The sequence below is a fragment of the Triticum aestivum genome, chromosome 5A, assembly GCF_018294505.1.
Source record: "Triticum aestivum cultivar Chinese Spring chromosome 5A, IWGSC CS RefSeq v2.1, whole genome shotgun sequence".
NCBI classification, from domain to species: domain Eukaryota; kingdom Viridiplantae; phylum Streptophyta; class Magnoliopsida; order Poales; family Poaceae; genus Triticum; species Triticum aestivum.
This window is the reverse complement of record NC_057806.1, coordinates 683,030,532-683,102,620: the sequence shown is the minus strand read 5'-3', so window position 1 is coordinate 683,102,620 and position 72,089 is coordinate 683,030,532. Positions and strand designations below refer to the sequence as shown.

Here is a 72,089-nt window from a genome sequence, read left to right as displayed (position 1 = left end):
GAGACCTACGGTGACGGCGGAGAGGATGATGTCCACGGTCAGCGTGAAGACGGCGTCGGAGAGGTTGCGGCAGCGAAGCACTTCGTCGCCGGCGTCGTCGAGAGCTAGCGGTGGCGCTAGGGTTCGTGCGAGGGTGGAAGAAGAGATAGTTACCGCAGTGAGTGTGTATTTATAGGCACAGGGGCGGCACTGTGCTATTACACAGGTGCCCCTGGCGATTCGCATCTGAAGAACACGTGGCCAGTATGCGGAATTTTGGGGTTTGTTCCACGTCCCACGCACGCCTGGATTGTCGGGTGGTCGTTCCTACTTCTCCGGATTTCATGTGGAGGAATGAGCATTGAAAACGGACTTAATGGTTGTCTCTGTATCTTCTGCTGACAAGGACGCAGAGAAGACATTCGACAGTTTCAATAGAATGCATATGACTTGGAGAAATAGAGTTTGAGATAGAAAGCATAGAGAAGTTGGGGTCCGATCACATTCACTTAGTTCAAAAGATTCAACACGAAGACATAGCTATAAGTGAATGCTGTAGAGGACAGAACACTTCAAAATGTGTTGAGTTCGAAGCCAAACCAAATGTGAAGACATTGCAAGGTAATGCCATGAGTGAAACACTTCAAAATAGAACGTTTGGTGGTGGCATTACCCACCGTACAGGAAGTATTAGACCCAGACACGGCGCACAATTATCGTGGCGCTCTGAAGTCAAATTCCACGTTAATGTATTCACACTTAGAATGTATGTCTTCATTGATTGAAGATATACTTTACTTCGTGTGTTGCACATCTAAGTCATCAATATGCATAAGGGTTAGGATGTGTGCCTGATCACAGAACATTTGAGGATTCTAGGATATTTAGCTCACACCGCAACTTGCAAAACCTCTTCTCATCCAAGGGCTTGGTGAAGATATCTGCCAAGTGCTCTTCAGTGTTGACGTGTATGATATCAATGTCTTCCTTCACAACATGATCTCTGAGAAAGTGATGACGAATTTCAATGTGCTTTGTCTTTGAGTGCTGGACTGGTTGTTGGCAATCTTGATGGCGCTTTTGTTGTCGCAGTAAAGTGGCACTTGCTTCAGATGAATGCCATAGTCCTTGAGTGTTTGCTTCATCCACAGAAGCTGAGCGCAGCAAGATCCAGCAGCAATGTATTCAGATTCAGCAGTGGAGAGAGATACACAGTTCTGCTTCTTTGAAGACCAACATACAAGTGATCGTCCCAAAAAGTGATATGTGCCTAATGTAGACTTGCGATCAACTTTGTCACCAGCATAATCAGCATCCGAGAATCCAACCAGATCAAACTCTGAGCCCTTTGGATACCATAATCCTAGAGTTGGGGTGTGAGCCAAATATCAAAGAATGCGCTTCACAGCTAAGTGATGCGACTCCTTTGGTGCCGCTTGAAATCGAGCACACATGCAAACACTGAGCATAATATCTGGCCTAGATGCACATAGATAAAGTAAAGAACCAATCATGGAGCGGTATACCTTTTGATCGAACTCTTTACCATTGTCGTCAGGACCTAGATGATGTTTGGCTGGCATTGGTGTTGTGAAGCCTTTGCAGTCTTGCATACCGAACTTCTTCAGACAATCTTTGAGATACTTTTCTTGAGATATGAAGATGCCATTGCGCTGTTGTCGTATTTGAAGACCAAGGAAGAACTTCAGCTCCCCCATCATGGACATCTGATATTGCTCTTGCATCATATATCCAAACTCTTCACTGTACTTCTGATTGGTGCAGCCGAAGATAATGTCATCCACATATATTTGGCACACAAACAGTTCACCATCATATGTCTTCGTGAAAAGAGTGGGATCTAGGGAACCAGGTATGAAGCCTTTGCTCTTCAGGAAGTATTTGAGTGTGTCATACCAGGCCCTAGGGGCTTGTTTGAGGCCATACAGTGCCTTGTTGAGCTTGTATACCATGTCAGGATGTTTTGGATTTTCAAAGCCAGGCGATTGTGCAACATACACTTCTTCTTCAATCTTGCCATTGAGAAAGGCACTCTTCACATCCATTTGATATAGAAGTATGTTATGATGATTTGCATAGGCCATCAGTATGCGTATGGCTTCAAGTCTAGCCACATGAGCAAATGTTTCATCGAAGTCAATGCCTTCCACTTGAGTATATCCTTGAGCAACGAGACGAGCTTTGTTTCTGACAACTTGACCATGCTCATCTTGCTTGTTGCGGTATATCCATTTGGTGCCTATTATATTGTGCTTCCGTGGATCAGGACGCTTAACCAGTTCCCATACATTATTCAGCTCAAACTGTTGAAGCTCTTCTTGCATAGCTTGAATCCATTCAGGTTCCATGAAGGCTTCTTCAACTTTCTTGGGTTCTGATATTGAGACAAATGTGAAGTGCCCACAGAAATTTGCTAGCTGAGTTGCCCTTGAACGAGTGAGTGGACCAGGTGCATTGATGCTATCAATTATTCTTTCAATCTGCACTTCATTGGTAACGCGAGGATGTACAGGGCGAAGACTTTGCTCTTGCTGTTCATTGCCGTTGTTGGAAGGAATGTCTTCAGGCTGAGCATTGTCTTCATGTTGATTAGGTGCTGAAATGGTAAGTTCTTCTTCAGGATGAGCTTCAGAAGGTATAATTTCTCCAGTTCCCATTAGCTTGATTGATTCACTAGATGGAACTTCATCTAGCACACTTGGCAGCTGCTCTCTTTGTGAACCGTTGGTCTCATCGAACCGCACATCCACTGTTTCAACCACTTTGTAATGAAAGAGATTGAAGACTCTGTAGGAGTGCGAATCCTTTCCATATCCAAGCATAAAACCCTCATGTGCTTTTGGTACAAATATTGAGGTGTGATGTGGGTCCTTGATCCAGCACCTTGCGCCAAATACTCTGAAGTAACTGACATTTGGCTTTTTGCCAGTAAGGAGCTCATAAGATGTCTTGTTCAGTAGCTTGTGAAGATAAACACGATTGATTGTATGGCATGCAGTATCAATGGCTTCGGGCCAGAATTTTCTTGGGGTCTTGTATTCATCTAGCATCATTCTGGCCATCTCAATTAGTGTTCTGTTCTTGCGTTCGACAACGCAATTCTGCTGTGGCGTGTACGGGGCTGAGAATTCATGTGTGATGCCCAAGGTATCAAGATATGTATCAAGGCCAGTGTTCTTGAATTCAGTGCCATTGTCACTTCTGATGTGCTTTATCTTGGCACCAAAATTGTTCATAGCTCGATTGGCGAAGCGTCTGAAGACATGCTGCACTTCAGTCTTGTAAAGGATTATGTGCACCCAAGTATATCTAGAATAATCATCAACAATAACGAAGCCATAGAGGCAAGCAGTGGTAGTTAGAGTTGAGTAATGAGTGGGACCGAAAAGATCCATGTGAAGCAGTTCGAAGGGTTGAGTAGTAATCATGATTGTCTTCGAGGGATGTTTGGCCCTTGTCATCTTCCCTGCTTCACAGGCACCGCATAAGTGGTCTTTCTTGAACTTGACGCCCTCGATGCCTATGACATGCTTCTTCTTCACAAGGGTGTGGAGGTTCCTCATGCCAGCATGTCCAAGCCTCCGATGCCAGAGCCAGCATTCTGAAGCCTTTGCTAGAAGACATACTGCAAGTTGTGGCCCTGCTGAGAAATCTACCACGTACAAATCATCTTTTCGATACCCTTCAAACACTAGAGACTTGTCAGATTCCATTAGTACAAGGCAATGATATTTTCCAAACATTACGATCATGTCCAAATCGCAAAGCATTGAGACAGACATTAAGTTGAAGCCAAGGGATTCAACAAGCATGACTTTATCCATGTGTTGATCCCTTGAGATTGCAACTCTACCTAGACCCAATACCTTACTTTTACCAGTGTCAGCAAATGTGATGTGGCTCTTGTCAGATGGACGTAAGGTTGAGTCCATAAGAAGACTTCTTTTGCCAGTCATGTGATTTGTACACCCACTGTCAATAATCCATTCTGAAGACGCTGGTGTCGTACCCTACAGTGCAGTTAGGGGATAGGCTTCACCAAGAGCATTGTGAAGCAAAAACATTTGACGAACCAGTGGGTTATGAAAGCTTAGATCCAGGATAGGACTAATAGGGAGAGTAGCAAGCGATTCAGGTACAAAGTACATAGTAAGACCATTTGGGCATTTGATCTTGCACCCTACAAGATGTTTAAGGTCCCCAGCAATAGAGTCAGACGATTTTGGTTTTCTGCTGGAGACCTTTCCCTGCAAAAGAGAGTTAAGCCTTCTTAACCACCCACATCTTCAAGGGTGGCTTAGAAGCAATAAGTCTAAGTGCAGCATCTGAGAATTTTGGCTTTGAAGCCTTAGCAAACAGTTTTGCAGGCGGACAATAGTACTCATAAGAATAAGCAGAATAGTTCTTGGTCATATGAACATGGCGGTTTGATGAACCGCTCTCATATTCATATGCCTGAGTATGATTTTCCTGCAAAACATTTGCGTTAGTGCGACTCAGGTGAGTCCTCTGTCTGTATGAAGCCTTTGGACCGTATGAAGCCTTTGGTCTGAGGTTTGTCTTCTTCACGTGAGGTGTCATGATGACATTCACAGGAAGACTCTCCAGACAACTTTTCGGAACCCAGATCTTCTTCATAGGCGGTCCATTCCTGCAGTTAGTACCAATGTACCTGGCAAACACTTCACCATTCTGATTCTTAAACAGTATATAGTTTGCATCAAAGGATTTATCAATGATAATGGGGTTAGCACAAGTGAAGCCAGATAGATTGGATGGATCTGTTGAAGGTTCCTTTGCAGCAACCCACATGGTTTTGGGGTACTGCTCAGGTTTCCAGTAAGAGCCATCTGCATTCATTTTCCTTACGAACCCTACACCCTCTTTCCTAGGGTTTCGATTCAGAATCTGCTTTTTCAGGACATCACATAGCGTCTGATGCCCTTTAAGACTTTTGTACATCCCTGTTTCAAGCAATGTCTTCAACCTAGCATTCTCATCAGCAATAGCGGTGGTATCCTCAGCAGAGGGGTTAGTTACCACATCAACAGTTGAAGATATTGCAATAGCAGTAGCAGTAGAATATTCAGCAACAGAAGTAGCATTATTACGCTCAATGCATTTAAGACATGGTGGTTCAAACCCTTCCTGAGCGGGACTGATCTGTTTGGCGCGAAGTGACTCGTTTTCCATTTGAAGATCTTCATGAACCGCTCTCAATTTCTCAAGATCTTGCTTCCTTTGAAGATAATCATAGGAAAGCTTTTCATGAGTTGTTGAGAGAGTTTCATGACGACTTTCAAGTTCCTGATACTTAACGTGAAGATTTTTTATGTCTTCAATTAAGGATTTAGATCGAGTCATTTCAGCACCTAACAAATCATCGCTTCTGTCTAACAGTTTTTGAATATGTTCCATAGCTTTCTGTTGTTCAGTTGCAATTTTAGCAAGTGTTTTGTAGCTAGGTTTTGAACCACAATCAGAGTCATCGTCACTAGATGTTTGATAGTGAGTAGCGCGTGTGTTTACCTTGGCACCGCGTGCCATGAAGCAGTAGGTAGAAGCGGAGTAGTCCTTGTCATTTGCATCGGTGTCGGTGATGAAGTCATTGTCTTCAGTGTTGAAGATGGACTTGGCGACGTATGCTGTAGCCAAACTTGCGACACCTGAGTCAGATTCCTCCTCAGACTCCACCTCCGCCTCCTCAGAAGCAGACTCCTCCTCTGAATCCATTTCCTTGCCAACAAACACATGTGCCTTGCCAGATGAGCTCTTCTTGTGTGATGAAGACTTTGAGGAAGACTTGGAAGAAGACTTTGAGTATTTCTTCTTCTTCTTGTCGTCAGAGTCATATTCCTTGCTCTTCTTCTTCTTCTTGTTCTCATTGTCCCACTGTGGACACTCAGAGATGAAGTGGCCAAATTTCTTGCACTTGTGACATGTTTTCTTCTTGTAGTCATGAGCAGGAGCTTCATCATTCCTTGAACTTGAACGGGAAGACTTTATGAAGCCTTTCTTCTTGGTGAATTTTTGGAACTTTTTGACAAGCATAGCAAGTCCCCTTCCAATGTCTTTAGGGTCATCAGAACTGCTTTCAGATTCTTCTTCAGATGAGGAGACAGCTTTTGCCTTCAAGGCACGAGTTCGCCCATAGTTTGGACCGTAGATCTCTCTTTTCTCCGAAAGCTGAAACTCATGTGTGTTGAGCCTCTCAAGTATGTCAGACGGATCGAGTGTCTTGAAATCAGGACGGTCTTGAATCATCAGGGCCAGGATGTCAAACGAACTATCAAGTGATCTCAGCAGCGTCTTGACGACTTCGTGTTTGGTAATCTCACTGGCGCCGAGGGCTTGAAGCTCATTTGTGATGTCAGTGAGTCGGTCAAATGTGTGCTGGACATTCTCATTGTCATTTCGCTTGAAGCGGTTGAAGAGGTTGCGAAGGACACTGATTCTCTGATCTCTCTGGGTTGAGATGCCTTCATTGACCTTGGAGAGCCAGTCCCAGACCAGCTTGGATGTCTTCAAAGCACTCACACGGCCGTACTGTCCTTTGGTCAGATGACCACAGATGATATTCTTGGCAGTAGAGTCCAGTTGAACGAATTTCTTGACATCAGCAGCAGTGACGCCTTCTCCAGCCTTGGGAACGCTGTTCTCGACGACATACCATAGGTCGACGTCAATGGCTTCAAGATGCATACGCATCTTATTCTTCCAGTAGGGATATTCAGTTCCATCGAAGACTGGGCACGCAGCGGAGACTTTAATTATCCCTGCAGTCGACATAGCTAAAACTCCAGGTGGTTAAACCGAATCACACAGAACAAGGGAGCACCTTGCTCTGATACCAATTGAAAATGCGTTATATCGACTAGAGGGGGGTGAATAGGCGATTTTTATGAAAGTCTTCAGAACATGGGAGTTTTGAAGACAAACAATAAAATTAAACCTATTACCATGCAGCGGAAGGTAGGCTACACTAGGCAAACCATAGTCAAGTATTCAATGAAGTGAAAGCACAAAGACTAATAGTAGCTAGGTAGTAAGGATCAGGTAGGAAGATGTTGTGAAGCCAAACAGAACACGCAGTCACTCAGTGAAGACAAATGATAGAGCAAACATACAATGACTTCACAAGGAGTAACAGTAAGTAAAAGTGAAGTGAAGATGAAACCAGTGACTCGTTGAAGACAATGATTTGTTGGACCAGTTCCAGTTGATGTGACAACTATACGTCTGGTTGGAGCAGCTAGGTATTTAAACCTTAGGACACACAGTCCTGGACACCCAGTCCTAAACACGAGCTCAGGACACCCAGTCCTCACCGTATTCTCCTTGAGCTAAGGTCACATAGACCTCGCCCAATCACTCTGGTAAGTCTTCAAGGTAGACTCCCAAACCTTCACAAACTTCGTTCACTGGCAATCCACAATGTATCTTGGATGCTCAGAACGCGACGCCTAACCGGCTGGAGGATGCATAGTCCTCAAGTGTAATAAGTCTTCAGATCACACAGACAAGAAGACTTAAGTGATGCCCAATTCTCTCTGGCTCTGGTGGTTAGGGCATTTATCCTCGCAAGGAATTCTCTCTCAAAGGCTTCGAGGTGGGTTGCTCTCAAACGACAAAAGCCGTACTCTCAATCTGAGCAGCCAACTGTTTGTGGTTGTAGGGGGTGGGCTATTTATAGCCACTTGGCAACCCGACCTGATTTGTCCGAAATGACCCTGGGTCACTAAGGAACTGACACGTGTCCCAACGGTCAGATTTCAAACTCACACGGCAACTTTACTTGGGCTACAAGCAAAGCTGACTTGTCCGACTCTGTACAAGATTCGCTCTCATAGTCTTCACTCGAAGACATAGGTTTTTGGTTTAGGCATCACTTCAGTCATTCTGACTGGTTCTCTTGGACCCCACTTAACAGTACGGTGGTTCCTATGACTCAACATAAAATAAAAAGAACTACGAAAGATCTAAGTCTTCGAGCTCCATAAGCTTCATATCATGTCTTCTCTTGTCATAGTCTTTAATGTGAATATCTTCATATACCACCTTTGACTTCAATGTCTTCATAAAGTTTTAGGGGTCATCTCTGGTAGTAAAACCGAATCAATGAGGGACTTCTTACCTGTGTTATCCTGCAATTCTCACAAACACATTAGTCCCTCAACTAGGTTTGTCGTCAATACTCCAAAACCAACTAGGGGTGGCACTAGATGCACTTACAACATTATTTCGGATCAACAATATGTCATCCACATATACTTATCAGAAATGTTGTAGTGCTCCCACTCACTTTCTTGTAAATACACGTTTCTAGCAAAGATTGTATAAACCTAAAAGCTTTGATCACTCCATCAAAACATATATTTCGATTCCGAGATGCTTGCTCTAGTCGATAGAAGCATTGCTGGAGCCAGCATACCTTTTAGTATCCTTAGGATCGACAAAACCTTTTATTGTATCACATACAACTTTTCTTACGAAAACTGGTAAGAAAACTTGTTCTGACATCCATCTGTAAGATTTCATAATCGAAAAATACAGCTAATGCTACCATGATTCAGACGGACTTAAGCATCGCTACGGGTGAGAAATTCTCATCATAGTCAACTCCTTGAACTTGTGAAAAGACTCTTTCCCACAAGTCGAGCTTCATAGATGGTAATATTACCGCCCACGTCCGTCTTCTTCTCAAAGATCCATTTATCTCGATGGCTTGCCGATCAACGGGCAAGTCCACCAAAGTCCATACATGGATCCTATCTCGGATTTCATGGTTTCTAACCATTTGTCAGAATACGGGCCCACCATCGCTTCTCCATAGCTCGTAGGTTCATTGTTGTCTAACAACATGATATCTAAGACAGGATTACCATACCACTTAGGAGTAGTGCATATCCTTGTCAACCTATGAGGTTCGATAGCAACTTGATCCGAAGCTTCATGATCACTATCATTAACTTCCTATTCAACAGACGTAGGCTCCACAGAAAACATCTTTCTGTGTTGCATCACTCTCTGGTTGAAATAAAGGTTCAACAACCTCATCAAGTTCTATCTTCCTCCCACTCAATTCTTTCGAGAGAAACTCCTTCTCGAGAAAGGACCCATTCTTAGTGACAAACAATTTACCCTCGGATCTGAGATAGAAGGTATACCCTACTGTCACCTTTGGGTATCCTATGAAGATGTGTTTGTCCGCTTTGGGTTCGAGCTTCTCTGGCTGAAGCCTTAAGCATCGCAGCCCCAAACATTAAGAAACGACAACTTTGGTTTCTTGCCAAACCAATGTTCATACGACGTCGTCTCAACGGACTTAGATGGTGTCCTATCTAAAGTGAATGCAGCTGTCTCTAACGCATAACCTCAAAATGAAAACTGTAGATTGGTAAGAGACATCATAGATCCCACCATATCTCATAGTGTTCGATTACGACGTCCAGATACACCATTACCTTGTGGTGTTCCAGGTGGCTTCAACTGTGAAACAATTCCACAATGTCTTAAGTGATTGCCAAACTCATAACTCAGAAAATCCCCTTTTGATCAGATCGTAGGAACATGATCTTATTGTTATGATGATTCTTAACTTCACTCTGAAATCGCTTGAACTTTTCAAATGTTTCAGACTTGTGCTTCATTAAGTAGATATACCTATATCTACTCAAATCATCAGTGAAGATGAGAAAATAGCGATATCCACTGCACGCTTCAATTCTCATTGGATCACACACATCAGCATGCATGATCTCCAACAAGTCACTTACCCGTTTCATTGTACCTGAAAACGGGGTCTTAGTCATCCTGCCCATGAGGCATGGCTCGCATGTGTCAAGTGATTCAAAATCAAGTGACTCCAAACATCCATCGACATGGAGTTTCTTCATGCATCTTACGCCAATATGACTTAAGCGGTAGTGCCACGAGAAAGTGGTACTATCATTATTAACTCTACATCTTTTGGCATGAACATGTGTATTACCACGACCGAGATTCAATGAACCATTCACATAGGGTGCATGACCATGAAAGGTATCATTCATGTAAACAGAATAACCATTATTCTCTAACTTAAATGAATGACCGTATTGCAATGAACATGATCTAATCATATTCATGCTCAACGTAGACACCTGATAACATTTATCTAGGTTCAATACTAATCCCGAAGGCAGATGGAGCGTGCGATGGTGATCTCATCAACTTTGGAAACACTTCCAACACACATCGTCACCTCGCCCTTAGCCAGTCTCCGTTTAGTCCGTAGCTTTTGCTTCAAGTCACCAGTAATAGCAACTGAACCGGTATCCAATACCCAGGTGCTACCAGGAGTACTAGCGAGGTACACATTAATAACACGTATATACTTTGTTGAAGTTGCCAGCCTTCTTATCTACCATGCATTTGGGGTAATTCCGCTACCAGTGACCGTTCCCCTTACAATAGAAGCACTTAGTCTCGGGTTTGGGTTCAACCTTGGGTTCCTTCACTGGAGCGGCAACTGGTTTGCCATCCATGAAGTTTCCCTTCTAGCCCTTGCCCTTCTTGAAACCGGTGGTCTTGTTAAACCATCAACACTTGATGCTCCTTCTTTGATTTCTACCTTTTGCGGTCTTAAGCACCGCGAACAGCTCCGGGATCAACTCCATCCCTTGCATGTCATAGTTCATCATGAAGATCTAGTAGCTTAGTGATAGTGTCTAGAGAACTCTATCAATCACTATCTTATCCGGAAGTTTAACTCCCACTTGATTTAAGTGATTGTTGCACCCAGACATTCTGAGCACATGCTCACTAGCTGAGCTATTCTCCTCCATCTTGTTGGCAAAAGAACTTGTCAGAGGTCTCATACCTCTCAATACGGGCATGAGCCTGAAATCCCAATTTCAGCTCTTTGAACATCTCATATGTCTTATGGCGTTCAAAAGGTCATTCGAATCCCGATTCTAAGCCGTAAAGTATGGTGCACTAAACTATCAAGTAGTCATTAGGACGTGTCTGTCAGGTGTTCACAACATCCACAGACGACGTTTTAGGGGTTTGCACATCGAGCAGTGCATCAAAGACGTAAGCCTTCTGTGTAGCAGTGAGGACACTCCTCGGACTACGGACCTAGTCCGCATCATTCCTTACAATATCTTTCAACTTAATCTTTCTCTAGGAACGTATTGAAATAGGGAGCTACAACGTGAGCTATTTATCTACAACATATTTGCGAAGACAATTCACACTATGTTCATTATAATTGAGTTCATCTAATGAACTCCCACTCAGATAGACATCCCTCTAGTCATCTAAGTGAAACATGATCCTGTTGGGGAACGTTGCAGAAAACAAAAAAATTCCTACGGTTTCACCAAGATCCATCTATGAGTTCATCTAGCAACGAGTGATCGGATTGCATCTACATACCTTTGTAGATCACGCGCGGAAGCATTCAAAGAACGGGGATGAGGAAGTCGTACTCGACGTGATCCAAATCACCGGAGATCCTAGCGTCGAACGGATGGCACCTCCGTGTTCAACACACGTACGGTCAGCGTGACGTCTCCTCCTTCTTGATCCAGCAAGGGGGAGGAGAGGTTGATGAAGATCCAGCAGCACGACGGCGTGGTGGTGGATGCAGGGCGTCACCGCAGCAGGGCTTCGCCGTTATACTGCGAGAGGGAGAGGTGTAGCAGGAGAGAGGGAGGCGCCAAGACTCAAGGGTGCGGCTGCCCCCTCCCTCCTCCCCTTTATATAGGCCCTCTAGGGGGGTGCGCTGGCCCAGGAGATGGGAACTCCTAGGGGGGCGGCGGCCAAGGGGTGGAGTGCCCCCCAAGCCAGGTGGGGCGCCCCCCCACCCTAGGGTTCCCAACCCTAGGCGCATGGGGTGGGCCTAGGGGGGCGCACCAGCCCACTATGGGCTGGTTCCCCTCCCCACTTTGGCCCATGGGGCCCTCCGGGATGGGTGGCCCCACCCGGTGGACCCCCAGGACCCTTCCGGTGGTCCCGGTACAATACCGGTGACCCCGAAACTCTCCCGATGGCCGAAACTGCACTTCCTATATATAATTCTTCACCTCCGGACCATTCCGGAACTCCTCGTGACGTCCAGGATCTCATCTGGGACTCCGAACAACTTTCGGGTTACTGCATATTCATATCTCTACAACCCTAGCGTCACCGAACCTTAAGTGTGTAGACCCTACGGGTTTGGGAGACATGTAGACATGACCGAGACGGCTCTCCGGTCAATAACCAACAGCGGGATCTGGATACCCATGTTGGCTCCCACATGCTCCTCGATGATCTCATCGGATGAACCACGATGTCGAGGATTCAAGAAACCCCGTATACAATTCCCTTTGTCAATCGGTACGTTACTTGCCCGAGATTCGATCATCGGTATCCCAATACCTCGTTCAATCTCGTTACCGGCAAGTCACTTTACTCGTACCGTAATGCATGATCCCGTGACCAGACACTTGGTCACTTTGAGCTCATTATGATGATGCATTACCGAGTGGGCCCAGAGATACCTCTCCGTCATACGGAGTGACAAATCCCAGTCTTGATCCGTGTCAACCCAACAGACACTTTCGGAGATACCCATAGTATACCTTTATAGTCACTCAGTTACGTTGTGATGTTTGGTACACCCAGAGCACTCCTACGGTATCCGGGAGTTACACGATCTCATGGTCTAAGGAAAAGATACTTGACATTGGAAAAACTCTAGCAAACGAACTATACGATCTTGTGCTATGTTTAGGATTGGGTCTTGTCCATCACATCATTCTCCTAATGATGTGATCTCGTTATCAATGACATCCCCATGTCCATAGCCAGGAAACCATGACTATCTGTTGATCAACGAGCTAGTCAACTAGAGGCTCACTAGGGACACATTATGGTCTATGTATTCACACATGTATTACGAGTTCCGGATAATACAATTAAAGCATGAATAATAGACAATTATCATGAACAAGGAAATATAATAATCATTTTATTATTGCCTCTAGGGCATATTTCCAACAGATCCGAGTCAACTAGGCCATGTCCGATCATCACGTGAGACGGACTAGTCAACATCGGTGAACATCTTCATGTTGATCGTATCTTCTATACGACTCATGCTCGACCTTTCGGTCTTCCGTGTTCCGAGGCCATGTCTCTACATGCTAGGCTCGTCAAGTCAACCTAAGTGTTTTTGTTGTGTAAATCTGGCTTACACCCGTTGTATTCGAATGTTAGAATCTATCACACCCGATCATCACGTGGTGCTTCGAAAAAACGAACCTTCGCAACGGTTCACAGTTAGGGGGAACACCTTTCTTGAAATTTTAGTGAGGGATCATCTTATTTAAGCTACCGTCATTCTAAGCAAATAAGATGTAAAACATGATAAACATCACATGCAATCAAATAGTGACATTATATGGCCAATATCATTTTGCTCCTTTTGATCTCCATCTTCGGGGCTCCATGATCATCGTTGTCACCGGCATGACACCATGATCTCCATCATCATGATCTCCATCATCGTGTCTTCTTGAAGTTGTCTCGTCATCTATTACTTCTACTACTATGGCTAACGCTTTAGCAATAAAGTAAAGTAATTACATGATGTTTAAGTTGACACGCAGGTCATAAATAAATTAAGACAACTCCTATGGCTCCTGTCGGTTGTCATACTCATCGACATGCAAGTCGTGATTCCTATTACAAGAACATGATCAATCTCATACATCACATATATCATTCATCACATCCTTTTGGCCATATCACATCACAAGGCATATGCTGCAAAAACAAGTTAGACGTCCTCTAATTGTTGTTGCAAGTTTTTACGTGGCTGTTATAGGTTTCTAGCAAGAACGTTTCTTACCTACGCCAAAACCACAACGTGATATGCCAATTTCTATTTACCCTTCATAAGGACCCTTTTCATCGAATCCGATTCGACTAAAGTGGGAGAGACAGACACCCGCTAGCCACCTTATGCAACTAGTGCATGTCAGTCGGTGGAACCAGTCTCACGTAAGAGTACGTGTAAGGTCGGTCCGGGCCGCTTCATCCCACGATGCCGCCGAATCAAGATAAGACTAGTAACGGCAAGCAAATTGACAAAATCGACGCCCACAACAACTTGTGTTCTACTCGTGCATAGAAACTACGCATAGACCTAGCTCATGATGCCACTGTTGGGGAACGTACCAGAAATTCAAAATTTTCTACTCATCACCAAGATCAATCTATGGAGTAATCTAGCAACGAGGGGAAGGAGAGTGCATCTACATACCCTTGTAGATCGCTAAGCGGAAGCGTTCAAGTGAATGGGGTTGATGGAATCGTACTCGTCGTGATCCAAATCACCGATGATCCTAGTGCCGAACGGACGGCACCTCCGCGTTCAACACACGTACAGCCCGGTGACGTCTCCTACGCCTTGATCCAGCAAGGGGATAAGAAGAGGTTGGGGAAGACTCCATCCAGCAGCAGCACGACAGCGTGGTGGTGGTGGAGGAGCGTGGGACTCCAGCAGGGCTTCGCCAAGCACTACGAGAGACGAGGAGGAAGAGGGGTAGGGCTGCGCCAACAGGGAGATTGAATCGTGTATTGGGCTGCCCCTTTGCTCAAGTATATATAGGGGGAGGGGAGGGGCTGCGCCCCCACCTAGGGTTCCCTCCCTAGGGGTGGCGGCAGCCCCCAGATCCCATCTGGGAGGCGGCCAAGGGGGAGAAAGAGGGGGCGCACCTAGGGTGGGCCTTAGGGCCCATCTGCGCCTAGGGTTTGCCCCCTCTCCTCTTGAGGACGCCTTGGGCCTTGGTGGGAGGCGCCCCAGCCCACCTAGGGGCTGGTCCCTTCCCACTATTGGCCCATGTAAGCCTCCGGGGCTGGTGGCCCCACCTGGTGGACCCCCGGACCCCTCCGGTGGTCCCGGTACACTACCGGTGATGTCCGGAACACTTCCGGTGGCCAAAATCATACTTCCTATATATCAATCTTTACCTCCGGACCATTCCGGAACTCCTCGTGATGTCCGGGATCTCATTCGGGACTCCGAACAACATTCGGTAACCGCGTACATACTTTCCCTATAACCCTAGCGTCATTGAACCTTAAGTGTGTAGACCCTACGGGTTCGGGAGTCATGCAGACATGGCCGAGACAACTCTCCGGTCAATAACCAACAGCGGGATCTGGATACCCATGTTGGCTCTCACATGTTCCACGATGATCTCATCGGATGAACCACGATGCCAAGGACTTAATCAATCCCATATTCAATTCCCTTTGTCTAGCGGTATTATACTTGCCCGAGATTCGATCGTCGGTATCCCGATACCTTGTTCAATCTCGTTACCGGCAAGTCTCTTTACTCGTTCCGTAACACATCATCCTGTGATCAACTCCTTGGTCACATTGTGCACATTATGATGATGTCCTACCGAATAGGCCCAGAGATACCTCTCCGTTACACGGAGTGACAAATCCCAGTCTCGATTCGTGCCAATCCAACAGACACTTTTGGAGATACCTGTAGTGAACCTTATAGCCACCCAGTTACGTTGTGACGTTTGGCACACCCAAAGCACTCCTACGGTATCCGGGAGTTGCACAATCTCATGGTCTAAAGGAAATGATACTTGACATTAGAAAAGCTTTAGCATACGAACTACACGATCTTTGTGCTAGGCTTAGGATTGGGTCTTGTCCATCACATCATTCTCCTAATGATGTGATCCTGTCATCAACGACATCCAATGTCCATGGTCAGGAAACCGTAACCATCTATTGATCAACGAGCTAGTCAACTAGAGGCTTACTAGGGACATGGTGTTGTCTATGTATCTACACATGTATCTGAGTTTCCTATCAATACAATTCTAGCATGGATAATAAACGATTATCATGAACAAGAAAATGTAATAATAACCAATTTATTATTGCCTCTAGGGCATATTTCCAACAGTGTTGTCTATGTATCCACACATGTATCTGAGTTTCCTATCAATACAATTCTAGCATGGATAATAAACGATTATCATGAACAAGGAAATATAATAATAACCAATTTATTATTGCCTCTAGGGCATTTTTCCAACAGTGTTGTCTATGTATCCACACATGTATCTGAGTTTCCTATCAATACAATTCTAGCATGGATAATAAACGATTATCATGAACAATGAAATATAATATAATAATAACTAATTTATTATTGCCTCTAGGGCATATTTCCAACACTTTATACTGCTTCGGAGGCATGCCGTCTTTTTCGTGCAAACGTTGCAGGTCCTCCCGTGCCTCAGGTGTATCTTTTGTCTTCCCATACACGCCCAAGAAGCCTAGAAGGTTCACGCAAAGGTTCTTCATCACGTGCATCACGTAGATTGAAGAGCGGACCTCTAGGTCTTTCCAGTAGGGTAGGTCCCAAAATATAGATTTCTTCTTCCACATGGGTGCGTGTCCCTCAGCGTCATTCGGAACAGTTAGTCCGCCGCAACCCTTTCCAAAGATTACGTGTAAATCATTGACCATGGCAAGTACGTGATCACCGGTACGCATGGCGGGCTTCTTCCGGTGACCTGCCTTGCCTTTGAAATGCTTGCCTTTCTTTCGACATTGATGGTTGGTCGGAAGAAATCGACGATGGCCCAGGTACACATTCTTCCTGCATTTGTCCAGGTATATACTTTCAGTTTCTTCTAAACAGTGCGTGCATGCGTGGTATCCCTTGTTTGTCTGTCCTGAAAGGTTACTGAGAGCGGGCCAATCGTTGATGGTTACAAACAGCAACGCGTGCAGGTTAAATTCCTCCTGTTTGTGCTCATCCCACGTACGTACACTGTTTCCACTCCACAGTTGTAAAAGTTCTTCAACTAATGACCTTAGGAATACATCAATGTCGTTGCCGGGTTGCTTAGGGCCTTGGATGAGAATTGACATCATAATGAACTTCCGCTTCATGCACATCCAAGGAGGAAGGTTATACATACATAGAGTCAAGGGCCAGGTGCTATGATTGCTGCTCCGCTCCTCGAAAGGATTAATGCCATCTGCGCTTAAACCAAACCATACGTTCCTTGGGTCATTTGCAAACTCATGCCAGTACGTTCTCTCGATTTTTCTCCACTGCGACCCGTCAGCGGGTGCTCTCAACTTCCCGTCTTTCTTACGGTCCTCACTGTGCCATCGCATCAACTTGGCATGTTGTTCGTTTCTGAACAGACGTTTCAACCGTGGTATTATATGAGCATACCGCATCACCTTCGCAGGAACCCTCTTCCTGGGGGCTCACTGTCAACATCACCAGGGTCATCTCGTCTGATCTTATACCGCAATGCACCGCATACCGGGCATGCGTTCAGATCCTTGTACGCACCGCGGTAGAGGATGCAGTCATTAGGGCATGCATGTATCTTCTGGACCTCCAATCCTAGAGGGCATACGACCTTCTTTGCTGCGTATGTACTATTGGGCAATTCGTTATCCTTTGGAAGCTTCTTCTTCAATATTTTCAGTAACTTCTCAAATCCTTTGTCAGGCACAGCATTCTCTGCCTTCCACTACAGCAATTCTAGTATGATACCAAGCTTTGTGTTGTCATCTTCGCAATGGGGGTACAACCCTTTTTTGTGATCCTCTAACATGCGATCAAACTTCAGCTTCTCCTTTTGACTTTCGCATTGCGTCCTTGCATCGACAATGACCCGGCGGAGATCGTCATCATCGGGCACATCGTCTGGTTCCTCATGATCTTCAGCAGCTTCCCCCGTTGCAGCATCATTGGGCACATCGTCTGGTTCCTCTTGATCTTCAGCAGCTTCCCCCGTTGCAGCATCACCGTATTCAGGGGGCACATAGTTGTCATCGTCCTCTTCTTATTCACCGTCTTCCATCATAACCCATATTTCTCCGTGCCTCGTCCAAACATTATAGTGTGGCATGAAACCATTGTAAAGCAGGTGGGTGTGAAGGATTTTCCGGTCAGAGTAAGACTTCGTATTCCCACATTTTGGGCATGGACAACACATAAAACCATTCTGCTTGTTTGCCTCAGCCACTTCTAGAAAATCATGCACGCCCTTAATATACTCGGAGGTGTGTCTGCCACCGTACATCCATTGCCAGTTCATCTACGTGCATTATATATAATTAAGTGTGTCAAAAACTATTACAGAACATCATGAATAGATAATTAAGTGACCAAATTAATATAAGTTCATCATCACATTAAAACCAAAGTACATACATAGTTCTCATCTAACAACATATAGCTCTCCAGAGCATCTAATTAATTAAACCATACATTGAAACTATGTAAAACATTTCAATGCGAAAACAAATGCGATCATAATCGCAACCAAGGTAACAATTGATCCAACGGCATAATGATACCAAGCCTCGGTATGAATGGCATATTTTCTAATCTTTCTCATCTTCAACCGCATTGTATCCATCTTGATCTTGTGATCATCGACGACATCCGCAACATGCAACTCCAATATCATCTTCTCCCCCTCAATTTTTTTATTTTTTCCTTCAAGTAATTGTTTTTTCTTCAACTAAATTTAACCTCTCGACAATAGGGTCGGTTGGAATTTCCGATTCAACTACCTCCTAGATAAATAAAATCTATGTCACGTTGGTTGTCATAATTGTCATGAACAATAAATGAACCAAATAGTTATAAAAAGATAATATATACCACATCCGAATCATAGCCAGGACGAGGGCCGGCAGGGGCAGATACCAAAACCATCGCACTATATAATAACAAGCAATAATAAAAGTAAGAAAATTAGACAAATATCTATCTAGCTAAAGTAAGAATTTTTTCTTTTAGAAAGAAGATAAGAACAAGAGGCTCACCACGGTGGTGCCGGCGATGAGATCGGTGCGGGCGATCCACGGCGGTGAAGACGGGAGTGGGACGTGACGGGCCGCTAAACCTAGACAAATCTCGAGGAAAATGGAGTTTTGAGGTCGAGCTTCGAGAGGAGAAAGCTTAACTAGTGTGGCTCGGGCATTTCATCGAACACCTCATGTGCATGGGAGGTAAGCTAGAGCACCACAAAGCTCTCCCCTCGCCGGCCAGAAAAAACAGAGCAGTGTGGAGTGCTCTGCTCGCCGGCGAGTTGGTATATATAGGCACCTCATTGGTCCCTGTTCGTGGCATGAACCGGTACCAAAGGGAAGCCCGTGGTCCCGGTTCAAGCCACCAACCGGGACCAATGGTGGTGGGCCAGGAGCGAGGCCCATTGGTCCCGGTTCGTCCCACCAACCGGGACCAAAGGGGCATGACGAACTGGGACCAATGCCCCCATGAGGCCCGGCAGGCCCCTGGCCTCACGAACCGGGACAGATGGCCCCATGGGTCCCGATTCTGGACTGAACCGGGACTAATGGGCCACCTCGGCCTGGACCAAAGCCCTGTTTTCTACTAGTGTCCCAATCAAAATATGCTCAATAAATCATAATAAAATCATACGTGTCAACCAAATTTCCAACTTTCCAACATGTATAAGAGAATTATGGAAAGTTAACATAGTTCCTATGCTACTTTTATTACTCTAGTAGATTTAAGTGAAGTGTACGGAGTAAACAATCAATCCAAGCAACACTCACAACCTTATTTAACATAATGACCAGAGCTGATCATCATACTTTATTCATAAAGAAAAACAAAAGGATGTTCCAAGATAAATGCACAAAAAGCAATGGATGGATAAATGGGGTTTAAGGAAGTCATACTCTTTAACTACAAAAGGTTGTTGAAGAATGGGGATGCCTTACGCATCCCCAAGCTTTGCCTTTTTAGTATTCTTAGAAACAAATTGGGGGTGCCTTGGGTATATTCAATCTTGAATCTCACACTCTCCGGGGCTTCCTTGATTGTGATGGCTTCCTTAATGATGTAAACTTACATCCATAAATAATTACTAGTGCTAGCTATACTTGTTGTATATAAATCATGAAAACATGGTATGGCAATAGTTATAGTAACGAACACAACCATAGACTCTTTTGATGAAGTAGGAACCAAAAGATTATGTAATCATATAGAAACCATGCAATTTGCACAAGAATATGTCAAAAAAATCATACATCAACCAAGTTTTCAACTTTCCAACAGGTATAAGAAAGCTATGGAAAGTTAACGTTGTTTCTATGCCACTTTTATTACTCTAGCGGAGAGGTATAAGAGAGCTATGAAAAGTTAACGTTGTTTCTACACCACTTTTATTACTCTAGCGAAGAGGTATAAGAGAGATGTGAATCATCCGCAAAGTATGACCTCTATTACAAAACAATGAAATGAAACTAGCTACAACCCCTCTCAGCGACTTGGCGCCAACGGCTGTCGGATCGTGCCATGAATGGACCAGATCTTCCAGTCGTACCTAGGCCTCAAGCGTACCTGAACGGGTTGCTGCTTCACGAGCTGACTACCCTTGTCCGTCCTCAATTTGGGTTAGCGGGTTGCTGATGAGGGAGCTGGCTGTGATGCGTAAGGCCGTGAGTCAACTGTACATGCGGCCTATTCATCCCCATCTTGATGTCACGCAACATCTCACGAACCTTCCGTCGCCGCCATTACCTCCAACTTGCCTTGCCGCCGCTATCAGGACCACAGTGTCCTTCCTAGCCGAAGGGTGCGTCGACGCAGGAGAACGATGGAGTATCCATCCATCCGAAGATGACACTTTTGTCTTCTCCCAACGGACGATGCTGCTCTCCTTCTCTTGCCTTTTGACATGATACATTGCGGGTTCCAGATCCTGATGAAGTCCTTTATGAAAATGTGTCATGTCCTTGCGGATGCAACTTCTCCTTTTCCCATCGCCGACACCACAGAACCATTGGAAATCATAGCCTAATCGTAGTCTGCCGTTCTTCTCGCCAACATGGACGAAGGACAGTCGTTCCTCTCACATGCCGGTCCACTACGAGAGACTCAAAGTAGGGGAGGGGCAGATCCAATTAATTTCGACCATCAAACAATGTCAACCCAACGACCTACTAGATTGCTGCAATGGTGAGCGCCCAACATGTATGCCATTCAATTAATATAATACTATCAAATATAAGGTTTGTGCTAACCACATAATTAACGCGTAACTGATATCATGCATAATATGAACATCCAATAATTTTCTTTCATAATATCAAGGTGTATTACACGTACACATTTACTCCCTCTGTAAACTAATATAAGAGTGTTTAGATAACTAAAATAGTAATCTAAACGCTCTTATATTAGTTTACGGAGGGGGTACTAGTTAGGGTAAGGAAGCGCGTGTGGCAATAGCAGGCTCTTTCAAACGCGCGTCCCCCGGTCTGCGTCGCGTGGTCGTCACACTATTTGACAGACCGACCGAGACACCACACATGCCCGGCCGCCGCACACGTCCCAGGTCAGTCACACAATTGCGGTGCTGCCATCACGCGTCCACGCAGGGGTCCTTCCGCGTTAAGCATTTCCTCTCTTTCCCTTAAAAAAAAGGATTTCCGCGCTAGCTGGGGGCCGGAACCCGGAAGCAAGCAAGCAAGCGGCGCCGCGCGATTTTTACACACGCCGCCCCACCCCGCTCCCCTCCTCTTCCACCTGGAGCGAGCGGCGGTAGATCGCATCCTCCAGTCCAAACCAAAAGGTCTCGCCAGAAAGCCGAGAGAGGTTTTGAGATTTTTCCTTGCCGCATTTCCTCTCCTCCCCCTTTCCCCCTCCCCTTTCCTTCCACCCCACGCCCGCCCCCGCCCCCGCCCCCGCCCCAGCTCGAGCGCGCACGCGCACGCGCAAACCCTAGCCTCCGGTCGCCCCCCCTCTCTCGCCAGCTCGGCGCGCCGGCAGCTCGGGCGTTCATGCGGGGCGGCCTCTGAGAGCGAGCGAGCGCGCGCGCAGATCCAGCAGGCGCCCCGGCGAGATGGCGAGGGCGGAGGCCAACTGGGAGCGCCTGGTGCGGGCGGCGCTCCGCGGGGACCGGATGGGCGGCGTCTACGGGGTCCCCGCCAGCGGCATCGCCGGGAACGTCCCCTCCTCGCTCGGCAACAACACCCACATCGACGAGGTGCTCCGCGCCGCCGACGAGATCCAGGACGAGGACCCCACCGTCGCCAGGATTCGTAAGGCCCCTTCTACCACCGTATCTAGCCCTTGCCTGCTGGCGCTTACCCACGACGCTGCCATGGCCAGAATCCGCCTGTCATAGTTGGGCTGTACCTTCTTACTACATCACTGAAAACACCTTTTGGGCCCAAGCGATGTTAGCACAAAGTACCAGTGCTCTTGAGAAAAGCAAACGCAACGCTTGTGATATGATTCGTACTAATGTTTGAGCAGTTAAGTTGCATTGCACGTTTTACTTTGACACACAGTTTGCCTGTCTACGACATTGCTATGACCAGAATTCGCCTGCCATGCTTCAGCTATTTTGCTCCACTGAACACACTTGGTAGACCCAAGATATGTTAGTAGAAACTAAACTAGTAGTTCTCTGAGAAAAGCAAACACAACGCTGATGAAATGATCTGGACTATATCTATGTTTTTAAGGCGGTAAGGCGATCTAAGGCGCTGGGGGGAGCGCCTTATGGCCTAGGCGACGCCTAAGCGCCTAAGGCGGACGCCTAAGCGCCTAAGGCGGGCATATTTGTAAGGCGCTGGCGGGGCGCCTTATCGCCTAAGCGTCGCCTAAGCGTCCAAGGCGGGACGCCTTAAAAACAGAGGACTATATCTGAGCAATTAAGTTCCTTCGCGCATCTAACTTTTTACTCACAATATGGTATCATCTTGTAATATGTCTCGACTTCCATAGCAATTAAGTTCCTCCGCGCAGCTAACTTTTACTCGCAATATGGTATCGTCTTGTAATATACTAATATGTCTCGACTTCCATGAGCAGTGTGTGAGCACGCATATGCCCTCGCCCAAAATCTGGATCCAAATAGCGAAGGGAGAGGTGTGCTTCAGTTCAAGACCGGTTTAATGTCAGTAATCCGGGTATGCACATGTCTGCCATTACTCCCTCTCCTCACCCCTTTCTTGTTTTTGGGGGTGAATCTACTACTATTATTGTTGCATGACCATTCAGACACACTTATCTATGTTACTAGTCACTAGTATAGTAGTTCACAGATGTTTGACTGCGGACGTTCTAAAATAAGCTAATAATTTACTTTTTTTATGTATTGCTTGCCAATCAGAGCTGTAACATTTCATGACTGCCTTGAGCATGCAGGAAGGCTTTTGCATTCCAATCTCAGTCCTGAATCAAATCACACACCACATCTCCTGAACCATGACTTGTTGAATTGCAGTAGACTTCTTTGTTTGGGAAAGTAAAACATCTTCTAATAGTGCTTTTGTCTTTCTCAAAATTTTAGCAAAAACTAGCTAAGAGGGAAGGTGGTGCTATAGACCGAAGTCAGGATATAGCTAAACTGCAAGAATTTTATAAGCTCTACAGAGAAAGACATAAAGTTGACGAGTTGTGTGACGACGAAATGAAGCTGAGGGAATCTGGTGTGTTCAGCGGTAACCTTGGAGAGTATGTATTCCTCCTATGGAGACCTTGCTGAAAGTTGTAATTCATTTTTGCTTTTGAGACATGCTGTTTTTAAGCATGGTTGTTACTTCAACTTCTAGCATTGTGGTGTTTACACTACTGTTATTTGAGCAGGCTGGAGCGCAAAACACTGAAGCGCAAAAAAGTACTTGCAACTCTCAAGGTCTTATGGTCAGTAATAGAGGATATAACAAAGGAAATTTCCCCTGAGGATGCAGCAAATTTGATTTCTGAAGAGGTTTTGTTCTTATCCTTGATAATTAATTTTTGACTTCGCTTCTCCTTCATTCAAATGTTTAAAGATCAGAGAAAATATTAACAGTACCCCCTCCTTCCCAAAATCTTGGGCGTCTAGTGTTTCAGCACGAAAATTAGCGCAGGCGTTCGTTACTTGAGCTGTCGTTGTCTGGTAGAGGGAAATTGCTTCCCTTGATCTCCTCTACTCCTCACGAACTCCTCCGTCATGGGATTGAAAGCCAGGTGGGGTCCCTTTGTGGGGACTGGGAAGATAAGTGAGAGAGAGAGGGAGATGACGTGGGTTAACTGCAATGGAGACCCAGTCAGCGATTGTTTTCCTTCCCAGAAAATTAGCTATCGTTATCTATGGTTGTAACGGAAGGAGAGAGGAAGACATGCATGCCATACATTATGGGATTGCACGCAAAAGATTAGACGCCCAACATTTTGGGAAGGAGGGAGTACTTCCTTTTACTGTAACGTGGTTGAGTGCCACCATGGAGATAATGAAAGTATTTTCATCTTTTTAAAAACTAAAAGAGTGACCTCACCTACTGTTATTTGTACATTCATATGTTCTGTTACCAGCGGCAGTGGATTAACAAATATTCAGGAACCATGTATCTTGTAGAAGTATCAAATATGTGAAATTAACAAGACAAGCTTTAACTTTAAGATTTCAGTTATTTTATTGAGCTTTAACAGATATAATGTTGAGTTGTCTCAAGGATTTACTTTGACCAAAAACATGCATAGTGGCCCCATGCATATTGTGTAACCTCAGGGTGTAGTTTCCTTACTCGTTTATTCTTGCCCACGTCTCTAGTATAAGGTGCTGTGCAAAGAAACTCCATTGTTTAGCAGGCTCTTTACCTGACCATTATCTTAACTATAAACTGTAGTGTATCAATAGCACCATAAATTGAATTGCGAACGAAGTTTTAATGTATAACTGAATTCAAGTGTGGTGCGATTATTATGAGTCCGTGCCTGTTCAGTTTTGCTCCCACTTTCTGAACCTACTTGGCAAAAATAAATGTTCCATTATTTTATTTTTTGTGTGTAAATAGTAATGCACTCTTTTCTACTCAGATGAAAAAAGTCATGCAAAAGGATGCGGCAAGGACAGAGGATGTTGTGGCGTATAATATCATTCCTCTAGATTCCTTGTCTACAACTAACCTAATTGTCAATTTTCCAGAGGTATAGTTCAGGGCCTGGTCTTTTTTAATTCTTACAGTTTTTAGATCTGGTAGTGACTATATTCCTGTAACGTTGTTTGAATTTCAGGTGAGGGCAGCAATATCATCTTTGCAGTACCATAGGGATCTGCCCAGGCTTCCGAATACCATTTCAGTTCCTGATGCTAGGAATTCTGATATGCTGGACCTTTTGCACTGCGTGTTTGGTTTTCAGGTTAGCTAGCATGTGGCTCACCTGTTGTGTAAGCTAGCCTACATTTTCTGTGGAGTTACTGCTGTAATCTTTTTACTGCTTATGAACTACCTTATTATCTGCCAACAAAAATTTAGTTGCCAACCTGAGGGACAAACACTAATTCTGATTAGCAATCAGCAAATTGCTTGCTCGTCGTACTCAACTATATGGGTTAACTGATATAATAGTAAATGTGCTATGCTATATGCATATTTCTGGATACTGCAAACTTGGAAACTATGTTAAATTGTGCACCCGTTCAACATTACTTGAGATGTTGAGATTAATACTTCCCATGTTATCCTTATCACATGTTCTTTTGTACGTTGATGTACATTTCATCGAGCATTTAACTGAAAAATAAGGCAATGCATATATTTACAAGTCACGCTGGTGAATAATATAGTGTCTTAGCATGTAACTGTGCACACTTATAAATGATAAATAAACAATAATATTTGTGGAGCCAAACTTGCATCCTAGTGTAATAGTATGAGTGTATGACTGAAGCTGTTATGGAAAATGAGGCAGGAATAAAATAAGCATATTGACTTATGTGTTATTTCCATGATTTCTAAGATGGAAATAGAAATACAGGTTGCGATACATAATATCTCTTGGTCCTTGCACTTGGGGTATGTTTGGTTTCTGACCAAACCTATCCTTTTAGTTATTTGGTCATGCCCAAGATTATGGCCGTTGTTTGGATGGTTGCCAAATTGGGTATGCCCTTGCTCCTTTAGCTGCTTGTAGTCTCCCAGTGTATTTTCTTGCCAACATTGGCTTCAACATGGGCAATCAAATCCTTGGCACGGCTGTCTTCGGTTCAAACTTAACACACCCCTTTTAACTTATCTGGGCTTTCTTGATCCATTATAAAATGACAATGCTACATAATGTTGATGCTTTCATTGAAATATGTGATAACCCCCTTGATCTTGTGGTTGCAGAAAGACAATGTGAGCAATCAACGGGAGCACATTGTTCACCTGTTGGCAAATGAGCAGTCTCGATTAGGCAAACTATCAGGGAGTGAACCGGTGTGTGTGCACTATATATTCAGCTCATTGTTCTGTTTTTTTAATTACGAGAGCATGCAGGAGGCCACGTGTGAATATATTTGTTTTTTTTCCTTTAGTTATACCCTCCTTCCCGGACCAGTTAAATGATTTTTGTCCTAATAAATATTAAAATATGTCAGTTGGAATTTTTAGTTAGAATTTGGAACAAGTCATCACCCTGAACAAAACATTAGGTGTTTTAACTTATTATCGATGTTCCTTTTTCTTGTGCCAACATAGTTGTACTTGGCCGATCAATGTTTTCTCTATTGTGTATGAACCGAACAATTTCTTTTGGATTTACCTAGCTCGCTATCTGGTAGCAACATGTACATATGTTTTCTTCTTTCTTATTGGTGATAAGTTGATATGTCATGTTCCTGTTTGTGTATTGTTTTACTCATACATGTACTCACTTCCGCTTCAGCACTTTTGTCTTCCTAACCAAGAAAAGGCATTTTGTCTAGTGCTTTAGAACGCATGAAACACTTTATGATCAAGAAGAGGCATTTTTTGAAACACACCATGATCAAGAGATAGTGAGTCCCTAACAAATAGTATAATTTATCGCTAAAAAGTACATATAATTTAATCCCCACTATTGGGATCTTGTTCCTTATTTATATGGGCAGGACTTACTGCCTCCTAACCCATGCACAAATCAGGTGCCATTTAAAATGCTTATGAAACATGTATGATGACACTTCAGAGCATATCCTTTTACTTCCATCATGTGATAAAATATGGTAACAGCTAAATGCGTTTTTTCATCCGGCCTTATTATCGTGTTGATTGAGCTTTTGCATGGTATTTAACATTGTTTTCATTTGTTGCTAGAAAATTGACGAGGGTGCTGTACATGTTGTGTTTTCCAAGTCCCTGGATAACTACATAAAATGGTGCAACTATTTACCACTACGCCCTGTCTGGAATAAGTATGATTTCTTATATTCTGCATTTCAATTCTTATTCTTGCCTTATTTGTTACAAATACCAAGCGACTGCATTGTTTTCTGTTAGCATTGAATCATTGACCAAAGAAAAGAAGTTGCTATATGTTTGTTTATACTACTTGATCTGGGGAGAGGCTGCCAACGTACGATTTCTTCCAGAAGGCTTATGCTACATATTTCATCATGTAAGTCCGTAGAGGATTCTACTCAAATTCTACAATGTGCTTATTTCGGTGCATGTTGTGCCTCCATTTACTTCTTTCATGCATGAATATCATGAGAGTACTCATTTTTTTCTTGTTTCGTGTATATTTGTTTAAGAATCTCGCGCAAGCCTCACATTTGTGTGCTATTATGCTTACTTTGAACATAGGCCCTTGGATGAATCATGTTTGGATGGTCCTTGTATTGGCCAAACTTAAAAGTGCACTTCAAGTATGAACACGCATCAAATTAAAAAAAGCAACAACAAGAAGTATATGTGGATTGCACTAGCCCTTTCCATCAGTTCGGACTTTTGATAAGGGCTAGTCCAATCCACATATACTGTAACATCCCCTCTCACGTGTGATGGGGAAGACAAGTCAACACGTGCAACAGGAAGAGAGTGACGGCGCGCGAAACTCACGTATGACTCAAGAGGCCTATACGTGGACACAAAGGGGAGCTACCAGCAATTTTTGGATAAATTGCAAAAGTCCGAACTGATGGAAAGGTCCGGACTTTTGGTTGCGTTGGCTAGTGCATGAAGCTTAACAGTATACATTATAGTCAAACTATTCTTGACAGTGGGAGAGCAAACTCCTAGGAGCACCAATTACACTTCCTTAATTGCTCTATTACCTCGTTGGCATGCTTGTAAGGCTGGGGATTGTTCTAGGCTTGTAGGCTTTTCGGCCTTATGTATTTCTAAGGTGATCATCTTTAATCTTTAGGAGCAAACAAATCAGCAAATTATGTTAGCATATTATATTAAAATTAAGCGCATGGCTAACCTTCATCTTATTATATTTGTAGATTACTAACCTCAAATTTTCTTTCATTCTTGCATATTCAGTTGCAGCTGTTAAATGTATAGATGATCTCTAACCAATTAAATTTGTAAATGATGCCAAATTTCAACTTTTGTTGTTGAAATTCCTGCTTCCTTTCGATTTTGTAGCTAGCAAGAGAACTAGAGGTGATTATGCAGAAACAGACTGCTGAGCCAGCTGGAAGCTGCATTTCTAATGATGGCGTATCATTTCTTGACCAAGTCATTTATCCTCTATATGAAATCGTTGCAGCTGTAAGTGGTGCTGCTTGATCAGCTGGTCAACTTCTTTTTCAAGGGTTATCAGCTAGTCTAACTCGATATGTTCTGTCCTATATAAATGTCTGAATGGTGGTTCTACTGCAGGAAGCAGGCAACAATGACAATGGGCGGGCAGCACATTCTGCATGGAGAAACTACGATGATTTCAATGAGTTCTTCTGGTAGGTGGATCAATCGAGCTCTCGGATTTTGTTATTCTGTTGCTATTTTCAAATACTGTTGCTTCTCTCTTTTAGGTCTGAGAAATGTTTTCAGCTGGGTTGGCCGTGGAAACTGAGTAACCCATTCTTCTCAAAGCCTAATAGGAAAGAGCAGGTTTGTTTGTATTAACTGTATATAAGATTTTTGGATCTTGCAGTAGATGGAACTAAACTAATAAATGTGTGTTACGGGATCCTTTTTTTTTCTCGTTTGATGATTATTTGTTAGTATGACTGTCAGTCACAAGGATATTGTTTATCTTCTTTTCTGACTTAAGTTGCACTATTATCTATCCACGTAAGCCACTGTCACTCTTTTTGAGGGTCTTGGTAGCTCATCAATTGTTCCCGACGTCCCAGCCACTCTCTTTACCTTACTTGACATGGTCAGCTAAGACCGTCATAGTGGCTTCTCTGGTGTGTTGCTCCTTAGCTCCTGCTTTCCTAATGAGGGCTGTCACTGTGGCGCAGTTACCCGCCAGCTCTCAAAGTGTTTGACGAGGTTCACTGTTGAGCAGAATCGTTGGAACTCGGAGATCTGCTGTTCTGGTGTGCTTGACAGTAGTGTTGTCTTTTGTTCACTTGTGTATTGTTGTTTTGGGGAGGATTGTTATGGTATTGGGAGGTGAGTATTGAGTAGCGATTTGGATTGTGTGCAACGAAGAGGGATCTGGAATTTTCATTGTTAGGTTATGAAATATATTCCCATTTTATGCTTTATCAGTGCCATAGCATCTTTTAGCAATTACAAACACAAACCCAACATTCTCGCCAAACAGGCCCTAATCCTAGAATCGACGAATTTTGTTCTTGAATACTGTACACATCATCATTAGCTATGTTGAATACTTTGATATTTTTTCTTTGTTTATATATTTTTTATGAATTGTTTGGTAGTTTTCATAAAATTGTGTTGATGCAATTTCTTTTACAGGGCTTGATAAGTAGGAATCATCATTACGGAAAGACATCTTTCGTGGAGCACAGAACTTTTCTGCATCTTTACCATAGCTTTCACCGCCTCTGGATGTTCCTACTATTGATGTTTCAGGTACATGAATTATCCTACAACGGTCTCAGTATTCTGCTTTGGGTTCACCTTAAATGTCCACCCTTTCTGTTGTAACTTTTGTGGTCTGTGTCTTAGGTTTGTTCTGTTGATGAGTTGGGAGGTGCCAGAGGCACACTACTCTGGTTGAAGGCTTGTGTCTTGGGGATTTGTATTTTGAAGGGGAATAATAAGGGATATTTTAAACTAATGTGTGTCTTTTAGAGGCACAGTTCATGAGTGTGTGTGTCTTAGGATAGTGTCACTTTAGTGTCTGTTGGAAGTATCAACTGTGCTTTGCTGCTGGTCTGTTGAATGATATTACCAGACAAAATTCCCATGAATTTTTTGAACTGTGTATTTGTTTCATGAAATACTACATGATTTGATAGAAACTTCCACCCTTCCTCTAAAGCTGCCCATTCTTGTAAACCCCTCTAGCAATTTATGATCCAATTATTAGTATTTATTATTAACATCAATGTAACGACAATATTTTAAAGGTGTTGTGGCTTAAAGGCAATGCTGAATCAGGAGACAGCTTTTTAGAGTGAAGAATGATTTAGCCTTACAGAGACATTGCAGAAGCTTACTTTTGTACATACTCCCTCTGTCCCCAAATAAGTGTCGTGGTTTTAGTTCATTTTAGTTCAAATTTGAACTATAACCACGACACTTATTTTGGGACGGAGGGAGTATAACCTAATAATAGTTGGACTTCTCTTTATATGCTTCATTGCCATGCATTACACTGGCAGTATGATACTGCTTTGCTGACCACCGTGTATTCTTTTCACATGCGAGTTCATTGTCATACAAATTCATACATTTACAGTTAAGATTTTTAAAAAATATGTTCAGTAGGAGAGATGCACAACTTTTCGTGTTTCTTTATTGCTGTTTCGGATGGTATTTCCTTGCCTTGAAAATTCTTTTGTGCTTTCTTGTCATTTTTAAATTCTTTTATCGTGCCTGTTGTGTCACCTAACAGTGCGGTTCTGTTTATGTGCATGCAGGGACTTACTATCATTGCTTTTAACAATGGCAATTTTGACACAAATACTGTATTGGAACTTCTTAGCCTTGGCCCAACTTATATCATAATGGAATTTATTGAGAGTTTGTACCAAAAAACCTTTCTGTTACCATAGCAGTGCGATCTTTTGCATAAATTCTCTTGTAGGCGACTAATTGCTTCTGTTCTTTGTTTTGTTTGCGGAAGGTGTATTGGACATTCTAATGATGTATGGCGCCTATTCAACATCTCGTGGTTCTGCAATTACTAGAGTGATCTGGCGATTCTGTTGGTTTACTGCGTCTTCACTGGTCATCTGTTACCTATATATGTAAGTTTCGATGCCTGTCCAGAGTGAATTGCCAATAATTCACTATGTAACTGGATAATTTGTTTGAATCGTTTCATTAAGGATCTTATCATCTAGCTCAGGATGAATACTGAAATTCTGGGAACATATCTGTCCCGGGATTCAATCAGTAAGCGTTTGATCATGGACTGTTTTGATCATGGACTGTTGAAAAACAGATAATAATATTTTGTAACATCTCTGAAACTTAGTATGCCAAAAATTGACCTCGTGCCCTCAATGTTCCCTGGCACTCTTAATTGGTAGGTTGAATATGATCTGTTCTTAAGGCCCAAGCATAAGGACTAATGGCTAACATTTAGTTAGCCTTACCATTTTTATAAAGAAAGGATTAATGGTTCACTGTTAGTCATTTGAAATATCTATGATCTTAGTTGTGTTGAACATAAGGACATGATGGCCAACAGTAGAAAGATCGAATTTGTACCTAATTGTGATGTCTGGCCCACCTTGACTTGATTTGTATGTCCTTTGAAGCTTGTCATTATGCAAACCACCCTCCATTAGTTTCTGGCATTCTGCATCTCTTTTGACGGTTTTGGTTAAGTGTAACATCTTAATTCTGAGAATAAGATGGATAGAACAAGGCTTTATGTGGTTTGCTTGAAAAAGTTAATAGCAGGTTGGCCCAAGGACATCTCTTCTGTTTTTCTGAAATAAAAATACTAAAACTGGCCTGTGGACCAGGGCATCAGTTCAGTCTTATTGATGAAACTATCACATTAGCCATCCAAACGTTTTTGTATGTATTTTGACAATTCTACTCATCGAGGAGCAAAGTATTGAGACCCTTTGATGTCAACTCTAATGCTTATGCTAGTTTACTTGGATCAAAAACTTAGCTGTTTCGTACCTACTCGCCTTTGCATCCATGACCACAATATTTAGCAAAACTTTCTGCCCAAGCTTATTAATAGATTTCCTTACTTGGTATCTAATTGTGGGGAAAATCCCTTTGTGGTGTTTACACAATTTCAGTAAAAGTATTAATAACTTGTCGTTTTGCAGCAAGGCACTTCAAGATGGGGTGCAATCTGCACCTTTTAAGATTTATGTTGTTGTAATCAGCGCGTATGCGGGTTTCCAGATAATCATCAGCCTACTCATGAGTGTTCCCTGCTGCCATGGTTTTACCAATGCTTGCTACAGCTGGTCTTTTGTACGCCTTGCCAAGTGGATGCATCAGGTCTTGTCCCTTTTCATGCGTTCTGACTATCTAAAAGCTGCCTTTCTGTAGAAACATTTGTAATGAAAGTCGTCTAAATTATGTTACTGATGTCTGACTTTTTTTTTATATACTGAAGGAACACAATTATGTTGGAAGAGGCTTGCATGAAAGGCCTCTAGATTATATGAAGTAATCTGGTCTAACCCTGAAGCATAGTTCTGTGATTGTGCTGGCATGTTTGAAGCACATCATCACTAACTTGATTTACTGTGCAGATATGTCGCTTTCTGGCTTGTTATTTTTGCTGCGAAATTTTCATTCACCTATTTCCTCCAGGAAAGTATAGTTTATCTGTTTTAACTCTGCTCTCTGCTTATACCGGCATCAATTTGTATTTGAAAGTTGGCTTTCTTATGCAGATCAAACCTCTTGTAAAACCAACAAGACTGATAATCAGTTTCAAAGGCTTACAGTATCAATGGCATGACTTTGTCTCAAAGAGTAAGTATATACACACTTTATCCCATCATTACACTGTCATTTTTAGCATCAATTGATCATAGTAATAGTTCACTTTCTTGGTTGAGAGGGGCAATTTGGCTCCTGAGCTCATCTACACCCGCCATGAACAGTAAAATCAAATAAAATACTTGAAATGTTCAAAATATTCTGATTTTTTTCGCATGATAGATGTTTCAGTGCGAGAGGTCCGTGCCAGGTTTCAGCTCATTTGGACATCTGAGTAGCGCTCAGCAAAAAAGACAAATTTGAGATCTGTGAAAGTGTATTGTTCATGTACTGTTCGGACCGATTTTGTTTTTTTGCTGAGAGCTACTCAGATGTCTAAACGAACTGAAATTTTGTACGGACCTCACGCACTGAAGCATCTTCCATACAATTTTTTTTGGAATTTTTTGAGTATTTATTTGATTTTACTATTCATAGAGTGCAGATGAGCCCGGGCTCAGAAATGGATATTCAACTTTCTTTCTTGTTTCTTCTTTGAGAAAACACATGAGCATATTTCGTTTGGTTATGTTGATAGAACAAAAATCTGCTATTTGCAGGTCTAAGAGTAGTGCCTCTAAATCTCTTTGCAAATATTCGTGCCTTCTGGGTTCTGTTGTATATCTGGAAATATTTTTTCTTGAAAAATGTATCTCTCCCCAAACATCAGTGCCCTTAATCTCTTAAGCCTGTTATGTTGCAACTTGCCACCATGTTTTTGCTATCCCAGTGTGATGCGCTAAGCTGTGCCCTTTGATGTCCAAAACTTGTATGCAATTTCTATCATTCTGAAGTGAGCTTGTAGGCCCAGACTTTAATTTTTGTATTGGTTCTTGGAATGCTTGCAGATAACCATAATGCGATTACAATCCTTGCTTTATGGGCTCCAGTGGCCACAGTAAGTAACCTTTTTTCCTTATAGCTTTGGTTGACATTATGTACCATTAGAGTATTATTTCACATGCATCCCCTCCGACTTATTGAACTGTAGGTATGATATATGATGAGCTAATATCACTGGAAGTCATAGAACTTGCTCTGGATGTTCAGTTTGGTGCTAAAACTTTAAAAATACGGATTTGTGATCAGCTAACTTGCCATTAAGTGCAAATACGATCACAGAACGCCTATGCATACGCACCGCTTGCGTGGTGTGCCACGTGTGTACAGCGTGCGACATATTTTTACAGAAAATACCCTTGTCCTTTTTTCATTTCGCACGGAAGCCCTCCCTTAATCTCATGTAGACATGGGTCGCATTGTAAGTGCACATTAATTTGGGAATAGGAAATAAAAAAATGATGCAGACGGGATTCTAACTCGTGACATCGCCGCAGAATAACTCATACATGTACTAACCACTAGACCAAGAACAAATGCTTGTTAGGATAACGAACAAATATATTTTTTAATATAATGTTCACCTATAAACGACAACAAAAAATTTGATGTGTTTTTTTTGATAGAAAAAAAATCTAACATGTTACTCGTACATGACGGGATGCTTTGATCCTATAAGTCTCGATGGAACACCAGTTCGACTATGTAAAGCCCAGTGAGTTTACCTGTGCATAAATTACTTTAACTTAAAGAAATAATATATTTTGTGAACTTGGGACGTCCTTTTTATCTAGAATTTTGAACCAAAATTACTTTCATTTATGTGCTGTAAAAACCAACTAGTTTTATTTATGTTTCCTTTACACACGAGCACACTATTGATCAAAAAGTTCAGGTCCATATTATGTCCGAAGATGTAAATCAGCCCATTTTATTTTATTTCAAAAATTTCGAAGTACACAACATAAAGTTTTCAAGAATGATACCGTGCAAAATTTCACTCGTGTTGTCAAAATTAACAGATTTTACATTAAAATAGACAGGCGATATTACATAGGCACGTGCATAATGAAATTGTTGAAAAATGCTATATGCATGCTGCCGCACAAGCACAACTTGAATTTTCAACGGAATCTGATAGTAGGGCCTGAGCCTTTTAGCTTCCTTATATTTAATCTAATTCTGGCGTTGCCATTTTTAGTTTCCTTTTTGTTAGACTGATGTCCAATCTGGAACACGAGTAAAGAATATTTACCTGTTTCATTTGCAACAAATGTTTGCTGGTGGAGTGGTTAGTGCATGTGAGATCTAGCATGCGTGACGTTCCTGGTTCGAGTACTTGGGGTGGCTGATGTTTGTTTCTATTTTCTCTCAACAGATATCTAGGAACACATTTCACTTTGTGTGTAATTAAATAAACGCCAGGGGTTACTACAAAAAAATCATGCGGGGGTTTCCTGCATAATTCAATAAAACACTAGGGGGTATATTGCAAAAGATCCAACATGCACTTGGCACCCAACGCCTACCCACTCCCACCCACTGATCGGTGGGCCAGGCGTGCCACGCAAGCAGGTCATACAGACATATACAGGAGGAGGCACCGTATGTGCACGGGATGTCAAGTTAGGTGACCATAAATCCGTATTTTTAAAGTTTTAGCACCAAACTGAACATACAGAGCAAGTTCTTTGACTTTTGGTGATATTAGCTCATATATGATCCATGGCACTACACAATCATTAACAATGGTATTTCGAAATGACAATTTAATAAGGTTCCTTTAGAAGAATTAATTTGACTATCATTTCAGTGTAACTTCGGGTCTTGTTGAAACATTGCACAACTTACTGGAGACACAACTCCAGCTCGCAGGACAACAAAGAATGACAATAATTTGGTATCAGTTCCAGTGTGTCATGCTTAATAAGCTCAATAGTCTGGTAGAAATGCACAGATACACTTCTTTAGTGACATGATACCACTCGGATAAACTATGTCCTTACTATCCAACAAGAGAAAATACTTGTACAGAGCTTCTATGGATGACAAAGGAGTAAGTAGGCTATATGTAGCAGATGTGCAGAAGGTATTTCCAAGGCATTGGAATTTGTAACACTAAAAGAACACTAACTAATTATCAGTCAGTTTACTCTCATAGACACATTGTGTACTTTGAGCCCATACACTTCCATTCTTCTTGAGTGGCTGACTATGGGCGCTTCCTCAGTGTTTATGTGCAACTCACACACAACTAGGATTAAACCATGTGGGCGTAAACCCAACATTACCAGGTCAAACATGGGTGCTCTTGTGCTGATGTGCTCACTGCATATTGGTTAGCTGATGATATCAGTTGTGGTCATTGCTTTACTTGATCCTGGTCTGTAGAGCATAAAAAAAGGGCAGCCCGGTGCATGTAGCCCCTGCTTGCGTAGGCGATGAATTTTGAATTCTGTGCTGTAGACTGAAAGTTCTCTAGAGTCAATAGTTGAACTACCACATAGATGTCAGCTGATGCGCGGTGTAAACATAGCGTCAGACCTGAACAAAAATATGGTTTCCTTGCCAGCAGCCATAGGATAAGTAATATTACAACATATTTATTTCAGCCTATCTTTTTTGATGGTAAATTATCTTCTTATATCATTATTTTGGCATGCTGGTTATTAGTACATGGATAGATAACAAACTGATAAATATTGTTTCTGTGGCAAATTATATTATCTGGCTGAATCACCATGCAACCTTGATAATTAAGATCAGACTCATGGGAGGCTAAACGTGCCTATGCCTATTTCCATCAGCTTGTTTGTTCCTTTTATTTCTGTTGGGCTGATTGTGCAGGTAGCTGCTTCTTATGTGCAGTGAATATATGAAATGCATATTTATATGACGAATATTATTGTGCAGATTTATCTTTTGGACATCCATGTTTTTTACACTATCATGTCTGCTATTGTTGGATTCCTCCTTGGTGCACGTGATCGCCTGGGAGAGGTTAGTCCTTAAACTTTAGCTTTATGCTAATTGTCATGCTGTTATTTTCTCATAAGTTGCTTCTGGAAGATCTATTACTCTTGTTGTTTACAAGGGAAATTTTGTTATTTTTTGTAAGATGATTTTATTGGACTATCACTGTGTAATTAGTAAAAAAAGGGAAGATGTGGGAGGAAGACTTCCACCGACTTCTGTTAATATAGAGGATGAGGGGTCGAATCGAACCTGTTGGCTATCCCACCAACTGTGGCGCTAGACAACTGAGCTAAGGAGGCAGCTTATTATGTGTAGTTAGTCAGGGTAAAGCGCACTTCTGTAAGGAAATGCAATCATAAATAGCACATGAACCATTCACACACAAAATATATTTATATTTTGGTTGGATATGTGTTAACTTTTGGTTGCCCCGCCAGCGTATAGTTCATACTTTGATGTTTTCTTTCCTAGCTCTTCATATATTTATGGCTGATAAAGCGCGGTTTGTTTAATCATCTGTTGATTTATCCTGCCTGGTGGTCCTATTTTTACAGATTAGATCTGTTGAAGCAGTTCACAGGTTCTTTGAGAAGTTCCCTGAAGTATTCATGGATAAACTTCATGTTGCTGTTCCAAAAAGGTTTTAAACGTTTATACAGTTTTTTTACACTTCATTTCAATACACTAAAGCTGGTTTTGATGGATCATACAGGAAACAACTGCTATCATCTGGTCAGGTGTGTTTCTTTTTCGCACCAGCATTTCACAACTTGTTCCTTCACAGTTTAGCTTTCTGTATGTGGATCCCTGATCGCATGTTTAAAAAAAAATATATTCTCCAAATTCAATATTTATTTCCTCCTCAAGTTAAGAAGCTTTGTTTTGTAAAGAGCTCATGGTTCAACTTGATATTTACTCTCATATGTTACTAGAAACATGCAGAAATGTACCATTGAAGTACCTTTTACGACAAATACAGTCTAATTTTCTCGTGAAAACTTAATCTATGCACATATTTGTGGTCAAAATTACCAAAAGTGTGTCTGTTAATGGACATGAAAGTGATAAATTTTGGACCAGTGGCATCTTGTTTTGTCGGTTATACTATTAATTTTCTTTTAGCAACTGGCTCCTTAGCTTAAAGCATGAACTTCAGACTTGAAATATTTTCGTTCCTACAAAGTGAATATATTTGTTATATGTACCTGTGCAAAATAGCCAATTCTCCACTGAAAGTTAAATAGGTAGGCATTCCTCCTCCTGCTGTCTGAGTATTTGCTCAGTCCTAATCCTCCTCCATTACACGAGCATCTCTGCTTCCTATGCTTTACACCTGTGATGCCCTCTCTGTAGCGTTTTCAAGATATCGTAATTTTTATTTCCTTTTTGGTTTGTCCTGTATGCCTTGCACTGGACTCGTAAATTCCTCATGGTTGTTTAAGCTTTTGTTAGTTATGACAGTTATGGCTAAGTGTTTTGCGTCTGTATTGCTATTGCTCGCTTAAACAAGTACAGTAATACAAACTGTCTTTTTGTGTGCAAATTATAAATATACCATGTTTTCTCTCAGTTATTTGTTTTTAGTTTAAATATGTTGACACTGGAAATCCTAATTTACCAGCAAGCAGAGCTAAACAAGCTTGATGCATCTAGATTCGCTCCTTTCTGGAATGAAATTGTGAAGAATTTGCGGGAAGAGGACTACATTAGTAACACGTAAGCAAATTTCTTTTAAATTTGTGCTATTGTTTTGTTGAAAGCCATAGCTTGATGTTTTGACCCTTTTGCAGTGAACTGGATTTACTCTTGATGCCCAAGAATATAGGCGGTCTTCCAATTGTGCAGTGGCCACTTTTTTTGCTTGCCAGCAAGGTCAAAAGTCAACCAAATTTAACTTCTAATAGTATTCCCTTGCATATTTTCCACGTGCCGTCTCTGATTAGTGTCTCTTTAGTGATTAGTTGCCCTTCATTGCAGGTTTTCTTGGCCAAAGATATTGCAGTTGATTGCAACGACCCACAAGATGAACTCTGGCTAAGGATCTCAAAGGACGAATATATGCAATATGCTGTCGAGGAGTGCTTTCATAGCATCAAGTATATCCTGTCATCTATTCTAGATAAAGAAGGCCATCTCTGGTAATGGTTTTTTAGAACATTATTTATTTGCATCCTGTGTTCTTCAGCAGATTTTTTATGCTGCAAAGTATTTTACTTTTTTAGGGTGCAAAGGATTTTTGATGGTATTCAAGAAAGCATTTCAAAGAACAACATCCAGAGTGATATTCATTTCAGCAAATTGCCTAATGTCATTGCCAAGCTTGTTGCTGTAGCGGGAATACTGGTAAATATTATGATTTAGTTTGAATACATCAATGTTGTGGTGTGCTTTTTGGGTGCCTTTTCAGTTACATGTGTGTATCGGTCATATTTACGGCAAGATCACGTTATTCCACTGGAGTCCGAACATTTCCATTTGCTAGAACTAGATTCTCTTTGGATATATGATTTAGCTTGCTCATTGTCTACTGAGGTAGATATCCCTGGTACTGCGAAAGCTCTGTTGAAACCTCCTAGCATTCCCTTTTCAGTTACATGGCTTGTATAGGCCATATTTGCCGGAAGATCACCTTATTCATGGCTGAAATCCAATCTGTACCATTTGCTAGAACTAGATTCTCTTTAGAAATCCTGTATTTTATAGCAAGAGCGCATCTACTCAAGCCAGATGTCGCTGGTACTGTAAAAGCTTTGCTGAAACCTCCTACACCATTTTGATCTGCCCCTGTGGCTGCCAGTGTTGGATGTATTTTCTTATTATATAAAATATGGTGTCCACGTCCTTTAATTGGCAGTGACAATTCTTATCAACATCTCCAGTTTTGCACTTCCTTGTATAGCCATGACTTAGAACACTAGCATGTCCATTTGGGCCACTTCTGACATGTTGGCTTTGGAGTGGAATGTGATCGAAGTCCCTTATTCAAGCATATGCAGTAAAAACATTCTTTATGTATGCATGAAGAGGCTATTTTCGCATTTGACTTGACGAATGTGAAGGATAAGGAAGCTAGCCGAGCCTAGGAGGATCCGCTTAGGTAGCTGGAACGTAGGGTCCCTGACACGTAAGCTTCGGGAGCTAGTTGATACAACGGTGAGGAGAGGTGTTGATATCCTTTGCGTCCAAGAAACCAAATGGAGGGGGCAGAAGGTGAAGGAGGTGGAGGATACCGGCTTCAAGCTGTGGTACACGGGGATGGCTGCAAACAGTAATGGAGTAGGCATCTTGATCAACAAGAGCCTCAAGCATGGAGTTGCAGACGTCAAGAGGCGCGGGGACCGGATTATCCTCGTCAAGCTGGTAGTTGGGGATTTAGTTCTCAATGTTATCAACACGTAAGTTGGCTACAATGAGAACACCAAGAGTGAGTTCTGGGAAGGCCTGGGAGACATGGTTAGGAGTGTACCTGTTGTCGAGAAGCTCTTCATAGGAGGAGACCTCAATGGCCACATTGGTACATCTAACACATGTTTTGAAGGGGTGCATGGGGGCTTTGGCTATGGCATCAGGAATCAAGGAGAAGATGTCTTAAGCTTTGCTCTAGTCTACGACATGATCGTAGCTAGCACCGTCTTTAAAAAGAGAGAATCACATGTAGTGACTTTTAGTAGTGGTTAACACTCTAGCCAGATTGATTTCATCCTCTCGTGAAGAGAAGATAGGCGTGCTTGCCTAGGTCGTAAGGTGATACATGGAGAGTGTTGTCCCTTAGCATCTTGTGGTGGCTGACTTTTGCTTTTAGATTGGTGTCCAGCGGGATAAGCGTACCAAAGTTGCTAGAACGAAGTGGTAGAACCTCAAGTGGGAGGTAGCTCAGGCATTCAAGGAGAGGGTCATTAAGGAGGGCCCTTGGGAGGAAGGAGGTGATGCCGAAAATATGTGGATGAGGATGGTGACTTGCATTCGTAAGGTGGCCTCAGAGGAGTTTGGAATGTCCAGGGGAAGTAGAAGCGAAGCTAAAGATACATGGTGGTGGAAAGATGATGTCCGAAAGGCTTATGATGGAGAAGAATATTGTTTGAGACGCCTTTACCTGGATAGGAGTGTAGACATCACAAAAGTACAAGGTGGCAAAGAAGGCCTCAAAGCGAGCTATGAGTGAAGCAAGGGGTCAGGCATACGAGGACCTCCACCAACGTTTAGACACGAAGGAAGGTGAAAGGGACATCTATAAGATGGCCAAGATCTGAGAGAGGAAGACGAGCAATGTTGACCAAGTCAAATGCATCAAGGATGGAGTGGGCCAGCTCCTGGTGAAGGACGAGGAGATTAAGCATAGATGGCGGGAGTACTTCGACAAGCTGTTCAATGGGGAGAATGAGAGCTCTACCATTGAACTGGACGACCCGTTCGATGAGAGGTGTTTTGTGCGGCGAATCCAGGAGTTTGTGGTCAAGGAGGCTTTAAAAAGGATGAAAGGAGGCAAGGCGATGGACCGTGATTGTATCTGCATTGAGGTGTGTATCCCCATTGTATGGCTAACTAAGCTTTTCAACCTCATTTTTCGGGCAAACAAGGTGCAAGAAGAATGGAGACGGAGTATATTAGTATCAATCTTCAAAAACAAGGGGGATGTTCAGGGGTGTACTAATTACCGTGGAATTAAGCTGATGAGCCATACAATGAAGCTATGGAAGAGTCATTGAGCACCGCTTAAGAATGACAAGAGTGACCAAAAATCAGTTTGGTTCATGTCTGGGAGGTCGACCATGGAAGCCATTTTCTTGGTACAACAACTTATGGAGATATACAGGGAGCAAAAGAAGGAGATGCATATGGTGTTCATTGACTTTAAGAAGGCCTACGATAAGATACCGTGGAATGTCATGTGGTGGGCCTTGGAGAAACACAAAGTGCCAACAAATTACATTATCCTCATCAATGACATGTACGATAATGTTGTGACAAGTGTTCGAACAAGTGATGGCGACACTGATGACTTTCCGATTAAAATAGGACTGCACCAGGGGTCAGCTTCGAGCCCTTCTCTTTTTTGCTTTCCGATTAAAATAGGGCTGCACCAGGGGTCCGCTATGAACGAGTGGTGTATGCTCTTTGCGGATGATGTGGTGCTAGTTGATTATAGTTGGACAGGGATTAATATGAAGTTAGAGCTATGGAGACAAACCTTGGAAAAGGTTTTAGGCTTAGTAGAACTAAAACAGAGTACATGAGGTGCGGTTTCAGTACTGTTAGCACGGGGAGGAGGTGGTTAACCTTGAAGGGCAGGTGGTGCCTCATAAGGACACCTTTCGATGGGGTCAATGCTGCAGAAGGATGGGATATTGGTGAAGATGTGAACCATCGAATCAAAGCCGGATGGATAAGTGGTGCCAAGCTTCTGGTGTTCTCTGTGACAAGAGATTACCAGAAAAGCTAAAAGGAAGGTTCTGTAGGACGGCAATTTGACCCGCAATGTTGTATGATGCTGAGTGTTAGCCGACTAAAAGGTGACATGTTCAACAGTTAGGTGTAACGGTGATGCACATGTTGAGATGGATGTGTGGCCACACAAGGAAGGACCGATTTCGGAATGATGATATACGGGATAGAGTTGGGGTAGCACCGATTGAAGAGAAGCTTTTCCAACATTGCTTGAAATGGTTTGGGCATATTCAACGCAGGACTCCAGAAGCTCCAGTGCATAGCGGACGGCTAAAGCGTGTTGATTATGTCAAGAGAGGTCGGAGTAGACCGAACTTGACATGGGAGTTCATAGAGAGAGATCTGAAGGACTGGAGTATTACCAAAGAACTAGCAATAGACAGGGCTGCGTGGAAGCTTGCTATCCATGTGCCAGAACCATGAGTTGGTTGTGAGATCTTATGGGTTTCAGCTCTAGCCTACCCCAACTTGTTTGGGACTAAAGGCTTTGTTGCATAAAGAGGCTAGTTATCTACCACCTGTAACTACCACCTGTAAGATAAACTGGAGTGTGCTGTCTATTTTCGTTTACACAAGTCCATTACAGTGCTGTTACTATCTAGGACTAGACCAACGATGTGAGTTTGTTGGTAGTGTTATCTTATTAGCATTTGGAAGACAACTTTTCTTACACATCTTTTGCGATACAAACATAAGGATCAAGTTACTTGGTAACTGATTCATGAAAAAGAACACATAATGCAGTAATTTTGAGTATTTGGTTTGTGAGAAAGGCTGTTTGGTTCCAAGAAATAGGTGAAATCATATGTTATAAATCATGGAGCAATGTTGGCCTTTTCTAACCCAAAAAGCCCTAGTTCTTAATCGTTGCCATGCATTAATTATTTATATAAATTTGCTAATGATCTAACTCTTCTCAGCAAGAAACATTACACACCAGTAGTAACTGAAGTATAATCACTGTAGTTTCTGACCACCACCAATACTTGGCATCGTATCAATCAGCCTGCCCAACTGCACTTCACTTAGTTCACCTCCGCTGGAGGCTTCCCCAACTCGCCTCCTTGTCAGCCTTGATTAGCAAACCAGCTTCATCCATGTTCTTTACCTCGCACCAGGCTGTCCCATTCGCAGATGAGTTTATCTTTGTCTGTCATCGCTGCTGAGTGCCACCACTATCTTAGACAACATGATTATGGCTTTGGATGGAGACTGGAGATGGACTTGCAGCAGCAAAGGAGAGAACACGAGGAGCTTCCCAAAAAATGTTTTTGCTGCTGCATCTGCGGTAGTTTGGTTCCGCATGTCATAACACTACCTACTTATTCACTCAAGTTTTAGAAGTTAAAGTGTATTATCTGGTTTTGTTCAAGGGTGTTCAGGACTTTGGAGAAAGTAGTCAATTACGATACAAATCTTTTCCCAAACTGGATCGAACATTTTAACCCCCGCTCCTAAAATACTCTTTGTTGTCTGGTGTTTAGAACAGTTTACTAGTTTATACAACTGTTGAAAATTGGAATGATGTTTTGCAGAAAGAAACGGAATCCGCTGATATGAAGAAGGGGGCAGTTAATGCGATTCAAGATCTATATGAAGTTGTTCATCACGAAGTGCTTTTTGTTGATTTGAGGTCTGCTATCTTGTCTATAATGTTCTAACCTTATAGTCAGATCTGTATGCTGCTGTGCCATTTCATTTCTAATCCCCTTTGCTTATGAATGTTAGTGGTAACATTGACGATTGGAGTCAGATAAATAGAGCAAGAGCCGAAGGCCGCCTCTTCAACAATCTCAAGTGGCCAAATGAACCTGGATTGGTATTGTCGTATGATCTTGTTGAGTTGATATTTTCCTGTTAGCTTTGATCTCTTTATAGCTATTATTTAAATATATCTTGATATAATGGAATGCAGAAGGACATGATCAAACGATTGCATTCACTTCTGACCATCAAGGAATCAGCTGCAAACGTTCCTAAAAACCTGGAAGCCAGCCGGAGACTGCAGTTCTTCACAAACTCCCTGTTCATGCAAATGCCTCTTGCAAGGCCTGTTTCAGAAATGCTTTCCTTTAGGTGTGGCTTCTTTAGTTCTTTTCTGCTTGTTCCATTGACTGTGGAGCATTTAATATTCTCTCGTAAGCAGTACTGCCACCGCACTTGATTCCACTCTCTGCAGGTTCTAATAACAGTAACAGCTGCAAACTGCTTTTTCCAACTTTTAAACTTCAATATAATTAATTCTGCAAGTTAAGGTTGCCCCATAACATAGCAGGAACGAGCTGATTGTCACTAGAAACTGGTTAAAACCAACTGCCCTTTGATTTTCAGTATTTCTTAATAATATTGTCCGGTAGGATGTTTAGTTGAAAACAAGCCAAGAATAATGATACACTGAGATACTATGTGTTGCACATGTTGCTACAAATCTTACAGTGGGGAGAAAGTGCTGCCATGGCCCATTCTCCCGTAAGTAATTTAAGAAGAATCTAGAATTAGCTGATGTTAATCAGACGCTGACCAAAACTGTCCTTTGTTTTGGAAAACTGAGAGCACATGCAGTGGTTATCAGTTTTCTACTGCTCCTATTCATGTGTAAAGCAACAGCTAAGCCGACCCTATCTTTGGGTAGAGCTCCAAGTGATAAATATAAGTATCCTGTTATGGGATTAGGTTTTATGTGCGTGTTGTGAGTTTGTTTATTGTTTGCCCCACGTCCTCAAGCTCTTGTATACCGAACTTGCCTTTGTACTAAATAAGAAGATGCCTTTTTTTTGCGCAAAAAAGAATTAAGATAAGATACTATTATAAGTGATATATGCTTGATGTCTATATAATGTGCTGGCACATACTATTTGGAATTAAGCAAAAGCAACCAATAAAGTCATTCTCATCTGTAATCTCCTGTTTTCTTGTCCAAGTCATTCTTATCTGTGGCGCCCTGTCCTTTTCTCCCCTAAAGTTACTGCCACACAGCTGTCCTCTACAGCCCCCTCTGCAAATATGGTGCACTTATTTCAAAAGTTTGACAAAAAATGTATCTACCATGCCACTAAATTTGAAAGGTATTCTTTATATACAAATGGAGAAACTAAAAGAGAAACAAATTCTGACTGCAAGGAAATAAAGAAAAAACTGAAGTGAGATTTTGTTTCCTTTTCTGTTTTTCCTAATGTTTGCCATATTACAGATCATTTTTTTTTTCGGATGCTTGATTGTTTGTTTTCAAATCTTTCATGACCATTTGCACCTTATTTTGGCATGAAAGCACCTGAGGGGCAGGAGCAGTATATGTTAGTGGATAAGCAAAGTATTATCTCAGTTAGTGGATATTAAGTTCATACTGGTTTGACTTTGGCATATCAGATGTCATACTGGATGACATATCGGAAATATGTACTTTTGTTGAAAAAACACCAGTGTATGATTCCATATTCTTGTTCATATCATGCCTTTGTAGTACAAATAGTATATAGAATTTACAATACTTTGTATAACAAGTGTATGATTCCATATTCTTGGTAGTTTGAATAAGTAATACATAAAGTATAACTCATTAAATCTTTACTGTAGCATAACAAAGTACATTATATATGCTTTTTACCCAAAAATTCCATATCCTTGGTATTACTTTATTATATTTGTTAAGTTGTACATGTCTAATTTCCTTGTAAACATTAAATAAATCCTAGTGGTTGATAGAGCTAATGTGTTCACAACTATCCATCCAAAAGTTTCTGCCTAGGTTTCTTTCAGAATCTATTGATGAGTGATGACAATAGTTTTAAATGGTGGGCTATAGCGTTTTTAGCAGGGTCCTGCTAAACAGCATCTTATGTACAATTTAGCGGTTTTGGTACACATCCGAATATCCTACAGTTACTGCAATACTCGGCCGTAGAAAGGCTCTTGTTACATATTTGTCCATGTATTGGTATAATACCCAGTCTGCAACTCTGTAACATAAACATATTCCTTGATGTGTAGTAGGCAATGTATTTGACAGTACTAGAACTAAATCATTTGTATTTTCGTATTTGAAACTATACCATTCGAGTATATAATTCTCAACTTTAGTTTGCTGAAACTACGAGTTGAGCATTATATGCTCGAGTAATATAGTTTCCAGACCAAGTGAGGGTACGAACTTCAGTTCTCCTTTTCCCCCCATTCAGTTGCATGTGCTGCTCTGACATTGCCATGTTCTTTTGTAGCGTATTTACTCCATATTACTCTGAGACTGTGCTTTATAGCATCGCTGAACTCCAAAAGAAAAATGAAGATGGTATATCTACACTGTTTTATCTTCAGAAGATTTATCCAGGTTTGTTCTTTCTTTCCCTGGTGAAATTTGGTGACACTTATGTAAAAGGTGGTCTCCTCGCTCAAACCATGTTCCTTCTAAAAGATCTGTTTCTATATTCGAGTAGATCGGATGCCCCACTTATTTTTACCAATCGGTTTACAGCTTGAATATTGATAAACACCTATGGACCATAGCCTCCTGTTTGAGGAGTGTTAATATCTAAACATGGACAACTCGACCTAGCGTATACTGTCATCAATACCAATGCTATACAACTGAGCTTATTTCATTCCCGTCTTAATTGTTGAGAAGCATTTTTCTTTGTTACCATGGGAATTCCTTGTCCAAACCTTATGCGGTTAACTTCTGTATACAGATGAATGGAAGAACTTCCTTACTCGCATCAACAGGGATGAAAATGCAGCAGACACCGAACTTTTTAGCAGTGCGAATGACATATTAGAACTTCGGCTATGGGCATCTTACCGCGGGCAAACATTAGCGCGAACAGGTTTGCTATCTTTTGGATTTACATGTTGATTCTTCCCCGTGTGCATTCCTTTTGTAAATACTTTTCCTATGCATGGATCTATATTCTGTAACTATGTTTCTCTGTAGTTCGTGGAATGATGTACTACAGGAAGGCCCTTATGTTGCAAAGTTATTTGGAGAGAATGCATTCTGAAGGTATGTCTACTAGCTTCCTTTTCAGACATAAATTCTTTACTTAACTGAATGCATGTAACATCCTTTCTGATGTTTTTCTTGTCCAGACCTCGAATCTGCATTTGATATGGCTGGTCTGGCTGACACACATTTTGAGTACTCCCCTGAAGCTCGCGCACAGGCTGATTTGAAATTTACGTATGTGGTTACCTGCCAAATATATGGAGTGCAGAAAGGAGAAGGGAAACCAGAAGCTGCAGATATAGCCCTTCTGATGCAAAGGTGCTCATTATATTTCATGCTAAATAAGCGATGCTTCTCTTTTTAGAATCAGTGAAGGAGCTGATTAGCTCTTTCTTTTTGTGCGTATTATATTGTGCTACACCAGTACACCATCTCTGATTTTTCTTTGTTTTTCAGAAATGAAGCTCTCAGAATTGCTTACATTGATGTTGTTGAGAGCGTTAAGAATGGAAAGCCTAGCACTGAGTATTACTCAAAGCTTGTTAAAGCTGACATCCATGGAAAGGACAAGGTAGTTTAGTTTTGGATGTCTTTCCTCCTGGCTAAAGGTTGATTGCTCTTATCGATTTTCTTAAGGGGCTGTTCAATAGCAGTTGGCTTGGGTTTCAGCCGTTGTTTTCCCTGCTCACGCCTTTAATGTCTACGATGTTAGTTCTTTTAAATTGTTTTGGTACATTAAGTAAAATCTTTGTGCATAAAACTGTGGGTTAGACCATGACAGTAAGTACATTGATTGTTCATACTGATACTATTATCGCAGTTCTCATATCCTTACTTGATGACCATACACCTGTTTATACAAGCAGCACTAAATCTTCAACTGTAAACTTCAATATTGTGTTTTGTTATATGAGCAATGTGTTCACTCTGACCAAACTAAACTTCCCGTTGCAGGAAATTTATTCTGTTAAATTGCCCGGCAATCCAAAGCTTGGGGAGGGTAAACCCGAAAATCAAAACCATGCTGTAATATTCACTCGTGGAAATGCCGTACAAACCATTGATATGAATCAGGTATCCAGCTATCTTCACGCTTCTTGAGTTATTCACTGTCATTTTTTTTAGGGAAATACTTCATGGCTACTGGCTAGCTTTATTTCGAATCAAATACAGATACATCATCCATTTCGGAGCCAAAGCAGAAAAAGGGATGAATCCTGGCTAAGCTTGCCAAACTCCCGACTAATGTCGAAGCAATCATCAATGATCGACACTGCCACAGAGGGGGGATTCAAGCTCACTTCTTGTGCGATCAGTGAGGTCCGAACAATCTGACTGCACCAGCAGATGTTCAATGCCCATTACGTGAGCTGGTGACATTATGCGTTTCAGTGCCATTGCCTCTGCGGTATGCGCATCCGCTATGGGCCCTGTGAAGAAATTCTTCGCCACAACAAAATCGCCAGCATCATCTTGTATCATCGGACCACAAGAACCTGTACTATCATCATATGACAGCGAGGCATCGACATTTAGCTTGAACAATTAAAAGAGTTGTTTCGTCGGAATTGCTGACAGTGCTTCCGGCCTGACAGTAATTCAGAGGCAATGTCTGAATCGAGAGCGCCGATCATTCAGGCAATTATACCGCTTCATTATTAACCTGCTGCTTCTCTCTCACAACTTATACCAGCATCCCACAGCGATAAGGACGGCCATAGAAACATGCTCCATATACATACCGTTAACATCAACACCACTAATAAGTTAATCCAAAATAGCAGACCCCACCCTATCAATAATCATTGCCTTTTTGATCCTGTCTTTGGGACCCCACCTCCAAATATTCCTCACCCGGCGTCTCCCAGACAGAGCATGCCGAATATCTTCTCTTCCTCCTTGCAAATCAGGAAGATAGGAGAGGTTACTGTTCAAGCCCGCCAATCAATACACATTGCCTTTTTGATCCTGTCTTAATTAGTGTCATTTTAATCCAAATTCTGCACATTTAAATATTCTAGGACATTCAGTTTCTTGTTTTGCAAGGGAATAGTAAGTTTTCTATCAACTCAGAGAAGGTTTTACAGTAATAGAGGCAGCTATCTAGTACTTTCTGTTAAAAAATGTATTTATTTGCTGCACCTTCTTCACTTTGCTATGTACATTTTTTCTTATATGTTCATTTCTTATACATTTGGTAGTTCTGTATTCTGTGCATAGTTTCTATTCACTCTGCTATGTATATTGTCTCTGTTCGAGGATTTGACTAATGATCCATTGCAAGACTGTATCAACTGTTTTGTTTATCATTGCTGAGTTGTTTTTTCAATTGAAGGACAACTATTTCGAGGAGGCACTCAAAATGAGAAATCTGCTTGAGGAATTCTCTCAAAATCATGGCAAGTTCAGGCCTTCAATTCTTGGTGTTAGAGAACATGTCTTCACCGGAAGGTGATATTTCAGTATACTTTGGTTGTTTATTTTCTTTCTGGTTTGCTCCATTGGTAAACCCAGTCAAAATAACATTTTCTCTTGTGTAGTGTTTCCTCCCTCGCTTCGTTTATGTCAAATCAAGAAACTAGTTTTGTGACATTAGGACAGCGTGTTCTTTCTAATCCACTGAAGTAAGTGCATTTACATAATAATTTTCTAATCGACTGAAGTATTTTAGAATTACATCTTGTTAACATCTTTTTCTTTTTGCAGAGTGAGAATGCATTATGGTCACCCAGACGTGTTTGATAGAATATTTCATATTACGAGGGGTGGCATAAGTAAGGCGTCCCGTATCATCAATATCAGCGAGGATATATTTGCAGGTAAGATCAAATACCCTTTTTTTGCTTTGTCTCTTGGTGTTTGTGTATCATTCTTTACTTTTCTAGTATTAATTTGTTCTGTGGTTGCCTATTATTTTCGGAGTTAAGAACATGATGGTACACAGCTACATGATGGTACACAGCTACATGATGGTACACAGCTCACCATTTTTACATAGTTCATTGGAAACTATATCTGTTTCTCATCTCAGAAGCTGAGCAGTATATATTAGGTTATGTTTGAAGTGAGTCTTTGCATTATCTTGCCCTTCCTTTCTGTTACTCGTGCTAGCTAATAATATTTTAAATCTTGTTGTGATTTGTCTTTAGATCCCAACTGGTTACCATTCTGTGTTGCTCTTCATAAGGGAAAGAAATTCTTCACTTCGGAGTCAACTATACACATTTTTTTATGTTTTACTCATTTTGATATTATATACTGTTTGCTGATCTGTAAAAGTGGAAATCATACGAAATATCTCACAATTTTCATGTTTGTTTAACAAAACACTAACAGTATTTTTGCTGTTATTCATGGAAAGGAATTTTGATGAAATTAACAAGTTAATAATGATATGTTGCAATGCCATTTTGTAATCTAGATATTATATGTTGTAACACGAGAGGGAATGGATTCAGTCTTGGTTTTGGTCGATCTGCAGGTTGGTTCACACAGGACCACCACACACACATATATATATACCACAACATTAGGGTTACATAAACAGTACTGGGCCTGGGCCACCATGGGCCTCCCATATGTACCAACACTCCCCCTCAAGATGATCATGGGTAAACACCCATGACCATCTTGCAACAACTACATAAACTCAAACTACGACCACTCTAATGAACAGAAAACTTAACCAACTACGATACATGAGAGCCATTGCCCTCTCCATCATCTTCTCACCACCTCCAACTTGTGATGGCCAACTGAGCACCATGCACCTCCTCAACAACCCGGCTGCCACACTACACAGGTTCCGTAGAACCATCCACACTCGCCTCAATGTCCTCAGCCCGTCTTCTCCACAGGCACGACGGCCTCTTCGGCCACTGACCTCTTCCATCTTCTCCACAGGCACGACGGCCTCTCCGGGCAACTCCTGCCCCAGCCATCTTCTCCTCAGGCACGACGGCCTCTCCCATGGTCAGGCCTCAACCATTCTCACCTCAGGCACGACGGCCTCTCCCCCGGACACTTCCTCATCACCAACCACACTCAAGCCGCAGCCTCATCATCTCCATCATCACCACATCTCCCTCTCTCCCCCTAAAAGAAAATCCATCTGGCTGCCATCAGTAGCAGCATCTCTCTCCTTGGTCCTTGCAGCGAACCAAGGCATCTCTCCCCCTCTGCTCCTTGCACCAAGCACGGAGGAGCAACAACACCACAGCCAGCGCAACATCTCATCCTTCTCCCCCATCTCATCCTTCTCCCCCTCAGCAGCACCAGCAGCTGCGACCAACTCCTCTTCCAAACAGCAGCAGCAACTAGCACACAGGAGCCACAAGCAGCTGCCCTTCTCTTTCTCCTATGCCTCCTCTCCGTCTCCTGCAGCAGCAGCACACAACCTTCCTTCTTACTCTTTTGTCAGCAGCAGCAGCAGAACACAGCAGCCGCCAGGACCACAGCGCCCAACAGCACCTCCTCTTCCTCACGCGCCGCTACACTTGGACGCAACCACAGCAGCTACAGATGCAGCCACAACAGCAGCAACAACAGAGTCAGCCTCCTTCTCCTCTTCCTCCTTGGCCGCTCCTCCTCTGTTTCCTTCTCGCCGCGCACAACCTCACCTCCTCTTCTGCACCAGCAGCTCAACTCCTCTCTTTTTTTTTACTTCCAGCAGCAGGCAGCACCAGGACAACAGCAGCACTTGGCGCGCGCGCAGGCGCACCTCAGCTCCTCTTCTTCCTTTTCTTTCCCTCTTCTGCCCGCACGCAGCCTCTCCATGCCTCACTTGCCGCGCGCGCAGCCGCTCGCCAGCGCCACGCCGCCTGCCCAGCGACCCACAGCCATGGCCAGCGCGTGCTGTGCATCCCAGCGCCTCCTCGCAGCGCCGCCTAGAGCACGAGCACGAGCTCGAACTCCAAGCCCCAGATCCGCATCTCCCGGCCTTCTGCACGCGCCCACCGCGCCGAGCTCGCCAGATCCAGTCCGCACACGCGCTCATCATGCCCGCGCCTTGCTCGCGCGTGCAGCTCGCCGCCGCCACCCGCGCACAGCTCCCAGCCAGCCCCCGCCGCGAATCCACGCCGAGAGCAGCTCCTGGACACCGCGCCCAGATCCGCCGACCGCGCAGCTCCGCCCGGATCCGCCTCCTTCCTTCACGTCCCCGCCGCCTCCTTCCCTAGCAGCCGTGGGCTTTGCCCACAGCCACCTCAGGAGACGGCGAGGCGAGCGGCTACAACCTAGCTCTGATACCATGTTGTAACACGAGAGGGAATGGATTCAGTCTTGGTTTTGGTCGATCTGCAGGTTGGTTCACACAGGACCACCACACACACATATATATATACCACAACATTAGGGTTACATAAACAGTACTGGGCCTGGGCCACCATGGGCCTCCCATATGTACCAACATTATATGCAACCGTACTCTCAAGAAACAAGTAGAAGCCTCGCACACATCTGTGAACACCATATTTTAGTCTTGTGTTTTTTCTCATGTTTTAGTTGGACGGTATCTCTTCCACATACAATCAGTATGTCAATTGTTTATGGTATCCCTCTTACTAATTCCATATATGCGTGAAAGTTTCTGCTATAGCATTTATCATTACGCTAGTTAGCTGATAATATATTACACTCGTGGAGTTGTACTCCCTCCGGTCCTTTTTACTCTGCACATTAGGTTTGTCTGAAGTCAACCTCATCCAACTTTGATCAAGTTTATACAAAAAATTATTAACATTCACATAACAACACATTTATTAATAGATCCATCTCAGAATATATTTTCATATTATATTTATTAGATGTTATAGATGTTAATATTTTCTAATATAAATTTGGTCAAACTTAGCAAACTTTGACTTCAGTCAAAGCTAATGTGCGGAGTAAAAAGGACCGGAGGGAGTATCTTCTTACTGGTGCACCATCTTTGAATTGCAGGGTTTAACTCTACTCTACGTCAAGGGAACATAACTCACCATGAGTATATCCAGGTCTTGTTTTTCTTCAATTTGTAATTGTTTTACTGTACCTGTTGATCAGGTGTTTCAGTCAACGGAAACCTTAAGCTTTCTTTGTTTGTTGACTATGAATCTTTCTAAACAAGTAATCTTTTATTAGTTCACTCCTCGCATCTATACTCCTTTATTGGACAAAACCGTACTACAGAACTCAGCAAGGATAGACTTAATAACACCCGGCAATTTTTTTTGATAGACTTAATAACAGAACTGAATCTACTGCATGTCTTGTACACAACTTTAGATGGAGACTATGTGACTACATTGCAGTTTCTGCTAAATTAGAGCATATATGAACTCTTGATCGAAGTCATTCAGTCGTGTGAGGTAGATTACTTCCATTTGGTCATTACTAGCTAACTTTCCGGTGTGTTAAGGGGAAGGAAGCAACACAAGTGTTCCAGTATTTTGAATTTCTGATGGATGCCATTTTTTCTTCATCTTAATATTCTAAATATGTTTGGCCTTGAGTGATTCCACTTTTGAGCTGCCAGCTTTAAACCTTGCTTACTTTATGTTACTCAGAGAGTAATATAGTTTGCCTCTACCACTTAATTATATTTACCAGCAATTTTATAGTTAAATGAATGAAATGCTTAAAAAAATACTGATGCCCTCAGTGTGGTTCTCTCTTCCCACACATTGATCTCCACTCTTATCCGACTGTAGCATATAACTTGGGCTCTACTACTGCCTTGTGAACATTGTATGGATGTTTGACATATTCTGTAGGTTGGTAAAGGAAGAGATGTTGGGCTTAATCAGATCGCACTATTTGAAGGAAAAGTTGCGGGAGGAAACGGCGAACAAGTTCTTAGCAGAGATATATACAGACTTGGGCAGCTTTTTGATTTTTTCAGGATGTTATCCTTCTATGTGACTACTGTTGGGTTTTACTTCTGTACTATGGTAATTCTATATCTGATACAACATGTTATGTTTTTTCTGGCAGCTGTGTTTTCTACTATCCTGTTCGTAAATATACAATGTCCTAGAATGCGTGCAGTCAAACATTTCTAACCTCGACTCATAAATATGAAAAAGTAGTTTGGTCATGTGAAACTCATACTATTTAGATTTTTGAAGATAAGTGTTGTCATAATATTGCAGTTCTATCAAGTCTCACTAGAATATTCGTATGAAAACTGATGTTCAAAGTTGCATGTTGGTGACTGAAGGCCCAAAAGGTCATCTATTTATGACCATAGTATATTGCATGGATCTTTTTTTTTCTGAGAGAACGCAAAGACTTTGCGTTTCTTTTCATTGAAAAGGGGTGGAAAAGGTTGTATGGATCTTCAGGCATTGCTATGGCAATTATTATTGTTCTGTTAACCGTTTTCTGTTCTCTGTTTCCAAATGCTCACTATGATCCCATAATATTTTTGTTACTTTCTGTGAATCTACTATGTATTATCATTCGAACGAATCTTTTATGTTCAAATATTATTCTTAGTTTAAATTCCCAACTAATACATTTTCTTGTGCAAGCTCATGTTTTGTGCATTATAAGAGCTATACCTGTATCTGTGGGATTTGTATTATTGCAAGTCACATTGATAAAACTAATTTTACAAATTGAAGATGCTGCCTGTTGACCTTGAGAATTCCGCTGTTGTATCCCTTTTCTTCTTTTGTCCTTAAAGAGTTGCCGATATTTAATTGTTTATTTATTTTTGCAGCTAACTGTACTGACAGTGTACATATTTCTCTATGGTAAAACTTATCTGGTAAGATTCAATATCCATTGTTCTCCTTCTTTGCAGTAAGATCTCTGTGAGAATCTCAGACAGGTCGTTTTTTATCATGTCAATCTACTTGCATGTAAATGTCAAACCTACTTGTTTCCTGCGCCTTTTGTCATGCTTATCTGTGCCTCTAGTTACTGCTGTTCCAGTCATATAGGCCACACATATTGCTTGAATTATGTCTCGGCTATTCTTTCTCTCCACTGCTTTTCATGCAACATAGTTGGGTGACAGCATAAGCACTTTTTGTTGGCTCATGCGGCTGCCAGTACATGTTACTTTTGGGACATAAAGTTCACACAAAGTTATAGTGAATGCAAACTTTCTCAAGCTTTGCATGGCATTTAAATACTACCTGTTTTCAAAAGAAACTTCTTCATTTGTTATTATAATGGTATGTAACAGTTTATGTGTCAAAAATACCGTTGCATCTGTAGATTTTTCAGTCTTTTCTTTGTCACGTTTTGGATTTTTTCTGACGCATTTTTTGTTGTATTGTAGGCTTTATCTGGTGTTGGAGAATCAATTCAAAATAGGGCGGATATACAGGGAAATAAAGCATTGAGCGTGGCTCTGAACACCCAGTTTCTTTTCCAGATTGGTGTGTTTACTGCAATTCCTATGATTCTAGGTTTCATCCTGGAAGAAGGTGTCCTGACGGTACTTCTCTTCCTTGGCAGACTTCTGGGTTTATTATCATATCTCTATTTATGGTTGGTTTATTACTGTCTCTACTCTGAAAAGAATATTGAGTTTAAATTAAGTTATGTTCCTTCTGATTTCAGTATAGTTCTAATTTATTCGTTTTTTAGATGAGCTTATCTTTCTGGTGTGTTATGTGGAACCTTGGCCCTATTTATTAGCTTGGTTCATGAATAGCCACTACCTTGTAAATATTTCCCTAGAGAACAGCCGGTTATGAATCCTTACATGTGAATGTGTGGATGCAGGCTTTTGTTAGCTTCATTACTATGCAGTTCCAACTATGCTCCATATTTTTCACGTTCTCTCTTGGAACAAGGACTCACTATTTTGGTCGCACAATACTGCATGGAGGTGCAAAGGTAGGGCTTTCTGGAAGTCATGCTCGTCTTCTTAATCTCACACACTACATTTTTCTGTTTTTGAGAATTTTGCACTATACTGATCTTGTTTTTCTTATTTATTACCAGTATAGAGCAACTGGTAGGGGTTTTGTGGTACGGCATATTAAGTTTGCTGAGAATTACCGTCTTTATTCCCGAAGCCATTTTGTGAAAGGGTATGTTGTCATGTGATGTTACTTTCATGATTGTATGTGCAATTTCAGTAATATCCAAGCCAACAATTCTCGTTCCATTTTGTAGGCTGGAGGTTGCACTTCTGTTGGTTATCTTTTTAGCTTATGGTTTTAACAACAGTGGAGCAATTGGCTATATCTTACTTTCCATAAGTAGCTGGTTTATGGCTCTTTCTTGGCTTTTTGCTCCATATGTATTCAACCCTTCTGGATTTGAATGGCAAAAGTAAGCCACTTAGCATTCTATGTATGTTTATTCCAGCCAATCACTATAAACTGTCAGGACAAAGATAAAACCCTGTGCCACCCCTTCTCTCTTGCTCTCTCAGGGTCGTCGAGGATTTCAGAGACTGGACAAACTGGCTTTTTTACCGAGGTGGTATTGGGGTTAAAGGAGAAGAAAGCTGGGAAGCTTGGTGGGATGAAGAACTGGTAATTCAATGTTGCTTTGACTAGCCTCTCCAGTCTTGAATGATCTGTTACGACATCTATTTGCTGTGTTATTTGTGTCAACACCTGAATTGCTTTTGAAGTTCAACATTGTCACAAAACTGAACTTCTACAAATATCCTGCTGCAGCCTGATGATGTCATGAGAACATATTGGCATATTTCTTTGAAGCAGCATTGTGATTTATGCTTTTGAATTCTTATATAGATGTATCAATAGTTTCAATAAGTTCACTTTATCTTTCGTCTTGCTTACTACTATGCCAAATGTTGCGTACTTTTCCTGCTCTGTTTTTGCACCACCTCTACACTGATTATGTCATTACTTGTGCTCTTTCCGCAATTATTTTCTTTGAAAAGGACACAATTAAAGAAAATACTGAAAGGTGTTAATTCCTTTGTGCCATTGCATAATTTGTCTCCTTAAGTCTGCAGTTGGGTTTATGTTCTTCATGTGATACCAATACGTATTATGCAGTGGCGGATCCAGGATTCGAGAATTGGGTGTTCAAATATTTTGTCCAATGTAATAACTAAAAGGTTCATGTAGCTACTAAGAACTTTTTCCCCAATAATAATGACAGTACCCTACAGAAAATAGTAAAAAAATGAAGATTGTTTTCTACACAATCATAAAATATGTCATGGCCAGAAACCCGTCGTTAAAACCGTAGTTCATGTAGGGTTGGTAATAGTAATAGGGTGTTAATGCAACATACGAGATGGTGAAAACGCATCGATGGTAATTGGTCTTAAGGGAATGAAGATGTTTGTGATAGTTGGACCGAAGGTTTGAGACCAGTTTATATGAATCGGCATGATGTTTATTGCACAAACCACACCACTTTTTATACATGTATCTAGTATAAATCATATATAAAAATTTCCTGCCAAAACATTTGGGTGTACAGATGTACACCCTTGACCCCATGTGGATCCACCCCTGGTATTACGCTTGGAAGTTTCATACACTAAATTTTGTTGAGGTCCAAGGTGTTGAAAGTAATTCATTTCCAAACATTTCCTTTTCAGGCACATATTCACACCTTCCGCGGGAGGATACTGGAAACTATACTTAGTTTAAGATTTTTTATTTTCCAGTATGGAGTTGTTTACCACATGCATGCAGGCAAAGAAAGTACATCATTATCGGTATGTTTGTGTTTCAGCACTGTTCTGCTTGCTGACATGAAATTCACTGACAAATGAACATGTAATTTTATGTACCAAAGATACTGCAGTTTCTTTAAGCACTTGCTATGGCAAAGTCTATATTTGTATATATCGTTGATTGTCTGATCTTCCACTTGTACTTTAGAAGATTACAAAAATATTTTCTTTCATTTCTTATATGTTTAGAAGGAAGACCATGTTAAAAATGGTTGCCATTTACTTAATTTAGTAGTGACCCCATTACAGCAAAATTAACTCAAAACACTAATCTGTTATTCTGTTACCTGAACCCACCCATAACGCATACACAGGTGCAATTCCGGCACCGCATAAAACTGATCTTGGATTGAATGTTAAGCATTGCCATTCTTTTGCTAGTTTTGGTCGTCTTAACTGCTTGAAAACATCACAACACCATGTCTGATTCTACTATTTCCTTGAATGGGGTTTAAGCTTACCGATGTATCAGTTGTTCCTTTGAGAACAGTTGGGGAAGAATCAATTGCAAGCATTTGTTGGCCTACTTTATCAAAAGAAAAGAATACTAGAATAGTAATATCATGTCTTGGCACTGCAGGTATATTGGGTTTCATGGGCAGTGCTTGGAGGGCTTTTTGTCCTCCTAATGGTACGTGTATTTGCGATGTAATGCTTAACAGCCATACCTGGTTTTTACTGATCGCAGTGTTCACCTGTGTTGCTTTCTGTATTAATCTGCAGGTATTTAGTTTAAACCCCAAGGCCATGGTTCATTTCCAGTTGCTCCTGCGTCTGGTCAAAAGCATTGCACTGTTAGTGGTTTTGGCAGGTTTGGTTGTGGCAATTGCGATGACACCCCTCACTGTTTTAGATGTACTTGCTTCCATCCTAGCATATGTGCCTACTGGATGGGGAATTCTTTCGGTGAGTTTCATGTGGCAACTTTGGTACCATGAAATCCTGCATTTCGGAAACCGTGCCATTGTTCAAAATGACACTGGATAGTAAAGGCTAGTTGGTTATTACGCAACTTAAAACTTGGTAGTGGATCTGCTAATGTTGCGTAGGCAATGAAAGGATTTATATATAGAATGATGACACAGATGGTATATGTCAAGTCTTCCATGTGGTTTACCTTTGCATAGTAACAGAATGGTGCTCCATTGTTAGCTCGACAGGCGGAGATATCTTTACTACCGTACAACTGTTTCAAACACCATATAGATTTTTATCTCAAAGAAAACAAATCCAAATTTCAGGATACTAGAGTTTCTTACTAACCAAATCTTTATCGATCTTTTTTTTGCTTCTGCAGATTGCTGTGGCATGGAAACCAATTGTGAAGAGATTTGGTTTGTGGAAAATAGTGCGCTCGCTGGCTCGTCTGTATGATGCTGGCATGGGAATGATCATTTTTGTGCCCATAGCCATCTGCTCCTGGTTTCCCTTCATCTCCACCTTCCAGACACGGCTACTGTTCAACCAGGCTTTCAGCAGAGGTTTGGAGATTTCTCTCATCCTGGCTGGCAACAATCAGAATGCAGGCATATGATGGTGGCATCATCCATTTTTTGAATCCTCACCCAGATCATGCACCTTCGTAGTTAGTTGATCCCCGGTTCTGAGTTAGCAGCAGATGTATATATCTTCGTGTTGACTGGCAGTTATTTGCTATGGCTGTATATGTATATCGCCTGCGACATTTTTTGCACTCATGATAGTTATAGGAGGTGGTGTTATTGGAGCGGGTGCTGAATCATTGTTAAAATAGCTTGTTTACTTATGTTAGTTTGTTTAGATAATGTTGTGAAACTGTGGTCTGCACATCCGAGTCATCTTACGTGCCACTAAGTACCATGGGGCTCCGAGGTCATTCTTGCTCCCCTTTTTGTACCTCCTCTCATGCCTTAGCTCAACCATGCCGTAATCCTTTTTGGAGGCTGGCATAGCGCTGAATGAACTTTGGCCGATGGCATGGCCGCTGACAAGATCTATGGCCGCGGGCCTTTTAAAAATTTATGCGTGGACATGAAATGGGTCGCGCGCTCTATGGCCATGGGCCTTTTAAAAATTTATGCATGGACATGAAATGGGTCGTGCGCATTGGGCACATGGCTGATCCAAATCAAAAAGATGGTGGACGTCAAGCGGGCGGTTGGCCTGAACGGACAAAAAGCGGACAAAGCGCGCGTCCATTTGGGTCCGCGTGTTGTAGTTGCTCTTATGCAATGTGGTGTTGGTTTCCTTTGTGGATTCCTATCTCTCCAACGGTGACTATCTCTGCTCCAAGGGAGTGAACATCGAAATAAATATTTGTTTCCCTGTGCCTTCGATTGTCCTTAACTGTAGCTCGTTCATTTGCGTTTTACTTTGGTCCCTTACGTTGCAAGCATCATAAATAATGTAGAGACCCATTCACATCCTGCCCTCCTCGCAGATCCATCTCGATCCTTTCAGACAGGAGGAAAAGCATGAGGCAGTGGAGAGACACAATAATGCAGGGTCAATGCTGGAGGACTTCATATAAAACCAAACAAAGAAACTACAAAACTTGGAACTAATTGTGTCATTTTGCTATTTTCACTTTCTGGTTTAAAATTTGCTAATTAAAATGAAGAAACTCAACCATAATCAACAATTTTGGGATATTGACCTTTTTACGTGATGATCAAATTGGATGAATGGTTGAGGACATCACAAACAATATTGACCTTTTTTCTCTGTTTTTCGTATACACAAACTTTTGAATAGTCCCTTTTGTAATATTGCGAAATGAAATAATCATACATTAGCTACTGATTTATCATTCTTGTCTCCATTCTGAAACAACATTTGTTCCGTTGGATTTTCTTCACTCGGAGGTACCGGTTCTTTTCTCTTTCCCCAAAGGAAAAGATAGAGCCCAGCTAGAATCATGAACATGCCTAGAACACTGTAGGCATGTAAACAGATCGATTATTAATTACAAGGAAAACTCAGCAACAATTTTTAAGAAAATAATGTTAGTAATTGGCAATGCATATTTGGGTATATACCTACGGTCTTAAGAACGTTAGCCAAAATCAGCACTTTTTAACATAGGATGGAGAGAAGTGGTAAGCATACCTCCCAACGGACAGATCATGGCCGAGAAGCAATGAGTCAAGAATAGTAGTGAAGAACACCGACACGGCGCAAAACATGGCCGGATAGGTTGGCCCACGCTGCGTGATGACCCACGAAATCATCACAAACTTGGCAGCAGTGTTGAGTATTGCCTGCAGCAAGATGTAAATGAGGACCTTCAACCGAGAGCCAAAAAGTGAACTGATGCACAACAAAAGGAATAGCCGAATAGTTTTACCGAGTACACAATGGTGAGCAAGCTCATGTTCCATTTGAGCGCCCATGTTGCCTTCTCTCTGTTCATGGCAACCCCCACGACAGCCATTTGGATGCTCCCCACGAAGCATGTAGCGACCGTGGACCAGTACTTGTATGGGAACACTTTTAGCATCTGAGCCTGCTCATTACAAACTAGGGGCAGCGCCAGTGGTCTTCTTGGGTATTCGGTTGAATACCCAAGATTTTGACAAACCATTGAAATTTTATATAAAACAAGCGATTTTTTTTTTGCAAAACAGTGATGATTTGGGCAAAATGAATACCCTCCTCCAAAATGAATACCCACCCTGTAGAACCTGGCGCCGCCACTGTTACAAACTCATATATAATTAAGCTGTATTTGTCACTTTGCTAAAGAATTAAAAAAAGGTAATACTCCCTCGGAGTAGTTGAATTTTGCATGAAATACCTGTACAAAAATAATGATATATAGGTAATACTATTTATTTGAGATTTTGCAATAGTGAGTTGTTGCTTATATGTTTGTTATATACATGTACTGTATACCAAACGGCGAGGCTGAGGCAGCTCGTGATGAGCAAGACGGTTCCACGCACATGGTGGTGACCAAACACAGCTCCGGCTTGTTTGGGGTGGTAGCCGATGATATTGGTGGGCCAAAGGTGCAGCACCTTGCCCTTGTACGGGCTGATCACCAGCGTTCCTCCAACACAGACTAGGGTTCCAATGACCTTGATGTTCCCCACCAGGCTCCTCATGTCCAGTGACTCCTTCTTGAAAAAAAGATTATACGGTTGTCGCAGTTCCTTCCTATATGGTCCCAATATTTCTGGTAGGTGCTGCATTATATTTCCATCTTGTTTACCTGAAAAGGACCGCGAGGATGAATGTGGCAATCGGGATGATGTTATAGAAGTTTATCGCGTATCCTGGTGATGTGTCTCCGAGGCCAATGTAGTAGAGACCAGGAATTGTGAATCTGGAAGGAGAAAGCAACAATCACTACTACTTTGTGGGCAGATATTAATCAGAACCATTGCTGAACTAAGATGATGTGAACAAAACGACTAACCCCACAACCGGTGAAAATCCATATGAATGCCTTCAATTTAAGCTCCTTCAACTTCCCTCTACATCAGGTGATGAGGGTAAGTAAACAGATAATCATTTGCAAAATGTTTCTATATCACGACGAATTTTGATATTTACTTGCCAAATGTTCCCTGTCATATGACAACCATGAGAAGGAGAAAAATATGCTAAAATAACAGTAGTTAATTAGAGCTAACTTCTCAAAGAACATCGCCAAGGGAGTGGTCAAGATGGCGCCAAGGAAGAAGCGGTATGTGAGCAAGGTCCAAGCAAGTGACCCACTGTCCATCACGACTTTCGTGAGCAACACCAACCCTGTCGTGAAAATTTGGACCAACACCATGAATATGTTGGAAGACCCTATCCTCCCGCGAGACAGACTCGGGCACGTCCGCACGCTCTCTGCCCACGCGGTGATTGTGGCCACGTAGAGCTAGGCCACGACCCCCTTTCTCTGTTGTACTCTCCTGTGTATATAAAGGGCAAGACCCTATGACCAATACAGTGTGGTGAATATTACCATTCTACTTGGCACTAGAGCAAGTTCTTTCCTTCATGTCCATGGCCGGCTCCCATGCCTCTGACGCCGGCTCTGACTCCGGGGAACTGCCCCATGGCAGCGCACCGCTGCCCGCTACTTTCCCCCCTCCCACCTCCTCTCCGCTGCCCACCACCTCCAGTTCGCTGCCCATTAGCACCGCTCCCCCAGCCACCGCTCCGCTGAACCTCACCGTGTCGCCACTCGGGGCGGCGCTCTCCGACGGCACCTCCTCCTCTACTGCGCCGCCGCCATCGATCCACGCCGTCAACATCGGGGCACACATCGACTTCAAGCTGGATCCCATCTCCGGCAACTACTCGAAGTGGCGCCGCATCATGTCCTTCATCCTCCGCAAGTCCGGCGTGGAGAGCCACGTCCTCGTCCCTGCGATCCCCTCCAGCAGACGGCGCAGTGGCGCCACGACGATCTGCAGATCCTTCTCATGATCTACGGTACGATCACCGATGAGCTCTGTGATGTGATTTCTGCCAAAGATACCACTGCCTATCATGCCTGGGTCCTGCTCGATGCTTTCTTCCGCGACAACCTCACGGGCCGCGCCGTTCACGTCGGCGCCGCGTTCCGGCCCATGGTCCAGGGCGACCTCCGGATCGGGGAGTACCGTCGGCGCCTCAAGGCGCTTGCCGACGAGCTTGACGACCTCGACGAGCACGTCTCCGACAAAACCCTGACCCTGCAGCTAATCCGCGACCTCTCCCCGCGGTTCCAGGTGATGGCGTCGCTCCTCCCGATGCAGGTCCCCTTCCCCAACTTTGTCCAGGCCCGCTCCAAGCTGATGCTGGAGGAAATCAACATGGATGCACGCACCCGTACTGCGGGGACCACCGCCCTCATCGCCACCACCGACGGCTCCTCCTCGGGCGCTGGCGGCTCGGGGACTGCCGGATCAGGAGACCGCGGCGTGCCGCAGCAGCTGCCGCAACAGCAGCGCCATGGCGACCGCTCCGCCTCCTCCGAACGTGGGGGGCGCGGCCGTGGCCGCGGGCGTGGCTACGGCGGCCGTGGCGGGCCTCCAACCACTCCCTCTCCGTCGCAGCAGCCCTGGATGGGGTATTTCGCTCCGTGGGGGACGCCGTTTCCTCCCGCTGGCCGCACTCCCTGGGTGCCGCCCAACGCCGCGGGCGTGCTCGGTCCACGGCCCGGCGTCCCGCACCAGGCCTACCCCATGGTCTACGACGCGTCCCCGGCGTACGACCCAGCCCCTCTCTACACCGCGGCGCCACCACCCCAGCCACCCTCATGGGATCAAACTGGGCTGCTCCACACCGCCATGAACAACATGTCCCTGCAGCCTGCTAGCACCGGCGGCGAGTGGTACCTCGACACGGGTGCCTCGAGCCACATCACCAACAACGCAGGTAACTTGAGCTCGTCTTGTTTTTCTTCAGAGCACCCATCCATATTGGTCGGCGATGGTTCGTACATGCCTGCTCTTGCCATCGGCACCGCTTCCCTCCCACCCCGCCCGTTCAATCTCAACCATGTTCTTTTCTCCCCCTCTGTTATCAAGAATCTTCTCTCTGTACGACAATTTACCACTGACAATTCCGTTTCTGTCGAGTTTGACCCTCATGGCTTTCTTGTGAAGGATCTGGCGACCAGGACCCCTCTCATGAGGTCAAATAGCTCCACCGGCCTCTACCCGTTCTTCGGCGAGTCTCCTACCGCTCTCACCGTTGACGTGGGCGATCTGTGGCATCGGCGCTTAGGGCATACTAGCGGCGCCTCCTTATCTAGTTTAGCTAAAGATTTTCTTTCATGCACTCCTAGTATTTCTTCCCCAGCCACTTGTGAGGCTTGCCAGCTAGGGCGGCAGCCACGGCTTCCCTTTCCTACCTCTAGTACCTTTACTACTTCTCCGTTTCAGCTTATCCATAGTGATTTGTGGACATCACCGGTTCCTAGCTGTTCCGACTATGCATATTATCTAATCATAGTTGATGATTTTAGCCATTACTCCTGGAGCTTCCCCCTCCGTCACAAATCTGATGCTGCCGACATACTCATACGCTTTTATGCCTACGTGCTGACGCAGTTCCATCTCTGCATTCAGTGTATACAGTGTGACAACGGGGGTGAATTCCTCAACATTCGTTTACGCTCCTTCCTCTCTGAGAACGACATTTCTCGCCACTTGGCCGTCCCCTGCCTCCTCGCGCCGTTCCAATCACACCACGGCGCAACACCCACGCCATGCAGACCCGGGGCAAGTCCGGTTTTCTGCAGCCCAAAGCCCTCTTCTCCCCCCACTCTCTCATTGCCGAGGCCACTAGTACCGCCATCTCGCCCATCCCTTCTTCCTACAAACAAGCCCTCAAGGATCCGAACTGGTACGCCGCCATGTGCGATGAGTTTCATGCTCTGTTGCAAAACAATACGTGGTCTCTTGTTGCTCGTCCTGCAGGTGCTAATACGGTGACGGGGAAATGGGTCTTTCGCCATAAGCTACATCCTGACGGCACACTCGCCCGCTACAAAGCGAGATGGGTGCTTCGTGGCTTCACTCAGCGACCCGGCATCGACTTCGGCGAGACCTTCAGTCCGGTGGTGAAGCCAGCGACGATACGGGTCGTCCTCAGCCTCGCCGTGTCGTCGGACTGGCCCATTCACCAACTGAACGTGAAGAACGCTTTCCTCCATGGTGAGCTCGACTCCGTCGTCTTCAGCCAGCAACCCTCAGGGTTCGTCGACGCCGCTCGGCCCACGCACATCTGCCAGCTCCGAAAATCTCTCTATGGGCTGCGCCAGGTGCCGCGGGCATGGTTCCAGCGCTTCCACGCCTTCATCCTGTCGCTCGGCTTCCATGCGTCCAAATGCGACTCATTCCTTTTCATCCTCCACAGCGCCGCCGGCACCGCGTATCTCTTGCTGTACGTCGACGATATCCTCCTCACCGCCAGCTCCACCCATCTGCTGCGCTCCACCATAGCCGCCCTCCACGCTGAGTTCGCCATGACCGATCTCGGCGACTTGCATCACTTCCTCGGCATCACCACGCACCGCACCAGCTCCGGGCTGTTCCTCTCGCAGCAGCAGTACGCCCTCGAGATCCTCGACCGCGCCGCCATGCTCAACTGCAAGCCCGTCTCAACACCAGCCGACACCAAAAGCAAACTCTCGTCACTCGCCGGCGCTCCTGTCTCCGACCCCGCACTGTACCGGAGTTTGGCCGGCGCCCTGCAGTACCTGACATTGACACGGCCAGACCTCGCCTATGCCGTGCAGCAACTCTGCTTGTTCATGCATGATCCACGCGAGGCTCACTTCACTCTTCTCAAGCGCGTGTTGCGGTACGTGCGCGGCTCCGCTCACCTCAGGCTCCGCCTCCGGCGAGGCAGCAGCAGCACCAACCTCGTGGCTTACTCCGACGCCGACTGGGCCGAGTGCCCGGATACGCGGCGTTCTACATCCGGCTTCTGCGTCTTCCTTGGTGACAATCTCGTCTCTTGGTCATCTAAGAGGCAGCACACGGTGTCGCACTCCAGCGCGGAGGCGGAGTACCGCGCGGTGGCGCACGCCGTGGCTGACACTTGCTGGCTTCGTCAGCTTCTCCGTGAACTGCACCGGCCGCCAGCGAGCGCGACGATCGTCTACTGCGACAACGTCAACGCCATGTACCTCTCCTACAACCCAGTACAGCACCAGCGCACCAAGCACGTGGAGATCGACCTCCACTTCGTCCGCGAGCGCGTGTCCTTTGGCGATGTGCGTGTTCTACACGTGCCCTCGACGTCCCAGTTCGCCGACATATTCACCAAGGGGCTGCCGACTGCCGTCTTCACAGAGTTCCGGTCCAGCCTCAACATCGTCGAAGACCCTGCTGTGGCTGCGGGGGGCTGTTGGAAGACCTTGTCCTCCCGCGAGACAGACTCGGGCACGTCCGCACGCTCTCTGCCCACGCGGTGATCGTGGCTACGTAGAGCTAGGCCACGACCCCCTCTCTCTGTTGTACTCTCCTGTGTATATAAAGGGCAAGACCCTATGATCAATACAGTGTGGTGAATATTACCATTCTACTGAATATGGCAGGCCACCATTCCTTCACGTTCGTCGAGCCCCCCATTGTGTATGTCTGTCGCTGGACGTGCGTGATGGAGAATTGGAGATAGCCTTTGAGCAAAGCTACAGGGAGGGAGTGGCAAAGCTACGGGGAGGGAGGGGAGTGCTGGCTCTCAGCGGCGGAGCCAGCTTGTAGGTGTTGGGTTCAGATGAACCCAACAGTTTTTTTATGCCACGTACATGTGTATACTGTTGGCACTTGCATGAACCCAATAGAAAATCACGGCTGAACCCATCAAGCTAGTACGCACCCGCCAGAAGCCTCTCAGCCCATAATAATTAATTCTTTATAACATCAGTAGTCCAACCAAAAGCCCACAGAATGATACAGATATTTCACAAAAAACAAAAGAAGCCCAGACGTAAATGTAATGCCATGCGATGAGATCCACGCAGTCCTCGACCACTCGATTCTATAGTAGGTACGCATGCCGCACGACGCACGCCTCGTTTCCCCAATTTGTTTCCCAACCCGGCAACTCTTTCGACCTCGTCTCTCCATTGCGGCGGCAAGCCGGCAACAGCAGATCGGTTGTCGGCAGCGGCTGGCAATTAAAGTCCAAATTGCAGGCGACCAGGTCACATCATCACCCTTGTACATGTGTTGGAGCCTAGTACACTGGATGATGGTATTACTCTTTGCCCTAAAATTTTTAGTTGCTTTTCCCCGAACTTTAATTGGTGTAGGTTAGAGCGATGTTTTCTAGTAATAAATCAATCATCAGATCCAGATAATGCTGCAGGCGCTTTAAGGCCACTCAATGTAAGCAAAGTACATCAAATCTCACTGTTGCAAATAGCCTCCCAAGGCTTTCTATGCATAGAGAAATTAGTTTAGATGATCTGCCATATGATCTGCCTGATCGGATTTAGTGATTACAATGAGAGATAAGCTGGGAGTGATGCACTTGCAACTAAAGGTTGGAGCAATTGGAACAAAAAAGGGACAAAATACCCATGTGGGTAAAGGTAATGTTAATAGCTTTCATAATATAACGGTAAAAAAAGTGATGCTTTGATTAATCAAGATCAATCAATTTAGGTTGCCCATGATAAGTAAACTGATCTTCCAAAATACCCAGAATCGAATCAGGCTTAAAATCACTTTTGTTTATATGCCTCTTTGACTTGATGGTATTTATTTTGAACTTGTCAAAGTAACTTGTCATTTTCTCCAATATATTTTAGGAAGATGAGAAGCTGCACTTGAAGCTATGAAGTTATTTTGGTGCTGCTCTATTTATAATATGTCAACAAGGGATTTTATAATTTCACACAATCAGTATGTCTTGCACTCTCCACTTCTATATGTAACCACCATATATGTGATAATCAATATCATATTTCTACTCGCCACATGTCTTTTAAGTGACGTGCCCCTATTGTAAGTTAGTATGAAATTGAACGCTACACTTAATTAACCCATATTAAATCCTTACAATGAGGTACTGAGTGAACCCATCGGCCAAATTTTCTGGCTCCGCCCCTGCTGGCTCTGACTCACCAAGTGAAGTGCTTGTCATTCTTTATGTGTGAGCTAGTGGCGTGCATGTACAGAGAACTTATGTTTGCATGATGTCTACACCCTCTAATTTTTCTCTTTATGTTCGAGGGATATATATGAGAGTTATTCCTCAATCTCTAAAAAAAAAAGATTTGAATATGGGTCGGCGGTGCATGCTCTGTTAGCTACACAGAGAACTTGTGTTTGCATCTAATTAGCTATACTTTCTAATCTTTCTGATTTAGGGCCTGCTCTGTTAGCTACATGCCTCCACTTCTTGGGATATTGTGCACTTTACACCTTTGCAGACAATTTGATTGGACTTTGTATCGATATCAATGCTCAAACAATTGTCTAAAAAAATGTGCAAGTTATATAATCATCAGGCATCGCTAATTTATATCATCAGATGTAATTTCAGAGCGTAGTATTCATTTTTGCGACCGTGAATGTCACTTCTAGACCATATTGTCTATTTTGCTCTCTCAGTTTTGATTTCATTACATTTCAGACTGGTAAACGAGTATGAACTATGAAGAGTATATCTTCCGTTCTTCCAATTAATTGATAAAGTAATCCCTAGTCTTTTGTTGTAGATTTGGTTTCATTCGAGTAATGAGCTAAACCTATATCATGTAGCCTGTAGGATTCTAGTGGAATTAACTTGAAAGCCTTTCGTGGTGAAATACTCGTTCGGCGGAGGCGGACTTCCAAAGACACCATGAGCTAAAACCGTACTGGTAAGTAACCAAATGAGAAACATACAAGGTTGTTGTCATGAAAGACTAGTGAGATTCTGGGAAAATATGTGTGGCATCAGATTCGATATGCTTACGATTTCCACGCCTCCAAACCCAGTAGCTTCTTTGTCCATCAGGAAAGAAGACAAACAGCCTGTCTAGCTAAACTTGGTTTGGAGACTACACAGTACAGTACACATGCTGGCGACACGGCGAACGCAATGGACAGACACGCCATAGACAAACACAAACCATATATTGGTCCAACAGGGAAGAACATAACAGATCAATATAAATGCAAAGATCATGCATAATGTAGTTTCTGACTATCAGGTGGTGCTAGACTGCTAGTGTATCTCATCTCATCAGTTTTAATTTAGGAGCGTAATTTTCATTGTTGCGGCCATAAGTTTTATTTGTAGACCATATTATCTAACTTTGTGGCAATGATAATGAATACATGCTATAGGTGTTTGAAAAGTTTGGTTGTCAAATGACATCCAAGGAGCTTCGATGTAACGCCCTCGATGCGGCTATATCTCCCACGTGTCGAAGCACGACTTAGAGGCATAACCGCATTGAAAGCAATGTCGCAAGTGAGGTAATCTTCACACAACTCATGTAATACATAAGGGAAAGAGATACATAGTTGGCTTACAATCGCCACTTCACACAATACATTAATAAAGCATTACATTAACCAGATACAATCAAGGTCCGACTACGGAACCCAAAATAAAAGAAGACTACCCCAAATGCTACACAGATCCCCGATCGTCCCCAACTGGGCTCCATTACTGATCAACTAGAACGAAACAACACAAAGGATAAGATCTTCATCGAGCTCCTCCTGAGCTTGGTTGCGTCACCTGCTCGGTAACATCAGCACCTGCAAACTGGTTTTGGAAGTATCTGTGAGTCACGGCAACTCAGCAATCCCACACCCTCACGATCAAGACTATTTAAGCTTATGGGTAAGGTAAATGTATGATGTGGAGTTGCAGCAAGCGACTAGCATATATGGTGGCTAACGACGCAAATGAGAGCGAGAAGAGAAGGCAAAAGCACGGTCGAACAACTATGATCAAGAAGTGATCCTAGAACAACCTACGTCAAGCATAACTCCAACACCGTGTTCACTTCTCGGACTCCGCCGAGAAAAGACCATCACGGTTACACACGCGGTTGATGTATTTTAATTAAGGTCAACTTCAGGTTTTCTACAACCGGACATTAACAAATTCCCATCTGCCCATAACCGCGGGCACGGCTTTCGAAAGTTCAAATCCCTGCAGGGGTGTCCCAACTTAGCCCATCACAAGCTCTCACGGTCAATGAAGGATATTCCTTCTAGCGGGAAGACCCGATCAGGCTCGGAATACCGGTTACAAGACATTTTGACAGGTAAAACAAGACCAACAAGACCGCCCGATGCGCCGACATCCTGATAGGAGCTGCACATATCTCGTTCTCAGGGCAACACCGGATGATCGCTTCGTACAAATAAAACCAGTCCTCAAGTTTCCCCGAGGTGGCGCTGCAAAGGACTCTAGTTCGGATCAACACTTAGACAAGCACTGGCCCGGGGGGGTTAAAATAAAGATGACCCTCGGGATGCGCGACTCCCAAGGGAAAAATGCTAGGTGGCGAATGGTAAAACCAAGGTTGGGCCTTGCTGGAAGAGTTTTATTCAAGACAAACTGTCAAGGGGTTCCCATTATAACCCAACCGCGTAAGGAACGCAAAATCCGGGAACATAACACCGATATGACGGAAACTAGGGCGACAAGAGTGGAACAAAACACCAGACATAAGGCCGAGCCTTCCACCCTTCACCAAGTATATAGATGCATTAATTAAATAAGAGATATTGTGATATCCCAACAAAATATCCATGTTCCAACATGGAACAAGCTCCAATCTTCACCTGCAACTAACAATGCTATAAGAGGGGCTGAGCAAAGCGGTAACATAGCCAAACAATGGTTTGCTAGGATAAGGTGGGTTAGAGGCTTGGTTCAACAATATGGGAGGCATGATAAGCAAGATGTAGGTATCGCAGCATAGGCATAGCAAAAGAGTGAGCAACTAGCAAGCAAAGATAGAAGTGATTTCGAGGGTATGGTCATCTTGCCCGAGATCCCGCAAGGAAGAAGAAACGAGTCCATGAAGAAGACAAGCAGACGAAGTCGAACGGATCCTCACAAACGCGTCATAATCGGAACCAACCCGAAGAAGCAACACCGGAAAGAAGCACACAACATAGTAAACAAACCAACACATGAACATGGTATGATATGTGGGATGCGGTATGTGATGCATATGCATGATTTGCAAAGAAATGATTTAAGCTGGCCTCAACTTGGAAATCCAAGAGTGCCACTGGAAAGGTGAGGTGATTTCGGTTAAAATCGATATAAAGATCACCGGAATCGGATGCACGGTTTGGAAATGGCAAGCAAAACAAATATGGCACCGGTCTGTGATAATTAGCAAGTAACCATCTAAATGCAACAAGATAAATATGCTACAACACTCAAACATGGCAACAAAATATATGGCATGGATCCACTCAAGATGCTTGACAAAAGATGAACACTGAGCTACGGCTAAATCATCCATTAACAGGCTCAAACAAGCATGGCAAAAGTGCAAATGATAACAGGTTTCAGACTTAGTGAAATTAACACAAGTCTGGAATTTATCATCAGAAAGCATACTTTAGAGCATGAACAAGACATGCTATAGAAACATATCATGGCAAAGAAAGGCATGTCATGAAGCTACTCAAAGCATTTAACAAAAGTCCCTTAGTGACCTTGAGCCAAAAGGGATCAAAAAATACAATTGCAAGCATGTGAACATAGCAAAAACATAAACAGATTCAGACTTGGTGAAAAACTGGAGCATGACAAACAGTTAACGAGTAGGCATGTTTACGAGCTCGATGCACTCACTACAAATCATGGCATGACAAACTAAGCATACAACCATCAAGAAGACATGACATAGAAGCTAGACATGGCAAGAACAACATCATAGCATGCACGGATCAATAGCAACAT

General features: G+C 43.1%; 1 protein-coding gene across 4 annotated transcripts; it reads left to right on the top strand.

Annotated features, from left to right (window-relative positions):
* Window positions 1-21,677: 21,677 nt before the first annotated feature.
* LOC780611 (callose synthase 9) lies at window positions 21,678-59,524 on the top strand. 4 transcript variants are annotated; one of them, XM_044528166.1, is made up of 53 exons: window positions 21,678-22,125; window positions 22,904-23,001; window positions 23,385-23,548; window positions 23,681-23,804; window positions 24,896-25,006; window positions 25,094-25,219; window positions 26,191-26,280; window positions 27,139-27,236; window positions 27,322-27,439; window positions 28,417-28,542; window positions 28,654-28,730; window positions 28,806-28,884; window positions 29,704-29,820; window positions 30,834-30,936; window positions 31,040-31,163; window positions 32,211-32,388; window positions 32,507-32,559; window positions 32,646-32,706; window positions 32,790-32,871; window positions 33,726-33,775; window positions 36,631-36,717; window positions 37,248-37,333; window positions 37,406-37,430; window positions 38,315-38,409; window positions 38,484-38,565; window positions 38,671-38,831; window positions 38,916-39,036; window positions 43,674-43,771; window positions 43,867-43,957; window positions 44,054-44,214; window positions 46,353-46,462; window positions 46,821-46,955; window positions 47,063-47,131; window positions 47,218-47,392; window positions 47,531-47,645; window positions 48,029-48,148; window positions 48,248-48,394; window positions 49,410-49,525; window positions 49,615-49,698; window positions 49,781-49,893; window positions 50,002-50,046; window positions 53,015-53,067; window positions 53,827-54,003; window positions 54,777-54,824; window positions 55,344-55,502; window positions 55,793-55,906; window positions 56,015-56,103; window positions 56,189-56,347; window positions 56,451-56,553; window positions 57,603-57,722; window positions 58,321-58,371; window positions 58,464-58,646; window positions 59,038-59,524. In XM_044528166.1, the coding sequence occupies exons 1-53, from the start codon at window positions 21,927-21,929 to the stop codon at window positions 59,272-59,274; spliced, it is 5,907 nt and encodes a 1,968-aa protein (XP_044384101.1). In that variant the 5' UTR covers window positions 21,678-21,926; the 3' UTR covers window positions 59,275-59,524. The 4 variants fall into 4 exon arrangements, with proteins under 4 accessions (XP_044384101.1, XP_044384102.1, XP_044384103.1 ...); XM_044528167.1 differs by lacking the exon at window positions 50,002-50,046 and having other exon boundaries at window positions 21,679-22,125; XM_044528168.1 differs by lacking the exon at window positions 48,248-48,394 and having other exon boundaries at window positions 21,681-22,125.
* Window positions 59,525-72,089: the final 12,565 nt, after the last annotated feature.

Coding starts and splice junctions, on each gene's coding strand:
- LOC780611 (XM_044528166.1), top strand. CDS start 21,927: ATGGCGAGGGCGGAGGCCAACTGGGAGCGCCTGGTGCGGGCGGCGCTC. Junction 47,393..47,530: donor ATAGCCCTTCTGATGCAAAG/GTGCTCATTATA, acceptor TTTGTTTTTCAG/AAATGAAGCTCTCAGAATTG. Junction 48,149..48,247: donor AAACCATTGATATGAATCAG/GTATCCAGCTAT, acceptor AATCAAATACAG/ATACATCATCCATTTCGGAG.